Source organism: Tamandua tetradactyla, chromosome 5, assembly GCF_023851605.1.
Source record: "Tamandua tetradactyla isolate mTamTet1 chromosome 5, mTamTet1.pri, whole genome shotgun sequence".
NCBI lineage: Eukaryota > Metazoa > Chordata > Mammalia > Pilosa > Myrmecophagidae > Tamandua > Tamandua tetradactyla.
This window is the reverse complement of record NC_135331.1, coordinates 49,348,874-49,420,962: the sequence shown is the minus strand read 5'-3', so window position 1 is coordinate 49,420,962 and position 72,089 is coordinate 49,348,874. Positions and strand designations below refer to the sequence as shown.

The following is a 72,089-nucleotide window of genomic DNA, read 5'->3' as shown; positions in this document are numbered from 1 at the left end:
AATACGGCAGCTGAGAACTCTGCCATTGTGCTACCATCACCCGCCCTTCCCTCTTTCTCTTTTTATCCTTTAAGTTGTCCTTACTGGTACTCTTCAATTCTGTGCCCTCCTGCAGACCTCCCTCTCCTGTCTTTTTTTTTCAACTGACAGAACTCTCTTAACTATTTCTTGTAGGGCCAGTCTCTTATTGACAAATTCTTTCAGGACTTCTTTGTCTGTGAAAGTTTTAATCTCTTCCTCAATTTTAAAGAACACTTCGGCTGGGTACAGAATACTTGGCTGGAAGTCTTTCTCCTTCAGGACCTTAAATATATCATACCACCACCTTCTCACCTCCGTGTTGTGTAGTCTGAACTCGGTTTTATATGGTTTCCTTTGTGTGTAGTAGATTGTTTTTCTTTTTCCACTTTCAGAATTTTCTGCTTCTCTTCAACATTTGACAGACTGATTTGTATGTGCCCTGGGGAAGGCCTATTTGGATTTATTCTGTTTGGAGTTCATTGGGTTTCTTTTACTTATATATTTATGCTCTTTTTAAGGGTTGGGAAGTTTTCCCCCATTGTATCCTCCAGTGTCCTTCTAGGCTTTTACTCGTCTCTTCTCCTTCTGGGACACCAATGATTCTTATATTTGTGCACTTTGTTTTATCTATCATCTCCTTGAGATCCAATTCCAATTTTTCCATCTTTCTTGCCATTTGCTCTCTTGAGTATTCAAAATCGGTTATCCTGTCTTCTAATATGCTTATTCTTTCTTCTGTTTTTGATATATGCTGTTGTATGCCTCTAAAATGTTTTTTATTTCATCAACACAGTCTTTAATCTCTGTGGTAACTACAGTTTTGCTATTCTTTCAAATTCCTCTTTGTGCTCTTCTATAATGTTCTTGATCTCCTTTATGTCATTAGCCATACCACTTATTTTATTAAATAGAGTTATATGAACATCTTTGATTAGTTGTTCCAATGTCTGTGTCTCCCCTGGTGTTTTGATTTTGTCATTAGGCCGGGCTATATCTGTCTGCATTGTGATATGCTTAGTGATCTTCTGTTGTTTTTGTCACATGTAAATATTTTGATTGATTTTCTTTGGGAGTTGATTTCCTTCAGTAGTCTAAAGCCTTGTGTTTGTAGGGTGGATGTGTAGCAGGATGCAGGGTACGGGGTGGGGCACAACAGTGCAGTGATGCCTTGCAGTGCAGGTATAGGTAGTTGTGGGGTAAGAATTTTATGCTGGTGCTTGTGAACATGAGTGCCCAGCGATCAGGGAGGATGTAGCTGTGCAGGTGCATAGGTGTGAGGGGCTTAACTCTGTGTGTACTGGTCTAGGTTGTGGGGCCCTTTGCGCAGATGCACAGAGCTATGGCAGTGGATTGGCATTATGCCTGCATGGGCAGGGAGTGGATATGACCTGAGGTTTTCTCAGAATTGGGAAGTATGGCTGAGGGTTGTGCACATGCATGGGTCTAGGAGTGCTGTAAACTGATATTCCCAGAGCTGAGGGTTTTAACTGGGGGTCAAGTGATTGTGAGGGCCTAGGTGTGTCATAAACTGATGCACAGAGCTCAGGGGGGTGGGGTGAAGCTGTGGACACTAGAGGCAGGGGGTGGGAACTCTGCAGTTGTAGCTTGGGTATGGAGTAAGTGCCTGAAGCATTTATGCACTGGCGACAGCCTGCAAAGAGCAGGGAAGGGGAGGTGGTGCTTGTGAGGGGTACAGGAAAAGTGAGTTGGGCAGTACTTGGGGTGGAAGTGTGGGGCGCATATGCACACTGGTGGTTGGTGGAGCAGGGATGCTTGGAGCCCCGGGGGGGTGGGAGTGGGTGATGGGGTTCAGGTGCATGGAGTGTGGGGAGAGCTGCGAGTCCCGGGGCTGTGCTGGTGAGGGTAGCGCATTCAAGGAATGCAGTTTGGCTTACTTCCTGGTCCTCATCTCCCTATCTGTGTAGTCCTGTGGGCTCCAGGCTTCTGTGTTAGGCTCCAGTTTTCTGCTTCTCAGTTCCTCAGCTTTTGCAGCCAAGGCCATCCTATGTAGTGCAGAAGACTCTCCTAGGTCAGTTACCCTCTTGGCTCACCATCTCAGTCACCCTCCTGTCCCTTCTCTAACTTTTCCTTGGAACAGGGTTGAACTTAATCTACCTTATTCCACCATTTTCTCTGAACTCTCTCTGTGGCTGATTTTGATGAGATTTTGTACTAGTTTTGACTTTGTATTATATTTATATTGTTACTGAAATGATTTAAGGCTTTTGTGATATTGTGATGGGATGAATGTATTTTGCATTTGGAAATAATATGTCTGTTGGGGGTCAAGAGGGTGGAATGTGCTGGTTTGGAACTGTTATCTACCCCATAAAAGCAATGTTCTAATAATCCAATCTTGTAGGAGCAGATCTATTGTTGGGTGGGACCTTTTGAATAGATTGCTTCCATGGAGATGTGGTTTATCCATTCAAGGTGGGTCTTAATTAGCTAACTGGAGTCCTTTAAGAGAGGAAATTTTGGAGAAAGCTCAGACACAGACACTTGGAGATGCAGACAGAAACACCCTGTGAGATGCTAACCAAGGACCAGCTGTAACTGAAAGAGCAAGAACCTGGGAAGAAAAATGGAAATGAGAAGCCCAGAAGAGAAAGACAGCAGACATTACCATATACCATCCAATGTGACAGAGGAATCTGGTTGCCATGACTTATCCTCTGAGAAGGGATCCTCTTTTTGGTGCCTTAATTTGGACATTTACACAGCCTTAGAATTGTAACTTGTAACTTAATAAATCCCCTTTATAAAAGCAATCCAGGGGTGCAAGTGTAGTTCAGTAGCAGAATTCTCACCTGCCATTCAGGAGACCCAGGGTCGTTTCCTAATCCATGCACTTACTCAAAAACAAGTAAAACAAACAAAGGACGAACAAAAATTCAACAAATGAGGTTGGAATAATGGGATACTCACATGGAAAAATAATGAAATGTGACCCCCCCAAAACAATGTTAAAAAAAAGCCAATCATTTTTGGTATATTGCAGTCGAGAATTTTATCAATCTGAAACAGTATTCTTTAGGGTTTATTGGTTGGAGTTGGCATACTGTGGCAGTTTGCAATATCTGGCTGAAGCTTGCATAAGAGTAATTTTCAGAATGACCTCTCACCTCTATTTGAAATCTCTTAGCCACTGACACTTTATTTTGTTTCATTCCTCTTCCCATTTTGGTGAAGAAGGCATTCTCAATTGCACTATGCCAGGACCAGGCTCATCCCTGAGAGCCATGTCTCACATTGCTAAGGAAACTTATACTCCTGGGGATGATATTTCACATAACTGGTTGAGTAGTGAGTTTATTTACAGAGTTTGGTTTATAGAGAAATGTCACATCTGAGCAGCAAAAGAGGTTCTCTGGGGATGACTCTTAGGCATAATTATAAATAGGATTAGATTTGCTATTACAGAAATAAATTTCATAAGGGCAAGTCTCAAGATTAAAGGCTTATATTCTTTTAAGGCTTATCTTTTTAAATTTGGAGTTCCTAATCCTTGAGAGACTATCAGGAATTCCCCAGGTGAGGAAGTTGAATAGTTCCACATTTTTTTCTCCAGTTCCTCGGGGCACTCTGCAAATACTTTTTAGGTTCAATGCAATACCAATCAAAATCCAAACAACTTACATTGCAGAAATAGAAAAACCAATAATCAAATTTATTTGGAAGGGCAAGGTGCCCTGAATAGCTAAAAATATCTTGAGAAAGAAAAATGAGTGGAATATCTCACACTACCTGACTTTAAACCATATTACAAAGCTACAGTGGGCAAAACAGCATGGTACTGGCATAAAGATAGATATACTGACCAATAAAATCAAATCTAGGGTTCAGAAATAGACTCTCACATCTATAGAAAATGGTTGTTTTTTTTTTTGTAGTTTGCTAGCTGCTAGAATTATGCCTGCATGGGCAGGGAGCAGATATGACCTGAAGCTTTCTCAGAATTGGGAAGTATGGCTGAGGGTTGTGCACATGCATGGGTCTAGGAGTGCTGTAAACTGATTTTCCCAGAGCTGAGGGGTTTAACTGGGGGCCAAGTGATTGTGAGGGCCTAGGAGTGCCATAAACTGATGCACAGAGCTCAGGGGGACAAGCAGCCAAGTCCACTCAACTGGGACAGAACATTCTTTTCAACAAGTGATGCTTGCAGAACTGGATATCTAGATTCAAAAGAATGAGAGTAGACCCCTATCTCACACATTATACAAAACTTGGTTCAAAATGGACCAAAGACCTAGACATTAGAGCTAAGACTATAAAACTTTTAGAAGAAAATGTAGGGAAAGGTCTTGTGGTAGAAAATGGTTGCATTGACCTTACACCCAAAAAGCAAGCAGTGAAAAAATAGAAAAATGGATCTCCTCAAAATTGAATATCTTTATGCTTTAAATAACCTTGTCAGGAAAGTAAAAAGGTAACTTATTCAATGGAAGGCAATATTGGAAACCACATTCCAGATAAGGGTTTCATATCCAAAATATATAAAGAGATCCTACAACCCAAGAACAAAAAGACAAACAATTCAATTGAAAAATAGGCAAATGACATGAATAGACACTTTACCAAAGATGAAATACAAATGGCTCAAAAGAATATGAAAAATGTTCAACTTTACTAGAGATTAGTGAAAAGCAAATCAAAACCACAATGAGATATCATGTCATACCTACTAGAATGGGCATTATTAAGAAAAACATAAAATGGAAAGTGCTGGATAGGATTGGAGAAACAGGTACACTTATTCACCGTTGGTGGGAATCTAGAATGGTGCAGTCACTCTGGAATGCAGTTTGGCAGTTCCTCATGAAGCTAAGTATAGAATTGTCATATGTGCTGGTTTGAAAGGACTTATATACCCTAGAAAAGCCATATTTTAATTCTAATCAATCTTGTGGGAACAACAGTTTTGTAATCCCTATTCAATACTGTATGTTAGAAACTATCTCCATGGAGATGTGATTCAATCAAGTGTGTGTATTAAACTTGATTGGGTGTCTCCACCCATTCTACCTGGGACTTGACTAATTTAATGGAATCCTATAAAAGAGAATGAGGACAGAGCCACAGAACCATGACAGAATGATGAAAGAACCACAGAGCCCACCTGCCAGTGACTTTTGGAGATGAAAAAGAACACCACCAGGGAGTTTCATGAAACAAGAAGTTGGAAGAGAAAGCTAGCAGATTTTGCCATGTGCCCTTCCTGTCAAGAGAGAAACCCTGAATTTCACTGGCCTTCTTGAACCAAGGTATCTTTTTATGGATGCCTTAGATAGGACGTTTCTATAGACTTGCCTTAATTTGGACATTTCCATGGCCTAAAAACTATAAACTAGCAACTTATTAAATTCCCCTTCTTAAAAAGCCATTCCATTTCTGGTATATTGCATTCTAGCAGCTAGAAAACTGCAACACCATATGATCCAGCAATCTCATTACTAGGTATATATGTGGGAGAACTGAAACCAGGGACACAAACAGACATTTGCACATCAATGTTTATTGTGGTATTATTCACAATAGCCAATAGATTGAAATAGCCCAAATAACCGTCAACTGACAAATAGATATAAAAAAAATTGTGGTACATACAAATGATGGAATATTATGCAGCTGTAAGATAGAATATAGTCATGATACATACAACAACATGGATGAATCTTGAGAGTATAATTTTGCATGAAATAAGTAAAAAACAAAGGACAAATGCTGTGTGGTCTCACTAATATGAATTAACCATAATGAGCAAAATCTGAGAGCTAAATTTGAGAACGCAGGTTATCAGGAGATAGAAAGAGGGTAGAGATTGGGCATGTATTACTTAAGGAGTACAGAATGTTTAACAAGATTATAGAGATTCAGAAATGGATAGCCCAATCCTGTGTAATGGTAGCACAATATTGTAAGTATAATGAACAATGCTGAATGTGAGTATGGCTGAAAGAGGATGGATAGTGACATGTATGACACCAGAAAGAAAGGTAAAGAATAAAAATTGGGACTGTATAACTTAGCAGAACCTAGAGTGGACACTGATGGTGATTAAATATACAACTATAATAAATAAAATTTTTACATGAGTGAGAACAAATGTATGCCATTATTTCAAGGTATTAAATGGAAAAAATACGATTAATGCAAAGTAGTGTCTACAGTAACAATAACACTGTAATATTATTTCATTAATTGTAACAAATGCAATATATCAAAGCTAGATGTCAATGAGAAGGGGATATAAGGGAGGGAAATGGGATTTTTTTTCCTTTTTTCTTTTTTCCTTTCTTTGTAGAAGAAATGGACATGTTCTCATATAGATTATGGTGGTGAATGCATAACTATGTGATTATACCAGGAGCCATTGATTATATACTTTGGATGAATCATATGGTGTGTGAATAAAACTGTTTAAAAATAAACAGAGAGATACAAGTTTTGGAGAAGATGTGGTGAGAAATGCGTAACTATGCACTGTTGGTAGGGAATTAGAATGGTGAATGTGGAAGTTCCACAGGAGGTTTAGTATAGGGTTGCCAAATGATCCTGCAAAACAGTTCCTAGGTAGAACTGAAAGCAGGGACATGAATGGACTTTACACACTGGTGCTTATGGCAGCATTACTCACAACTTCCAATGGATGGAGGTGGTCCAAGTGTACATTGACTGACAAGCAGAAGGGCAAATTGTGGGGTATAAACATGAGGGAATATTGTGTGACTGCAGAAAGGAATGAAATCATGAAGCTTGTAATGAGGTAAGTGAACATTGAGGACATTATTATGAGCAAATACAAGCCAGAAACCAAAAGACAAATATTGTAGGTTCTCACTAATATAAGCTAACTATAATGAGCAAACTCTGAGAACTAAATTAGAGAGCATATAAGGAGATAGAACGTGGGCAGAGACTGAGCAATCAATGACTAAGGAGTACAGATTGTTCGATAAGGTTCTTTGTAAAGGTTCCTAGATTGCAAACTCTTACAGCAGTCACATTTACTCTTGAGTTTTAACTGTTATCTCTAAATTCTGAGATGCTGTGCTCTTTATGTATAACCTGGTAGTTCCCTGAAACTTTGGGTATCTATGTGACACTTGAGACTCAGAGTTACAGATCTGCAGCTCTGAAAGCCAGCATCACTCCATATAGCAACCACCCTTCATCACATTGAGGAGGTTTCCTTCTTTTCCTATCCTTTTAAGTGTTTTCCTCAAGAAAAGATGATGAATTTTGTCAAATGCATCAATCAACTTGGTCATATGGTTTTTCTCCCTTGATTTATTGATGTGGTGCATTACATAAATTGATTTTCTTGGGTTGAATCACCCCTGCATACCTGTAATAAAAGCCACTTGATCATGGTGTATAATTATTTTAATGTGCTGCTGGATTCGATTTGCAAGTATTTTGTTGAGGATTTTTGCATCTATATTCATTAAAGAAATTAGTCTGTAATTTTCTATCCTTTTAATAAATATATTAAAGATATCTGACTTTGGTAGTAGGGTGATGTTGGTGTCAAAGAATGAGTTAGGTAGCTTTCTCACCTCTTCAATTTTTTTGAAGAGGTTGAGCAGATTGGTACTAATTTTTCTTGAATGCTTGCTAGAATTCACAAGGAAAGTCATCTGGTCCTTGCTTTTCTTTCTTGGGAGGTTTTTAATAACTGGCTCAGTCTCTTTAATCATAATTAATTTTTTGAGGTCTTCTACTTCTTCTTAAGTCAATGTTGGTTGTTTATGTTTTTCTAGGAAGTTTTCCATTTCATCTAAGTTATTGAGTTTGTTAGCATTTAGCTGCCCATAGTATCCTCTCATTATCTCCCTCATTTCTGTGGGGTCAGTTGTTATGGGCCCCCTCCTATTTCTGATTTTTATTTGAATCCTTTCTCCTTTTTTCTTTGTCAGCCTAATTAAAGGTCCATTAGTTTTGCTGATTTTCTCAGAGAACCAACTGCTGGTTTTGTTGATTCTTTTTTTTTTTATTTATTAAAAAAAATGAACTAACACAACATTTAGAAATCATTCCATTCTACATTTGCAATCAGTGATTCTTAATATCGTCACATAGTGGTTTTGTTGATTCTTATTGTTTTCATGTTCTCAATTTCAGTTATGTCTGCTCTAATCTTCATTATTTCTTTCCTTCTCTTTTTTCTGGGGTTAGTTTGATGTTCTTTTTCTAGTTCCTCCAGGTGAGCCATTAATTTCTCAAGTTTTGTCCTTTCATCTTTTTTATTATAGGTGCTTAGAGCAATAAATTTCCCTGTCAACACTGCCTTCACTGTGTTCCATAAATTTTGATGTGCTTTTTTTCTTGTTTTCATTTGTCTTGAGGTATTTGCAGGTTTCTTTTGTAATATCTTCCCCTGACTCACTGGTTATTTAAGAGTATGCTTTTTATAAATTCACAAACTCATGTATTTGTGAATTTTCTAGCCCTCTGTTTGTTATTGATTTCCAACTTCATTCCATTATGATCCAAGAAAGTGTTTTATATTATTTCAATTTCTTTAAATTTATTGAGGCCTACTTTGTGACCCCAACACATAGATCATCTTGAAGAATGATTCATGATCACTTGAGAAAAATGTATCTCCTGCTGTTGTGGAGTGTAATGTTCTATAAATGTCTAAGTCTAATTCATTTATCATATTATTGAAGATCTCTATTTCCTTATTGATCCTCTCTCTAGAAATTCTATCCATTGATAAGAACAGTACTATTGTTGTAGAGGTGTCTACACTCCCTTCAGTGTTGTCAGTGTTTGCCTCATGTACTTTGGGGTACTCTGGCTCCATGCATAAATATTTATAATTCTTATGTCTTCTTGATAAATAATCCCTTCTTTGGACAGTGTCCTTCTTTGTCATTTTCAACTATTTTACATTTGCAGTCTAATTTGTCTGATATTAGTATAGCTGCCCCCACTCTTTTCTGGTTGTTGTTTGCATGAAATACCTTTTTACGTTTTTCACTTTCCACCCATTTTTGTCCTTTGGTCTAAAGTGAATGTCTTTTTTTTTTTTTTTTTTCACATGAGCAGGCACAGGGAATCAAACCTGGGTCCCCGGCATGGGAGGCAAGAACTCCTCTTGCTGCACCATTGTGGCCCACCCTAAAGTGAATGTCTTTTAGATAGCATGTAGATGGACCCTGCTTTTTATCCATTCTGTCACTTTATGTCTTTTTATTGGGGACTTTAAGCCATTAACATTTAACATTATTACTGTAAGGGCAGTACTTTCTTCAACCATTTTGTCCTTTGGATTTTATACGTCATTTCTTATTTTTTTCTCTTTTTTTTACCCTTTTAGTTACCCTTACTGATAATCTTCATTTCTACACTCTTCTTCAAAACTCTCTCTCCTGTTTTCTCCCATCTGCTTATAGCACTCTTTTTAGTATTTCTTGTAGAGCAGGTATTCTGAGTTCAGCCAACTCGAGTAGACTCTGATATTTTTAATTCATTTTTTCCTCAGCCCTTCCTCCTCCCTCCTGAAAGCAGGGCTTATACAGGCTTATTTCTTGCTTGCACTGTAGATTTATCTGTGCTCAGAAGTCAGCTGGTATTCAGCAGTCCCAATTAGTTAATCAAATCCACATCTGGAACTTGGTTAAGCTCTCCTTTCCTTGATCCTAGTTCTGTTTCCCACAGGAAGAGACTCTGAGTTAGCCTGATATGCCAGCGGGGGAGAAGCACCAGCCTCCAAAGTATGAAAGAATTACTTACAGTTCTGTGCTGTGATTTATCAGTTTTTGCCCTTCAAATCATTCCAGGCTGGTGTGTAATGTTCCTCTGGTCTCAGCAGTGCTCTACACAGTTGTTCTGGGTAGTTCCTGGCTATTTATTAGCTGCCCTAGAGGACAAACTAAATCCACACTTCCCCATGCCACCATCTTGAGCTGTCTCAGGGTCATTCTTTTCAACCCATTCTCCCAATCTCTGCCTTTTGACTGGAGTTGAATCCATTTACATTTAAAGTCACTACTGATAATGCAGTATTTATTTTGCTATGTAGCCTTTGTGTGTCTTATATGATTTTGTCCCTCAATTTGTCTGTTAATGCCTACTTTTATATTCATATATTTTTTGTGTTTTACCATACTGAGTGTCTTCTCTTTTGTATCTGGATATATTTCTCATGTGTTTTCCTTGTGCTTACCATGCTGTCAAAATTTTTTGTAATAAATATGTAACCACATATTTGGTTAAATAACAACTTAACTTCAATAGTGTACATATATACTCTATCTCCCCACCTTTTTTTTAATTATCACTTAAATCTCTGTACATTATATGTCCAAAATCATAGGTTTATCATTACTTTTCAAAAATTTTCATTTTAGCACCTGTATAAAGTAAGAGTGGAGTTATATACTAAACACACTGCAATAATACTGGCATTTATAATTACCCAAATGGCTACCTTTTTCCCAGGTCTTTATTTCTTTATGCTGCTTTGATCCACTTTTTAATGTCTTCCTTTCAGTCTGAAGAACTACCTTTAACATTGCTTATGGAGAAGGTCTAGTGATGATGGACTCTCTCAACTTTTGTGCATCTGGGAAAGTCTTAATCTCTCCCTCCTTTTTCAAAGAAAGTCTCACTGGCTGTAAAATTCTTGGTTAGTGGTTGTTTTATTTCAGCACTTTATGTATTTCAATCCACTGCTTTCTTGCCTCCATAGTTTCTGATGAAAAATCTGCACAGTCTAATTGAGACACCCTTGTATATAACACCTTGCTTTGCTCTTGCAGCTTCTCCCTTGCATTAGATAATATGATCAATGTATGACAGGGTGTATTTTTAATTCGTATTTATCCTGTTTGGTGGTCTCTGGACTTCTTGAATGTGTATATTCATGTCTTTTGCTAAGTTTGGGTATTTACTATCATTATTTTTTTTACTATTCCCTCTGCCCCCCTTTCTCCTTCTTTTCCTTCTGGGGCTCCCAAAACACATATATTGGTGTGTTTGATGGTTCCCAAGAGGTATCCTAGGCTATTTTCACTTTTTATAATTCTTTTTACTTTCTGTTCCTTAGTCTGATTCATTTCAAGCGTCCTGTCTTCAAGTTCAGTAATTCTTCCTTCTGCCAGCTCGAATCTGCTCTTGAAACCTTCCTAGGCACTTTTCACTCATATGTTGTGGCTCTCTACTCCATTACTTCTGTTTGGCTCCTTTTTGAAATTCCCATCTCTTTACTAAAATTCTCATATTTCTCATTCATTGTTTTCCTCATTTCCTTTACTTCTTTCTTGTATTTTCCTTCATCTCCTTGAGCATTTTAAACATCACTTTCTTAAAGGTTTTGCTCAGGATGGCCACATTCCAGTCTTCTTCGTTAGTGTATTCTGGATTTTTATCCTCTTCCTGTGAGTGGGCCATCACTTCCTGTTTCTTTGTCTTGCATCCTTTTTTGCATAGTGTACATTTTAATATTTTAAAATGTTAATTTGGGATTTATTCCCTGTAATGCCTATTTCTTGATTTTGTAACCAGCTGGTGATAAGAAAGAGAATTGCTTGAGCTTCAGCCCTCTTATCAGAAAAGTCTGTTCAAGATGAATGCAGTGTGCAAGGGTTTCCCTGTCTTTCTGAGCCTCTCTCATCCTGGACTTTTTGTTTGTTCATTGTTTTGGAATTCTTCTGAGTACAGGAGTTTGGGTGTCCCCTCTGTTTCCCAGGAGATAGCGCTCCCTCTCCTGGATGTTTGAAGTTGGATGTTTGCCCTAGACTTTCTGCCTGTATGGTTTCTTACACTCCTTTCATTGCCTCAAGCTACTTTTGCCCAGAGAGCAAATTTTGGGAGGAAGGGAATGCCAGGAAGGACTTTTCCCAACCAGTATTTCCCAACCAAGACAGGGTCAGGGACCCATAAAGGGGCACGAACTTGCTCCCCAGGGTCACAAAGAAGGAATCATAAAAGGCACCAAGAACTTCTTGCACGGGTCTCCAAAGCTGAGCTTTCTTGGTCTGACCAGCAAATGCAGCCCTTAAGTAACTGTCCCCCACAACCCTGAGGAAGTGCAACATCCTTAAATCTCTACCACTGCCACCCCAGTCCATAGTGGTTTGAAACATGATATCTGCCATCTTTGTCTGGGTGGGTTGAAACAATAACTGCCCAGAGCTGGGCACCTCACTTTTCAAAGTTGCTAATCAAAAGCTGTGACCAGTGATCAGCCATGCCAACCCCCCAGTCTTAAATAACAGGATTTTTATGTCCCTTTCTGTCATCAGTGAGCTAGTCAGGGACTGGACTCCATGGCAGCCTGTTGTGAGAGTGGGTGATGGGTGCCAATAGCCACCCCAAGAGGGCAATTTATTGGTCTTTACCATCATTTATCAGTGTCTTCTTCCTGTTCTTCTCTGGATGCTGTATTCTTGCCTCTGTAGTTACAAAATAGTTGCTTCAGACAGTTTCTGTTTGTTTGTCTTTTTTTTTTTTTTTGGTGTATATAAAATCCTTCCTGGGGGAAGGATTGAGTCTTGGAGCTCTCTACTCTGCCATCATCCCACAATCCTTTCCTCAGTGATATTTTGGAGAACAGAGAGGGAAAACACTCTCATTTATACCCCTCCACATTCATGTGTCTCCCAATTGGGTACTTCTAATAGATTTGTAAGATTCTTGTGAACAAGAAACAGAATTTTGATGTTAAAAGAGATGGCATTTAGTCTGTTTAGTCCATGCCATCACAACCAGAACCTTGGAAATAAAATAAGAACATTAAAGAATTTACTGCCAGTTGCAAATTCAGGAAAATCCTGTTTCCACAGAGAGATAGGAATAATTACATTGATTGTTCATCACCCCCCAGAAGATTCTAGGTAATTTCCAGTAACAGACTTAAAACCTATTTTCCCTTTAAATTCAAAGACTTTCAGAACAAGAACGTACAAGGAGCCCTAATTGCTAAAATTGGATTTTTAGCAATGCTTTTATGCTTTTTCCAAGTGCTCAATAGGATTAAACATTCATGAGTTGAAACCAAGAAATGCCTGCAAACCCAGTGCCCTGTGTACTTCCTACATGGCTCCCAGAACATTTGAATTGCTAACAAGCCACTTATTGTACAAACATTAATGGGATTTGAAGTGTCTGATATACAGAGCCATTAGCAATAGCTATAGCAGCACATACAAATGCTGGGCTCTCCATCTGCATTTTGGATTGTGGAAGAACACAAAAAGAAAGAGACTAGTTCCACTGATGACTTCTGCTTTCCTTGATCCAACTTTATGCCTACCTTTCATTTGCAACAGGATCAGAGAAAGCCACATTGATTAAAAAAATAATAATTTTTGCTGAAAATTATTCATGAATAAGTAGCTGCACCATGTGGCAGCATCCACGTGACTGGCTTTAACAATGAATTCAGCAAATAAACAACATGCATAAAATGTTATTAAATATATGACTGCTCCATGAGGTTTTATTGCTATTATCAATAAAACCTCACTATAAATGCCCATTGTTTATATTCACTTAATTTTAATTTTAAAATATGTGTGTGCAAACACAGAATAGTTCCATCTAATGAATGGCTCATATCTAAATATAATGTTTATGTAATAAACCATATTATAAATAAGGGCTGACACTCCAAGCTAGGTCACAAGTACAGTTAAACATGCTAAATATTTAATAGTAATTTTCCAAAATAATTGCCAAATTTCTCCTAAATCCTTCAATTAATGGTGGCACTTTATACTAGAAATCTTTGTTTTTTTAGTTTATTATCATTTTTTTAATAAGTCTTTTAGAAATAAAAAGTACTCTTAAAATATCAGCTATGATTTACTCTCTTTATGATGTTGACCTATTATAAGCACACTTTTTATTTGCTGGTTACTTTTCAGATTACGTAGGAGATGGGATTTTATGGGTACTGCCCATCTTTTGTTCATGTACCATTTCTCTTGAAGTTGACATAAAAGAAAGATAGCCATCTGACCTTCTCAGCAGAATCACGTGAACTTAATAATTTTTATAAGCAACATTATTTAGTAAATTAAAGTCTTAGCTCCTTTCCCAAGTGTTAGTTGTACCCTCTAATAACACATCTCTCTTCTCTCTTGTTCTCAGTGACCGTTGCTTCCACAAAGCTCCCTTAAAATATAGTGGGAATTCCCTCGGGTTAGAAAAACTATCTGAAATTATCTGAAACTCTGTTTCAGTGTAGTGCTGGGTTTGGGTTTCTATTCACTGGGCCATTTGCAGCTCTGTGGAGAGGAAGAGATTAATCTCCAGATTTTTGTTCAGTAGAGATGAGTGGGTGTTTGGATCAAAATCCCAGCCAAAATGACCGGATCCTAATACTCAGAACCTGTAAACATGCTACCTTACATGGTAGTGGGGATATGGAAAATGTGATTAGGTTACGCATCTTGAGGTGGGAAGATTATCCTGCATTATACAGCTGGGACCTGTGGTAGTACCCTGCTAAGTACCCTGGAAAAGGACACATCCATTAATCCATTTCCATATTATATATGGAACGTTTGGATTAGATTATTTCAATTAGGATGTGATCTACCTCACTCAAACTAGACTTTAATTCTCTTACTGGAGCCATTTATAAGAGGTTAAAACACATATAGAAGGAAAGAAATGAAATTCAGAAGAGCACCCAGAGAAGCTCAGATGGAACAGCCAGAAGCTGAAGCAACAAAACCCAGGACAGAAGAGCCAGCAGATATTGCCATGTGCCTTATGGTCTGACAGAGGAGCCCAAGCTAGCTGGTAACCAGTTAGCAGAGAAGGTATCATCCTCTTGATGCCTTAATTGGGACGTTTTCATGGCCTTAGAACTGTAAATTTGCAAGCCAGTGCATTTCCGGTACACTGCATTCCAGCAGCTTTAGCAAACCAAAACAAGACCTAAATCCACCCACAACTGTCTTTCTAAGAAAGAGGCACAGGGAGAGTTATACACACAGATAAAAAGGGGGCAATGTGACCACGGATGCTGAGAGTGGAATGATACGGCCACAAGACAAGAATGCTGGCAGCCTTCAGAAGATGGAGAAAGCAAGGAAGGGATTTTCTCCTAAAGTCTCCAGAACCACTTTAGTCTTGCCAACACTTTGATTTTGGCTCAGTGAAACTGGTTTCAGAATTCTGGTCTCCAGAACTGTAAGGGAATAAATATCTGTTGGTGTAAGGTATCAATATATGGTAATTTGGTACAAAAGCCACAGGAAATGTATAAAGTTCTTATGAGAGGTGGCAAAAGGGTCAGAATTAGGAGAAAGCTATGTTATGACAGAAGCAAAGATTGGAGTGATGTGGCACAAGCCAAGGAATATCAGCAACGTCTAGACTTTGGAAGAGGCAAGGATTGTATTCTTTCCTGGACCCAGCCCTGCTAACAAACTGACTTTAGCCCTGTAAGATACATTTGAGACTTCTGATTTCTAGAATTGTATGAGAATGCATTTTTATAATTTTATCATTATAAGCTGTTCTAGTTTGCTAGCTGCCGGAATGCAACACACCAGAGACGGACTGGCTTTCAATAAAAGGGGATTTATTTTGTTAGTTCTTCAGAGGAAAGGCAGCTAACTTTCCACTGAGGCTCTTTCTTACGTGGAAGGCACAGGATGGTCTCTGCTGGTCTGCTCTCCAGGCCCTTGGGTTCCAACAAATTTCCCCGGGGTGATTTCTTTCTCCATCTCCAAAGGCCTGGGTTGAGCTGCTTAGCAGTGCTACGTTGCAATCTCTCATTTAAGCACCAGCCAATTAAGTCAAACATCACTCATTGCAGCAGACACGCCTCCTAGCTGACTGCAGATGTAATTGGCAACAGATGAGGTTCACGTACCGCTGGCTTATGTCCGCAGCAACAAGACTAGGTATGCTCACCTGGCCAAGTTGACAACTGAATCTAACTAACACATAAGCCACTATGTTTATGTTAATTTGTTATAGATGTCATAGGAAACTAATTCAAGACACAGATCATTTATGTCTGGTGGAACAAATAACTCCAACGGTTTATTTCCCTGTAAGACATTAATTTGTTTTGTATCTAATCCAGGAATCTAACTCCCCTCATTAAATTTATATACTTCATTACATAATGATCCCTTCCTTAATTAACGAGTCAAAGTCTTTGGACTAGATACTGAAACCTAGAGGGCCCAGCCTCTCCAGAGCATCAGATAGTTCCATCTCCTTACTCTATATTATTGACAGCCCCTTCCAACATGAAAAAGCTGGAATGGCCATAGCCCAAATACCCCTAAAGAAAGGAAGAAAAATCAAAGGTGATGGTGGAGTTATACAGAGAAGGTAGAATTTAACAAATGAATGTGAATGCTGAATAATCAAATTGATATCTCTTTTAGTCTCCAGTATCTTAGAGCAGCTAGAAGTAAAAAGCTAAAATTGTGGAATTATAATCCATTTCAAAGTCTAAAATATATTCTACAACTAATTGTGGTGCTGTGCTTTGAAATTTACTGCCTTTTGTATATAAGTTATTGTTCACAAAAAAGTAAGAAAAATCAATTGTGATGATAAAAAAAATATTTGTGCCTTCTAGCCTCCTATATTCTGGAACAGTTAGAAGGAAAAGTCTGAGAGGATCGTATGGTAGCCCATGAAAAACTCCGAGATCTGTCCTGTAACTGCTTGTTTAGGAATGCTTTGAAAACTATGTTTTTTTATTTCTTTGCTTTGTATATATGTTATACTATACAATAAAATTAAAGGCTTTGTTTACAAAAAAAGACTTTGACATATGTTCATTTTATATTTTATGGGAGTCATAGTCTTGTTTTCAAAAATTATACATTAATATACATCATAATGGACTCTGGGCAGCCAATCTAACTCACTTGCATGATTATACCAAAAATGTACAATTTCTTCATTATCAAAATTAAACTTCTGTGGTCATGACATCATGTCTTCATTTTCTGGAAGCTTTGCATTTTGTTGAATTGAATAAAACCTGAGCCATGTAATATGCTTATGTGTAAATTTAATATTTTGATATTATATATTTGAAGACTCTGTAGAGTATTGATCCAAATTCTAACTTCTTAAGGTAAGTATTTTAAATCTATGTGGAAGCTACAGCTCAGTACTTAAGGGAGATAGAGAGTAAGATTGTACTTGGTGAGGCGTTGAAGGCAGAGTAGTAGTTCTATAATTTTCTTGCCAAGGAATTAGCGCTTTCTGATTCACTTGACATTAGCATAGCACATTTATATTCTTAAAGGATATACAACTGTATCTTTTCCTAGGTCATATGTACATTTACATGGGCTTCAATTTTTCATCTGCAGTGTCCTAAGTTCTTTTTCAGTTCTATGCCTCCACACATAATTTTTATTTGCTCCTTAGAACAAAATGGTAGAGAGTTAAATGTTTCATTCAACTGATAACTAATTTAACAAATGTTATTTAGGGCCCACTGTATGTCAGAGAACATGACAATATTTACAGAAGGCTCTACTGTCATAAAGTTTAAATGTTAGTGCAGTAAGATGACAATAAACAAATTCGCAAATTAATATAACTATAATGTGAAGTTGCATAGTTGCTACTAAACACATTTAGCATGATAAGAGGGAAGTAAGAGCCCACTCCAAAATGTCTCAAAAAGGTCTTTTTGGCATTAATCAATCATTCTTAATCTATGCTGTTTCTATAGCCTTTCAAAATTTTCATTTGATATATTCTGATATTTTTTATTCTTCTCAGTTATAACAGTTCTTAGGCTTCTCGAATCTCTTTTTAAATAGAGTTACCACTTGAATTATTCTGAAATGTAATGAGCTTACCACTCTCAGGGGAATGAAGTAGTAATAAAACAATGCAAACAGGCTACAGTACAAAAAATTCCACCATTGGCAATATTTGATGAAAAGGTAAATGCTAGCGGCATGGTAAATAAAGTTTGAGGCATGACTATAACAACCTAAATACTGTTTCTATTTTAGTTTCCTTGTTCTTGTGGCTCTTGTTCTTTGTGACAGGAGATTGTGAAAGGTGCCCTGTACACAGGGCTGGAAGTCCACATCTCTGCCTCTACTGCCTCACCCTGCACCCTTGTCTTAGCTGACTGGCCCAGAAATTGACACTTGACATAAGCTGGGCTAATCAGATTCTCTTTCCTCTCTCTGAGGATAATGATATTTGCAGTAAAGTGACCCAGAAGCAGGACATTATTAGAACTGCAGCCTTTTCTGATGGCAACTGTCCAGATAAAGCCTGTGTGCACCCAAATTGCGGTGTGTGGTAATTCAATCCCTGGCTTTTCATTGCACCCCTTATTATGATTCCAGGAGATAGCCTAATATTATTCAGAAATGCTTCGATTTGTAATTTAAGGTTGTGAGAATCTTATATGTGGCTTGTTTTTGCAGTGATTGTATCATATTAGCTTTTGTAACTAGAGTGCCATCGTAAATTTGGGTGCCATGTCTTTGAGGTCCTTCAGATATGCAAAGCAGATTTCATTGATCAATGGGATTGCGCTGGTTTGAAAGGGTGTGTGTCCCCTAGAAAAGCCATGTTTTAATCAGAATCCCATTTTCTAAAGGCAGAATAATCCGTATTCAATACTGTATGTTTGAAACTGTAATCAGATCATCTCCCTGGAGATGTGATGCAATCGAGAGTGGTTGTTGAACTGGATTAGGTGATGACATGTCTCTGCCCATTTGGGTGGGTGTTGATAAGTTTCTGGAGTCCTATAAAAGAGAAAACATTTTGGAGAATGAGAGATTTGGAGAGAGCAGAGCAGGACAACATAGCCACGAGAAGCAGAGTCCACAAGCTAGTGACCTTTGGAGATGAAGAAGGAAAATGCCTCCCGGGGAGCTTCATGAAACAAGAAGTCAGGAGAAGAAGCTAGCAGATGAAGCTGTACTCTCCATATGTCCTTCCAGACGAGAGAGGAACCCTGACCATGTTCACCATGTGCCTTTCCAGATCTGATAGAAACTATGACATTTCACCATGTGCCCTTTCACTTGAGAGAGAAACCCTGAACTTCTTCAGCCTTCTTGAACCAACGTATCTTTCCCTGGATGCCTTAGATTGGACATTTCTATAGACTTGTTTTAATTGGGACATTTTCTCGGCCTTAGAACTGTAAACTACCAACTTATTAAATTCCCCTTTTTAAAAGCCATTCTGTTTCTGGTATATTGCAATCTGGCAGCTAGCAAATTAGAATAGTGATTACTATTGTTCCATTATGACAAGGCTGATTTGCTTCTGTCAGACAAAAGCTAAAGGGGTGGGAAGAGAGTGACCAAGTTAGTGTCAGTCTCCATGTCCTCCACCACTATAATTTAGCTATTGGGAGGAAATGCATGGAAAAACTGAACAGGGTCTCTGAGCCCTAAAATATATCTCTTTGAAACATAGATTGAATAAAAAGTGGCCCTTTTTAAAGGTTGTGGTTGTTTTCTAAAGTTAAATGAACATTTAGGAAAGCAGAAGTGCCACTGGCTTTTTGGACTTGCACAGGGCACGTGGTCATCTATCTCTTTATTTGGGAACTAGTGAAAACAGCTGTTGGACTTTAGAAGCCTCCTACTTAAATGGACGATGATAGATGGCTAAGACCAAAATTAAACGTTGTGAATAAATGTCTGAAATAGCAGTAGGGTAGCAATTAATTACAGAGAGCCTTTAGCATTATCCCGAATTCTGCATTTATCATCACTGCATTCCTGAAATAGTGTCATGATGCTGACAAGTGAGCCTCATTAACCACAGGCGGAGCTACAAAACTCCCAGAAAGCTCTTAGAGAATCTCACATCAAGGAGGTTTGCTCCAATTCCCTTATTGACAACAACTACCAACCTGTTAATAATCAACAACATAATAACTATGACTTATTGGATACTATACATTTGCTTTGTTTTAAAAAGTGAACCGTCACTTTATTTTCACTTAATGCACACATCAAATCATTTTTCTTCCTGGAAACGTAAGTGATGCCACGTAACACTTAGTTTGGGCTTCTCCCATCTCTCTAACTACCCTTCCAGTCTCTTTTGTCAGTTCTCTTTCCTCAACCTTGTTTTTAAAAGTTATTTTCCTAGAACTTTCTGATGCTTTTCCTTCCTGACCCTACACATATTCTTTGGTGAGACCTGTGGATTTCATTATCATCTATGTTCTAGATTGCTAGCTGCCAGATTGCAATATACCAGAAATTGAATGGCTTTTAAAAGGGGGAATTTAATAAGTTGCTAGTTTACAGATCTAAGGCCGAGAAAATGTCCCAATTAAAACACGTCTGTAGAAATGTCCAATCAAAGGCATCCAGGGAAAGATACCCTGGTTCAAGAAGGCTGATGAAGTTCAGGGTTTCTCTCTCAAGTGGAAAGGCACATGGCGAACACCAAGATTCTCTCTTATCTGGAAAGGCACATGGTGAACATGGTCAGGGTTTCTCTCTCATCTGGAAGGGCACATGCAAACACAGCGTCATCTGCTCGCTCCTTCTCCTGGCTTCCTGTTTCATGAAACTCCCCAGGAGGCATTTTCTTTCATCTCCAAAGATCACTGGCTGGTGGACTCTGCTTCTCGTGGCTGCATCATTCTCTACTCTCCCAGAATCTCCTTCAATCTCCAAAATGTTTCCTCTTTTGTAGGACTTCAGAAATTAATCAATACCCACCCAAATGGGTGGAGACATGTCGTCACCTAATCCAGTTTAACAACCACTCTTGATTACATCACATCTCCAGGGAGATGATCTAATTGCAGTTTCAAACATACAGCATTGAATACAGATTAGAAGAAATGGTTGCCTTTACAAAATGGGGTTAAGATTAAAACATGGCTTTTCTACAGTACATACATCATTTTAAACCAGCATAATCTATAAACTGCCTCTTCCTTGTCTAGACACCACCATTTTTGCCTGAATTACTACAGCTCTAACTACTCACTGTACTTCAAGTTTCTTTTCAATGCATTCTCTGCATGGCAGCTAAAAGTGATCTTTCTAAAATACAGATCTAATCATGTTAATCCCCCACTTAAGCCTTTTAAGTGATCTAACATTTCCTTAGAGATGAATCACAAGCTTTTAATTTGCCACCTTCATCATCAGACCCCTGCTTAGCTCTCCAACCCCAGAACTAATCCACCTGCTACCTATGCCCTCAGGAAAGTAAAATATTTAAATCAGTGCCTGGTAAATACTAAGAGCCCAATTTATAATAGATGGAATACATTTATCGGTTTTGAGATAGAAATATGCAAAAAGAAATCACAGAACGTTAGAACAGAAAAGGAAGATAAAAATTGAATTTTCAAAGTCAATCTCAAACTCAAATCTATATTTATTTTTTATGTATTTTTTCAAATCTGTATTTAAACATTGGTTTGGAAGAGGTAAAATGAAGAGAATATTTGAAAAGCATCTGACAAGTTTTCAAAAAAAAGTGCTTCAGTCTTGCAGTAAGCATTATGGTTTTTAAAAACAGGATTATATGACTGATATGTAAACATACATTTCCTACTTCAGTCATCTCCATTTTTAACTGCCTTATCTTAGAAATGTTTGAAATATTTGGTCCACCCCTAAGGAAATAATCAAGCCCATCCTATGTACCCCTAATTGAAAGCTTGCATTCTATCCATGGTACCTAATACTGTTCTAGGCACATAGGTATTCAAATAAGTATATGTTAAATGAATGAATGAAAGAATGAATGAGTGAGCGAAAATGTTTATCTTTATAAGCAAAGCAAGCAATCATTAAAAATTATCGATTTAAATTCAAAGCATAAAAGATACTCGAAGTTGAACATTATAATTTGGCCACAATAATATAAAAAAAGGAAAACATATTAAAATGATCATCCTAATGTCATATTCTTAAATAGGTATACAAATCTAGATGGGTAGCAATATATTCTTACAACAAATCTATTAGTAAGAGAAAGTACAATTTTATTCCCTGAAAAACAAAGTTAAAGGTTTCAGGACATTTTAACCTATTTTGGAACCCAAAATCCAAAACGTGTGGCAAGGAAATTTATGTAACTGCATTTGTGGTGGTTTGATGTTGTATGTATCCCAGAAAAACATGTTCTTAAATTTAATCCATTCCTGTGGGTGTGAATTCATTGTAAGTGGGACTTTTTGATGAGGTTACCTCAGTTAAGGTGTGACCCACCTCAATCTGACTGGGTTTTAATCCTTTTACTGGAGTCCTTCATAAGAGAATGAAACTCAGACAAAGAGAGAGAAAGCTGTGGGAGGAAGAAGCTCAAATCAAGAAGGGATGGGCCAGTAGATGCCACCATGTACCTTACCACGTGGTAGAGGGTCAAGGATCTTCAGATCAGAAAGCATCGCCTTAATGATGCCTTGATCTGGACATTTTCACAGCCTCAAAACTCTGAGCAAATTAATTCCCATTGTTTCCCATTTCATGATATTTCCTTGGCGCAGCCTAGAAAAGTAAAACAGCATTGTTGAACACATTCATAGAAAGCCTGAGATGTCTTGCAGAAGAAAATCTTTTTGCTTGCTTGGTAAGAAATTACTTGCTCAAGGGATGGAAAACCCCTATTAGGGGCTGTCAGTTCTATTCCATAGCATTTCTAGAGGAATATGAACAGACCCCAACAGCATTTCATGAATCTGTATGAAAGTGTGAGAGCTTTCATTTGCTTTCAAGGGAAGTTTCTTATTACAAAGAAGGCTATTGCCTAAACCAAGGCTACTGCTCATCTTGGTTAACTGCTCTCTATTTTCCTCATCAAAGACAGGTAGTGAGCATCTGAATTCTTATCCAATGACCCTCTCATTCTAACACAGTACAAACTGCCAACATTCGATACCATAAGTGGAAAAAGAAAAGCTAAGAAAATGTGCAATGCAATATGCAATTGCAGCCCTCATGGGAATATGGAGTGGATTCTGCTAGAAAGCAGTTTGCTAAAATATAACCCACAAACTTCTGCAGTCCAGCCACCTCTGATGTTATGACTTTTGGTCCCATATTATTTTCCTAGGCAAACTCCTGCACAATATGAGGTATAATCAGACGACTCTTTTTTCCATGTTGCTGCTTAAAATTTAAGCCCATCTTGCTATTATATGTGAACTTAATTATCGGAATTAATTACTGTCATTGGAAAAATGTTTTGAGATGAACAAAGAACATATGGTTCATTAACATAGCTGTACTAGTTGGACTATATATCTATCTTTATAATTCAAAGCATTTAAAGAGGAAATTGATAAGTGTAAAAGTCTCAATGTGGTGATAAAGAGTATAAAACTTAGGTAATATAAGGAACTCTCAACTACTTGACTGAATTCCATGAAGTCTATATTTTTCATTAAAATATATTAATAATATTTTATTATATAATAATATACTAATAATAGTATAATAGGTGCTCACTAAAAGTATAATAGGTAATGGCGTATAATAGGTGCTCACTAAAAGTTGTTGAACAAATTAACAAAAAATATGAATGAAGACCTGGAAAAAATATAATCAACAAGGCCATTAAAGCTGTTTTCAAAGATTTTAAAACATTTTAAATGTGTGGAACAGGACAAATTTGAAATATTTTGCAGAGCTTCAGATAACAAAACTGTACCTAACAGATAGAACTTGCAGAAGAATTTCTAATAAAGTCAAAATGGGCTATCAAAAAAAAAAAAACAGAAAAGTTTCCTTCTTTCACTATAAAGTTAATTATATGACCTTTGAAATCCTTTTGAAACCTGACTCTATAAAGTACAAAGAATAAATTTTTTCAGGCATATTTTTAGCTGATGGCTATCCCTGCTATTCTAATTTTATTGTGTTCACAATACTTGTATAGTTTTCATATCATTTACAGAACCATATATATTCATTATGAGAGAAAGTCATCTGGTAATACATATAATAATAAAAATATTTTACTAATTTATCCAAATAGTAAGAGCTCATACTATAATATAAATCAGACATCATCAACTTAGTGATGAATTTGCTCCAAATTAAAATTTACATAAACATTTATTTATTCTTTCATTGAGGAAGACACAATATCGAGGTCAGAATTTTAAAAATAAAACAATTTGACAGATATAATCACAAAAAAAATCAACAAAGTTAAAGGAAAAACAGCACATTTACAGAGGAAATTTTAATATCCTTAATTTATAATGCCCTCCTACAAAGCAACATAACAGGAATAGTCCAATCGAAAATTGGGCAAAGAATAGAAACGGGCACAATATAGAGGCAGGTATGCAACCCAACAAATGAATACTCCAAAAGATGTTTGGAGCTTCTGATAATAGAGAACAAATTAAAGCAAAAACGAGTCCTGAGTTTGGTATATTTGTCCAGCATGATGGCAAAACTTTAAAGAATATAACAGTGTTTGTTCAGACAAGCAGAATGCCCATGAGTCTTATTAGGAATTCATTACATGGATTGGATCTTGTGCGATTATGCAAGCTGGTAAAGCAGAGTTAAGCCTGTTGTCCCTGAAAACGTCACTAGCTCCGAACTGGTTGCTGGCAGTTGGGCAAGGGATGGATGTTAAAAATTGGAAAACGTGAGGAGGAGCTTAAACTGCAGAACTCGCGTCAGTTTCTCACCGGTTCCAATCTCTCACTTCGATGATGGGGTGACCTGAAGAAGCATTAGCGTATGTCCTCGCGACCTTGGCACCCAGCCCAGAAACCAGTGCAGCATCTAACAATCTCCTACTTGTCACATGGAAGACAGTTTCGACTTCACATTTAAACTCAAAAAAAAAGCTTCAACGCTAAGTCCGTTGTAGCTTGCAATTTCATAACTAAGGTCAATCTGTGAAATCTCTTCTTCTTCCACAATATTCTGCCAAGCAAGCAAGATTTTATAAAATCTACTAGAGGAAAATTGCTCTGTATATTCCAAACATAAAATGTGAATACATACCTTTTTTCTGTCTTGTTTTGGGTTTTGTTTTGTTTTGTAATTTTTAAATTTTTTATTAGGGCAGTTGGAGGTCTACAGAAAAATCATGCACGAAGTACAGAGTTTCCATAAATTGCCTCCGCACACACACAGTTTTCCCTATTAATATAAATTTTGCATTGCATTTTGTATAACTTCTCTTACAGTTTATAAAATAATTTTAATATGATGATATTATTAACTATAGTCTATACTTTACATTAGAGTTTATCCTCTGTGTTGTACAGTTCTATACTGTAATCTATATGCAATCTAAATTTAATCATTTAGTTACTTTAAAGTATACAAGACAGTGATATTAATTTTATTCACAATGGTGTGCTACTATCGCCACCACCCATTACCAAAACTTTTCCATCACCCTACATAGAAATTCTTTACCAATTAAGCATTAATTCCCATTCCCTACCCTAACCCCAGCCTCCGGTAATCTATATTCTCACTCTCCGACTTTGCTCATCCTAATTATTTTATATCAGTGAAATCATAGAGTATTTGTCCTTTTATGTCTGATTTATTTCATTCAATGTGACGTCTTCAAGTTAATCCATGATGTAGCAGGTATCAGAACTCTATTCCTTTTTAGAGCAATAATATTCCAGTGAAGATACTACCACATTTTGCTTATCCATTCATCTGTTGTTGGACACTTGAGTTGCTTCCACCCTTTTGCAATTGTGAATAATGCTGCTATGAACATAAATGTGCAAATATCTGTTTGAATCACTGTTTCCAATTCTTTGGGGTTATAAACCTAGAAGTGGGATTGCCAGGTCATATGACAACTCTATGCTTAACTTTCTTAGGAAGCACAAAACTGTTCTTCACAGTGGCTGCATCATTTTACATTCCCACCAATAATCACTGAGTGTTCATATTTTCCCACTTCAGTACTTGTTATTTTTTGTCTTTTTTAATAGCGGTCATTCTAGTGGATGTGAAATGGATTCTCATAGTGGTTTTAGTAATGATAATGAACATCTTCTCATGTTCTTATTGGCCATTTGTATGTCTTCCTTGGAAAAATGTCTATTCAAGTCCTTTGCCCATTACAAAAATTTTTTTTTGTCTTTTTGTTGTTGAGTTGTAGGTGTTCTTTATTTATTTGGGATATTAAGCCCCTATCAGAAATATAGTTTCCAAATATTTTCTTCCATTCAGCATCCTGTCTTTTCACTTTCTTGATAATGTACAAAAGTTTTTAGTTTTGATGAAGACTTATTTTTCTATTTTTCCTTTTGTTATGCATACATACCTTTTTTAATGAAAATTTATTGAGATATAGTCACATACTATACAATCCATCCAAAGTATACAACCAATGGTTCACAATGTCATTACGTACTTGAACGTTTACCACCATGATCATTTTTAGAACATTTGCATTACATACATACCTTTTGATATAACAATTTCATATCTGTGAACTTATCGTAAGGAAAAACTAAACAACTGTATAAAAAAAGAAGCTATAAAATGTTGATTGTAATATTGTTTATGATTTCAAATAGTTGTAATAATCTTTTACTATAATAAAAGATTGCTTGGATAAGTTATGGCATATCCATGCCATGGAACATGAAGCAACTATTAAAGGGATAAGTAGTTCTACACATGCTGACAAGGTACAATACTCAAGACATATTATTATGTTATAAAGCAAATTGCAAAACAGCATATATTTATATAATGTGATAATTATAAATGCAACCTAGACTTTATCAAGAAAATTATACTTGGAATTGAAGGTCTTTATATATATTATTTACAAAATGTGAACACTACATATAATTTGTTAAATATCGTAGTTTGATATTTACTTTTAACAAAATTTAATTGATTTTTATATATTTAGATTTACTCCAACTGCATTTGTAAAGCAAGTAAATATTGTTCATAAAGTACATTTGAATACACTAAAAACTACTACTACTATTTCAGGACACTTATTTTTACCTGATTTTAACCAACAGGGATAAACAAATAAATTATCCAGAATTTGTAAATCTTAGCAAAATAGAATTATAAATATCAGATTGCTCCTACATAGTCCAAGTAATCAAAAGAGACAAATATAATTACAGTAATTTTTAATCATGTGGCTCTCAATTTACTGTGCATTTTGTCTCAGATTTGTGAGAAATTTTTATCTATCCATCTATCTTCTTAACCATAATGTATGTTCAGACTTTTTCCCTGTGCCCTTAAATTGCTTAACAAGCTATAATAAAGCATGCCACAAGTAAAATTTGGAGCAAAGGACACTATCACAAATTTTATTCATAAGATAGATTTGACCAAATCTATCCTATGTAGCAAGGAGATCTTTCTATCCTTTCAGTCTAGTCCTGCTGAAATAACCATTTCTACATTCGCTTGCCAGCTACCTTCGGTTATTTAGATACCTTACCATTCCTTAATTATTTATTGACTGCTAAATTATTTTCATCAGTCTGAATGCATCATTTGATTATCTGCGTGTCTCATGTGGGTTTTGTTCTTTCTCTCTAAAAAAAATAAATCCTAGCAGGTTGAAAGCGATGCCTGAGGCTAAATCTCAGAGCTTTATGTTTTGACAAAAACCACAGACCAGTATAATTTATGGATGCTGGCTCCTCTTTATACACACCTCACATATTTGACATGCTTGCACTGACATTTATGTTTTACCAGATGGGGTTTCCTGTTTAATGATAAGGCAGAAAACTCCCAAGTCACATTGAATGGGCTTCTCTGAAAACACAAAGTGGAGTAATGAGAAAAATATGCTTTAATCATTTAGCAGGCACACCATGACTTTTTTTTATCTTGTCAGCTCTGCTGGTTTCCTTGACACACTAAGAACTCCCCTTATTTTCTGGGAATTTGTGCATTTACTGATGGCTGGAGACAGAATTAAAGAACAGCTTTCCTGACTAAGGCAGAGGACTGGCATTGAAATAACGTAATTTCATCCTTCCCTGGTCTAACATCGGGTGGGGGGTCATTTATTCCAATATTAAACTACTATTTTCTGTTTTATTTCATTTCATATCTAAAATGTCAATGTCCTAACTTCCTGTCAGTCATCTTTTTGCCAGAATATGTCACAAAACTCGTACCCTGGATTAACTCAGCCAACCACATTTCTCTGTACCTGATCTGGGATAATCAGGATAACCTAAAAAAAAAAATCGTTTACACAACATGCAGGTGGTAACATTACACACTCGTTACGTCCAACTTCTATGAAACTTTAAATATTGTGCACACATCTTGAAAAATTAGTTCATTACCTGTGGTTTCCTCTGCATCTGTTTTTGTTTCGTTTTCTTTTGTTTATTATTTTTTCAAATGGGCAGGCACTGGGAACTTAACCTGGGTCTCCAGCATGGCAGGCGAGTACTCTGCCACTGAGCCACCGTAGCCCACCCTCTGCATCTCTTTTGAAGACCACTCCATCCAGTGACCTCCCCCAGTATTCTACTAAAATTGCTCTCACCGACCTGGCCATTACATCCAATGGATAATCTTCAGTTCTCAGCTTTCAATTCTGAACCTGCTTTCTCATAATATTTCTCCTACCTTTTCAGCCTACTTTGCAGACATCTTTTCAGTTGCCCAGTTCGTAATATTGGCATCTTCCAGGATTCCTTCTCAGTACTCTCCTCTTCTTACTCTTCCCTCTCTTCTTGGTCATTTTATTCCTACTTATGGTTCCCACCAACATCATCAATATCTCCAGAATCTGTTCTTCTACCCCTAATTTTCTTTTGGCTATGAAACCCATATTCCTAACTTTTTCCAAGACACCTCTGTCAAATGTATCAAACTGCATTTTCAAAACTGAACTGTTACCATCACCATTAATCTGCTCTATTTCTATATTTCTCTATTTCAGTATATAGTGCATCATTTATCCACTGCCCAAGTGAGAGATCTGTGTGTCTCTTTTCTTGCCCTGACCCTCTATAACCACTAAATCACTAAATCCTAATTTTATTATTTCCTTAAAATCACTCAATCCTACTCTTTTAGATTTATTCTTATTGGAGTGTATGAGTTCAACTTTATCACTTCTGAACTGAATTGCAATGCAGTATCCATTTGCCTTTTCAATGACTCTTTTTTTTAATTTTTTTAATTTTTAATTTTTATTAATAAAACCAATCAACGTACAATATGAACATTCTTTTTATCACATAGTTGTATATTCATCATCATCATGATCATTTCTTAGAACATTTGCATCAATTCAGAAAAAGAAATAAAAAGAAAACAGAAAAAAAATTCATACATACCATACCCTTTATCCCTCCCTTTCATTGATCACTAGCAGTTCAATCTACCAAGTTTAGTTTAACATTTGTTCCCCCTATTATTTATTTATTTTTAACCCATATGTTTTACTCATCTGTCCATAAGGTAGATTAGAAGCATCAGACACAAGGTTTTCACAATCACACAGTCACATTACAAAAGCTATATAATTATACAATCATCTTCAAACAACCTGGGTACCGGAACACAGCTCTATATTTTCAGGCAGTTCCCTCCAGCCTCTCTGTTAAGGCTTAACTAAAAAGGTGATATCTATTTAATACGCAAGAATAACCTCCAGGATAATCTTTCGACTCTGTTTGGAATCTCTCAGCCACTGACACTTTATTTTGTCTCACTTCTCTCTTCTCCCTTTCGTTCAGAAGGTTTTCTCAATCCCTAGGTGCCAAGTCCCAGCTCATTCTAGGATTTCTGTTCCACGTTGCCAGGAAGGTCCACACCCCTGGGAGTCATGCCCCACATCGAGAGGGGGAGGGCAATGAGTTTGCTGGTTGCGTTGGCTGAGAGAGAGGCCACATCTAAGCAACAAAAGAGATTCTTTTGGGGGTGATTGTTAGGCCTAATTTTAAGTAGGCTTGACCTATCCTTTGTGGGGTTAACTTTCATATGAACAAACTCCAAGATTGGGGGCTCAGCCTATTGCTTTGGTTGTCGCCATTGCTTGTGAGAATATCAAGAATTCTCTGCTTGGGGAAGTTGAATTTTCCTCCTTTCTCACCATTCCCCCAAGGGGAATTTTTTCAATGATTCTTAACACTTCTGCCATAGTGACATCCTAGTGCACAGACTGCCTAATATTTTACATGGCTGTCCTTTAACTTCAGATGGAACATGATCTTTCAGGAATGGAACCTTATTTATTTGCAAAGCTTTATCTCTCTACATATCTCCAGTACCACATGTGTTGGCATCTAGTAGAGTCATAACCATACCTTATAATAACTATATTTCTCCCTTCACTCTAGGCTCTTTAAGAGGAAGATATTTATTTCATTTTCTGGACCCCTTACACCTAGCATATAATAAGAAATCAATAAATCTTTGTTGAGTGCATATCTGATTATAATTGTTTGTGAAATTATAAAAATTTAGTCTCTTTCTAGCATACTCAAGGCCAATTCTTTACTGAAAATATGGCTTTAGGAAACTTGACTTTTGTTGCCAATAAAATGAATTCAGAATTTGAACAATAACAACAGAAAAATTGAAAGGGCAAAATAAAAAGAAAATAAAGAGAATAAACAATAAACCAAAATTATGAATTGCACAAAGCCTTGAGAATAATTTTATTCTATTCGAAGATGTTTTTAAGCAGGTTTTATTGGTCTATGACTAAAGTGATATTTGATTTTATATTTGAATTTAAAATGTTAAGAACATGAGATTTGGAATATTGGAGTAAGAGTAGAGACACCTGCAATCTATTCCATCCAGCAATCATCCTACAACCTTCTTGATTTGCAAAGATCGCTGTGGATTTTAAAGATTTATATATACTGAAGTTTGCTTCTAGTAGCTTCATGATCCATATAGACAAAAAAACAAAGTGGGTAATGCAATGTATTTGAATTTCCATATGTGATTTATATTTCACCTTCTGAAAGCACCAACAAATAAAATCCAAAATTGCGACTTCTAGCTATGGCCCTATATCATTTCAGTTTACTTTAAATAAGAGATGCTATGAAATTAAAATAGAAAATCTAAACTAGAATTTGACTTTCATGTTAAAAATAGACATACCTTTTTAGATTTTGTTTTGAAGGCTACAAAATCTATTAGTAATTTATCAGGTAGAAAACTTAGAAACTCAAATTGAAAATGCTATACGAAATAATAAGATCTCTCAGGAAATAAGAGGTATTTCATTTGTTCATTTTCTTATAAAACACATTGTATTCTGAATTTAAAGTTTCAGGTGAGGTTTTAATAGCTGTAAAATATGTAAAACTAATATTATGAATATATATTTAATAATTAGTTATTTATATAAATGCTTTGACATAGAGAATAGCTCCAAGCTATTTCCTTAGAGAAAGAGATCAGAAGAACACCAAAGGCTAAATTATGTATTTCTTCCCTATTATATGTTGTGAATAAATAATAGATTGTTAATTAAATAATTCCTTGTAGATTAGGGAATAAAAAATAATTTTAATGTGTTGGAGGAAATTACAGATGCACTAAGTAATTATCAAGGAGAAATCATGCTCCTAAAAATATAATGGGAAGTTAGAGAAATGTTGAAGTCTCTTGAAGCAGGCCAATATTTCTGGAATTGTCATCAAAGATTGAATATTAATCCAATATATAAATATAATAAAAAATAAATAGAAAAATAAAATTTCTTCTAGTTACCAAGAAATAAGGGTTAGAAAACGATAAAACTGTTAATTGAAAGTCATAAAATTTTTTCCAGAGAGCAACCAAAATATATGTTTCCTTAAAAAGTACATGCCTTTGAACATAGAAGTTCACATCCAGGAGTTAGTCTTAACTGGGCTTTTGGAAAAATATGCAAATGTGTTTGAAAAACATTATTTGTAATTCTGAAAACTGAAAGCAGCCTAAATTCTGAAAATAGGAAATTTATGCAAAAAATGACAGTGTATGCATACAGTGGAACGTTATTCTATTGTTAAAAGTTACTCCGAAATATTTTTATTCATTCAAAATGCATTTACTGAACATTTGCTAAGTGTAACTTACTTTGGTATAGCTCTTGGGTTAAGGCAAATAAGGGAGGCATTGTCAGTTTACAAGGAAACATCATGGGTCAACAATGGGGGCAATAAGGGATATGGAAGGATTTGGGTTTTATTTATTTTTAAAATTCTTATTTCTGTTCTGGAGTAATGAGAATGTTCTAAAATCAGTGATGGGGATGTATGCACATCTATAGGATGGCACTGTGAGCCGGTGATTGGATACTTTGTATAGTTTGTGTGGTGTGTGAATATACCTCAATAAAATTGAAAAAAAAAGAAGCAGGATAAAAGACATATATAATCTGACAATTTCATCCTCTGTATCTAGATTTGATAACAAATAGGCCAGGGTTAAACTGGATTAACTAAGTGGCAGGCACATATGAAATAAAAGTGAATAATAGGGTGGGTAACAGCGGCTCAGTGGCAGAGTTCTCACCTGCCATGCCCCAGTGCCTGCTCATGTAAAAAGAAAAAAAAGTGAATAATAGATTGTGTTCAGAAACATTGTAAATGTAATTGACGAACCTGCCCAAACAACATAAGCTCTGCTATAGTAGCACTAATAGTAAACACCTACTCAGTATTTGCTCAGAGTCTGCCACTATTCTAATGTTTTACACATATTAAATTCTTTATTCCTCACAACAGCTTCCTCTATGGGTACTATTGCTGGCCCCATTTTACAAATGAAAGCATCTTAACAGAAAGATGTTAAATAATTTGCCCATGCTTACAAAGCTGGTAAGAGTTAGAGGCAGGATTTGAACTCAAGCGGTCTGGTTCTGGAGACTGTGCTGAACCTCTATGCATACTACTCTCTAGAATCAAATATTCAATCGGTCACTAGTGAAAAATAGAACAAAGCACCTAGAAGTCATACAACTACTCAAGAATGGAGAGTAGAAAATTACTGAGAGAAAGAGGGAAAAAAAAGCAGGCTAACTGAGTAAATATAGAATAGGTAACCAACCTCCAGATGGGCCCCTGGTCCAGATAAGTCCTGAAACCTAACCCAGCCTCTCCAGAACATCAGATAGTTCCATCTCCCTACCCCATATTAGTGACAGAGCCTTCCAATGGCAAAAATTTAGAATTGCCATAGCCCAAACAACCCCAAAGAGAGGTATGGAAAGATCAAAGGTGAGGGTGGAATTATACATAGAAGATAGGACTTAACAAATGAATATGAATGCTGAATCATTAACTGATCATCTCTTTTAGTTTCCAATATTTTAGAGCAGCTAGAAGCAAAAACCTAAAATTGTGAAATTGTAACCCATGTCAAAGTCTGAAATATGTTCTACAACTAATTGCGGTGCTGTGTTTTGAAATTTATAGCTTTTATATATATATATATGTCATTGTTCACAAAAAAAAAAGAAGGAAGAAAAGAGTCAATTGTGAGGATGAAAAATATTTAAGCCCTCTAGCATCCTATATTTTGGAGTAGCTAGTAGGAAAAATGTGAGACTGTATGGTAGCCCAAGACAAACTCTGAGATCTATCCTGTAACCACTCTTTGAAGAGTGCTTTGAAAACTACTGCTTTTTTTTTTATTTCTTTGCTTTGTATATATGTTATACTGTGCAGTAAAAAAGAAAGAAAGAAAGAAAGAATAGGTAATCAGCTTGGACATTTAAACAACAACAAAAAATAGGCAAGAAGTTAGAAGTCACCTTTGGTATTTAAGAAAGCATAGAATCTTAGTTTGCCATGAAGCTCTAGCAAATGCTGCACAATGGGCTGGCTTAAGCAACAGAAATTTATTTGCTCATGGTTTGGAAGCTAGAAGAAACCCCAAATCAAGGTGTCAGCAAGGCAATGCTTTCTCCCCAAAGTGGTAACATTCTGGTGCTGGCTGCTGGGATTCTTCGGGTTCCTTGGCTTGTATTCCTGCCTTGTGTCACATGGCGATGTCCTCTGCTTTCTCTTCTAGTTCCATTGACTTACAGTTTTTGACTTCTTACTGTGGCTTTCTCTTTTTTGTGTGAATTTCTTCTGCTAATGAAGGACTCCAGTAATGCCAATTAAGTACCACCCTCATTCAGGTGGGCCACACCTTACCTAAAATAACATCTGGAGATCTTATTTACAATGGGTTCACAGGCACACAGGAATGCAGAGCATGACTGAGAGCCTAACTAGATTTGGGTACATAACCAATCCACCATAGAATCTAAGGGTGATACAGGTGATAAAAAGACTCAGACCCAATGCAAGGATTTCTTCCCTAGGAATATTTTCATACAGTTAGCCTGCTTTCTCAAGTATTTCCAGTGACAGAATTAGTCCTATTTCAAATACTCTCCCACTCCAATGGGAAAGTTCTAATTTTTAGAAGCTTCTTTTTTTTTTTTTTTTTTTTTTGGTGCATGGTCTAGGAATCGAACTCAGGTCTCCTGCATGGAAGGCAGGCATTCTAACCACTTGAACTACTGGTGCACCCTTAGAAGCTTCTTAGATGGAGCAAAACCTCTCTTCCATGTAACTTGTATGTAACAATAAATCCAGATGTGTCTCAAAAGAAGACAAATGTACTATCTCCTCTGCATAATTGCACATCAATACTTGAAGGTAACTATCTTGGGTATCTCCTTTTAGCTTTTCCTTCAAATTAAGTACATTTAAATCTCTTTCATAAATACAGCATGTGCTTATTGAGTCTATTTTGTGCTCCAGGCTCGAAAGAAAGAAAGACGAACAAGGAAGTCACTGTTCCTCTATGACCTGCATTCTAGAGTAAGAAAACATCATGTAAGGGTCACTAAAGAAGCTCTTCAATGCTAAATCTAAAGAGGGAGCAGTGGGAGTACAAAGAATAGAGTAACGGACCCTGACTGAGAGGGGATCAAAGAGATTTCACAACGAAGGTGACATTTTAGCTAACACTTGATTAAAGAGTTTTTCTAGCAGATATAATGCTAAGTAGAAGAAACCTATTCTGAGAAAGAGTTTTATATGTTCCTAGAGCAGAAAGAAAACCATTGTGTTGGGATAGTCATCAGCAAGGAAAGTAGTTAGGAATAAGATTGAGATGATAGAAAGAAGTCAGATTATTGGATCTTCTAGGCTGGGCTAAAGACTTTGGATCTTATTCTGTGAGGGATGTGAACAGGACAAGGCTGCTATTTGATTAACATTTTAAATTGACCATTCTGGCATCAACTGCAAGGAAATGAATCTAGCAGGGAGACCTATTAAAAGATAATACAGTCATCCAGACGAGAAATGATGGCAGCTTGGATTAGGGTGGTGGCAAGTGGACATGGAGCAAAATAGCTAATGTAGAAATGATAGAACTTGCCAATTGGTGAGGAAAGGAAAATGAAAAATCAACAAGATTCCTAAAATTTGGGGCTTGAGTAATGGTGGTACCATTTACAGAAATGAAGAAATTGAGGAGGGTATAACTTTAAAGAGAAGAATCAAGAGTCTGGCATTGAGTATGTCTTTTCAGAGATGCATATAATGTACAAGGTATCAGTCAGGTAGTGGAGCTCAGAGAAAAGGTTTGGAGTAGAGATATGAATTAGGATATTTAAAGCTCCACACTAGAAAATATCACCTAGAAAAGGGAAGAAGGCTAAAGATTGAACTGGGTTCCCTTTTAGTTTTCAGAAATCAGTTGGAGGAGGAAGCATTAGCCAAAGAGTAAGCGAAATGATAGCTAAATGTGAAGAGAAAAGGAAGCATGAAATGTCACAAAAGATTAGAGAGGAGAGTGTTTCAAGAAAGTGGAAATCTCAAAAAGTTAAATATAAAATTTCCATTTGACCCAGCAATCACCTTGGTATATACTAAAAGAGACCAAAACCAAAGGTCACAAATAGCTTTTAAATGCTGTTTAAAGCAGAATTATTCACCATAGCCAAAAGTGGGAGACAGCACAAGCACCCATAAACAAATGAATGGATCAACAAAATGTGGTACAAACACACAATGGAATACTAGTCGGCCATAAGAATTTGAGACCTGCCACAATGTTGAAAGAACCTTGAAAACATTATGCTCAGTGAAGTAAGCAAGACACGTAAGAACAAAAATTATGTATTACTTTTAAGAGATAACTAGAAATAGCAAATTTACAGAGACTGAAAGCAGATTAGAGATGATGGGGGAGGAGTGGAGAGAAGAGTTTATAAAAATAAAAAGAAATAATTACAGAAAAAAGAAGGGGGAGATGGTCAGTTGTGTTCAGTACCACTAAGGAATGGGAAAATGGCTCCTGGGTTGGGTGAATTGGAAGTAATGGTAGTCTTGATAAGGGCGGATTCAGGGAGTGAGGCAGACTGAAAACCACTCAAAATAGGTGAAGAAGATGAAGATGAGGAAGTGGAGCTGTGATGTAAGCGACTTTATCATGGGGAAATTTGTAAATTCAATCCTGGAATCAGAATCTATTCTCTCGATGGCATCCTCCTAATCTGCAGTCCTAATTTGTTATACTATCAAGAAAAAAAAATGATGCTAAATTTCATTTATTACACCACACATGTAGATACTTGTGTTGGGTAGTCATTGCCCTTTTAGATCAACTCTGCAGTCTTCTCTATCTTAATTTGTACCCTGGTGGGAAGTGCTAAGGTTTGTTTCAGCCAGACCCCACTACATTTTTTTTTTCTAATTTGTTTCAGTGAACAGGAGGTGCCAGGAATGGACGAGAGGAGATAAGAGGTCAGTGTATCTATTCTCTATAATCTGCCTACTGGCCCAAAGTTTGGCAGTAGTTTTGTCCCTTACCTAAGTTCAGCTCCTGCTGGGACCGTCTTCCACGGCTCCAGCTCTCATGGGAGTACAGTAATTGTTACCTTTCCTTGTCCTTTTAGGCCCAAGAATAATAATGGCTTCCGACTGTTGTTAGCTAGTCCTTGGGTGTTTCACCATTCCTGATTGGTTCCTTCAGCCCTTCCCATAACTTTGTAAGCAGTCATTCATTTAGAGACTTTTCAGTTGCTCTTAGAAGTGTGCCATTTGCTTCCTGCTGGGAATTTAAATTAGAATCCTCAAAAAAAGTGATTGTTGTAGAACATGCACTATATTTTTCTTAGTGAGCTCATGCTTTATGATCTTTCTCAAACATTTTAATTCTTTCTGGAATAAAGCTCAGCTGTCAGGAATGGTAGGGAAAGCAGGAAAGAAAGAAAGGGGAGAGAGAGAGAGAGAAAGAAGGAATAGAGGAAGGAAAGGAGGGATGAAGGGACGAAGGAAGAAAGGGAGAGAGAGAGGGAAATAGAGAGAAGGAGAGGGAGGCCAGGTTATCTTCCTACCCATTAGAATTGTGTTATTCTGTTTTCAACTGAGTGAGCTGTCTCAATCTCTCCCAATCAATCCTCTTTTGGTACAAAATCCAGCCTTTCATGAAGCAACCTCTAACATGTTAAACATGTTGTCTTTTTTCTGGAATTCTAGACCCCTTAACATTAGAAAGCCCCAGAGAAATTATAGTTTATTACATTTAGATACCACATTAAATAGGATAAAACTTCCTCAAGACTCTAAGTTGACAAGAAAATATCTCAACCTTCTATGCCAGACATACAACGTCAGGCACTGACATCCTGGCATGTAGACTTTACAAGAGACCTTCTAAGAAAGTTCCCCTAATTTAAGTTCTTTTGCCAAAGCCAATGATCTCAGCCTCAAAGGTTTTTGAGGTAAGATTTTTTTCCCTTCAAGTTGGTAAATTAATGAAAAGGAAACATGATCCCCTTTAGCTATTCCCCTACAGGAAATTAAAAGTGAAGCACTCTTCCAATGGGAAAGCATGAGTTTGTTTATTATTATTTTTTTCTTTTTGCCAAGGAAATAAAGAGAGGGCATCTTTTCTTTTGCATTTCATTTATCTTTTGCATTGACCTATAAAATTTAGTCTTAATTTCTAGGGGAAAAAAATGTATAGTAAAAAAGCCTACAAGATACTTTAAGTCATTCTACAGCAGATATGTCACTTTGGCAGCCACATCCAGGTCCCCCTTTAACTCTTTCCTTTTCCAACTTCAATGTAAAAGAAATTGTGGTGCTTTTTTCTTTTTTCTTTTTTTTTGCCAAAAATATCCTTACATGATGAAATGACCTCTTAAAACCTGTGTCTTAATTGTCATCAAGCATCACAAATTTTGTGACCACAATCTAAGCCACCTAATTTTTCAAAGAAACTTTGGATACATGGATTGGGGAAATAGTTTTATCTGATTAAAAAAAAAAAAAAACAAGCATGTTATCGCACTGTATATAATGTCCCTGTGGTGTAAGCTTTCATCAGAGATGTTCTCGGCTGCTACCAGAAATAGAGCATTTTTATTTGGCGGCCCCAAAATTGGACTTAATGCTTCATAAATAGAGATAGATCTATTCGCTGGCACAATAGCTTTCCTAATAATTTCCAAGGTAACTTTCAGGCCTAGTACTCCATTATCCAAGTTTTATTTAGACCTTGGGAGATATTCAGTAGAGCAGCAGTAACGTCAGGGCTGGATACATGAGAGATAAAGGGATGATACTTTGGTTGTGGTTGACTGCTGTATCTGGGCTGTGGGCTGCATGAATGGCCAAAGAGACTTATCAGGAATAAAACAAAAAGATAAGTTGGTTTAACCAACAAGAGTTTTTCTTCTGGAACTCCAGAAATAAATGACTAGATAGATACATTTAATTTGCCTATAAAATAGTTTCAGAAATTCCTTAAATTTATGTTTATAATGAAAACTAGAAATGAATGACATTTTCTATCATCTCCCCACTCCCAATTGCTCCCAGAATGAATGATTATAATTTATTTCAGTAGATTGGAAAGGGTAAGGTAGGCACACAGGAGAAGGGATGAGAGACTAAAAAGAAAATTCATTAGCAATCAGTTTATAATCAAAATTGCTTACATTACAATACAAACATATATATTTATTTTTTCTCTTCCACAGTTTCTCCTTCAAATGGTTGTCATGAAAACTGTGAGATTTAGGAAACTGAAGCCCTTGAGAGTCTCATTGTTTCCTGGGTTAAGACTGTACATTTTAGTCATTCAGTTTAAGATAGTGCTAAGCCCACTCAAACAGCAGCTGGTAACTGTCCTTGGAGTCATCGTCCTTGAAATCACTGGTAAGAGAAGCACGTGAAGGCAAGGCCTGAAAAAATGAATAGCTGAAGACAACTTCTTCGCGATTATGGTACAATAATTACAAGACTTTTTCTACGCTTGAATGACAGAATCACAATAATTCAAGGTTAGAATATATCTTGCACAGAGTTAGCAAAAACATACATAAGAAAACTTAGCTTTTACAATGTGGCTGTGTGATCATGAAAACCTTGTGTCTGATACTCCTTTTATCCAGGGTATAGACAGATGAGTAAAAAAATAAATAAAAAATGAGGGGGAGATAAAAGGTGAAAAATGGGTAGATTGAAATACTGTTGGTCAATGAGAGGGGGGCAAAGGGGTATGGGATGTATGAATTCTTTTTTTTTCCTGGAGTGATGCAAATGTTCTAAAAGAGATCACAGTGAAGAATACACAACTTCTTGATGATATTGTAAGCCACTGATTGTATAATATGGTTGAACTGTATGTATGTGGAGATTTCTCAATAAAAATATTATATATATATATCCTTTATGGAACTCTAGAAGTTTGGAATGAAGCAAAAATTGTAATATGACATCTCAGAGAGATCAAGATAAATTCTATGTTTTTGGTCTCATCAAATGAGAATTTGTACTCTGCTTAATTCATTAAGATTTAAAATGGGAATTATATTTAATCCACTACTATACTAACTTGCCAAGGGAGAAATTTCTGAACTACGCTTTACCTCTTCTTTACTTTGTAGAGACAGCCTCTGTCCAGTTCTCCTGTTTCTGTAAACAGAGTATTTTTTCCAAATCCACCAACCTTCTCTGCCCAACTCACAGACCTCTGCCTGGGTTGAAATTTTTATCACAGAATCAAGGCTTTTTAGAATTTAAAGGACATGACATGACATCTAAATCAACCCAGCAGAGAAATTCCCTCTGGACTAAAACATCCATGACTGACAACCACCCCATCTTAGCAGAAATAGTTCCAATGCAAGGAACAGAGAAGCAAGATCAATTCACCCTAAGTCACCTACTAACTTGATGGCTATGAAATAATCACTTGGTTATTTATTTCTCAAGTGGAAATAAAAGTATTGCCCATTTCCCCAGACCCTTATGTGAAAACTCTTTGTAACCTCTAATAGATTCTGCAAAATGTGCCATTGTGATTGAAATCATTATTGTTTCCCCAGGCAACCTACTTTTCTTCTAGATATCTCTGATTACCATGACAGTCCTTTTCCCCCTTAGAAAGGGCCAAAGATAGCTCCTTACAGCTTCACCTTGAATAACACAGAATGTTCTGCAGATGTTACCACTGGCTACTAGGAAGAAGAGATGGATGGCCGTGCCTGTGAAGGCAGCAACAATGGCTGTTAACTTACTTCCAAAACTTTGATGAAATATAGACTTTACCAATAAATAGGTATGTCTTAGTTCCTACTTTCTTCCAGCTGAGACTTAGAACTTCTAAGATTAATAGCAGAAAGTTGTGATGGTATAATGTAACTACTGCTTTAAAAGGGGTCATGGCCGTCATATCTTTGACTGCCCCATAGAGGGCTGCATGAGCTCCATGGTACCCCATTACCCATAGCATTGGGCCCCACACACAGTAAAGACTTCTTTCTAATCTCATATCCTTTGGTAGACCTCTACTAGCAGGTTTGTGACAATTTTCTTCCCCCAAACCTCAAATTCTTAGCATACCAATTAGCTGGGTATGAATACTCCCTCCTCCATAAGGCTTTCTCTATTCTCCACCACTATAACCAGTCAGCTCTTTCTGCGCTCCCATAGCATGGTTTTTGTCCCTTGCTTTCTGTTTTACACCATGATAAGCTATTTTCATGTCTGTTTCCTTAATGAGTTATAAGCTCCTTGGAAGCTTAATATTGTGATGAATGAATGATATGAAGAACAAATGAATCATTTGATAAATGGCAAGAGAAAGCCTCTTCTGTTTTCTATGTTATATTTTTGATACTTCCTTATTCTTCGAATAGAATAATATACTTCCTGATCCTGATTACTCTATCAAGAAATCTAAATTTATTTCTTTGCTGTGATTTTAATTTCATTTAATATAATATTTCAGAGCAAATTCAAGCTAAAAATCAGAGGGTTTAGACATGCCATATAGAGAGGTATTTGAGACACATATTTAGAAAGTGGCCTCTTATCCTGGAAATGGCCTGTTGTTAAAGAGATATATCTTAGTGCCATGTTGATCAAACTGAATCAGAGGGTACAAGAATCCACAGGATAAACATAATGATTATGCCCAGATTACCTAGTTTAAGGAAAGATTTAGAGAAAAAAATTGTTTGTAGTCACATAAACATGGATAGATTGCATGTTTGCATATATGTTATATATACAATGCTTATAATAAGCATGGATATAGAAGGGAAATTACACATTGTTTGTGAAATACAAAACACAAGAATCTTGAAATTATGACAATCCTTTTACATTAAGCTTCCAGCCCCAGTGACCTTCATTCATTCTTCTCTGTCTTTAGGAGAACTTTGGTAGAAGATGGAGTCTATAAAGGAAAATGAAAATAGTTGTAAGAACAAATGGATTACAAGTAACTGACACATCTAAGAAAGCTGATGTAGGATTACAGAAAAGATTATTTTACTCCTCTTGCTGTCCTTCCTGAATTTCATCTTGATATTGATTTATTCCACAGACATCTTTTCCTTCGCTGTGATGCAGAAACTGGCCAGCCTATGAGGCTACACAGACAAATATGACATGGCTGCTTGCCTTAAGGAGTTTCCTGATAAATCAGTGATGATGGTCATGCATCAAAGTGGCACTGGTGTTATGAAATGTTATGAAAGAGTGAGGTCAAGAACGATCGTAGTCAGAACATTCTTCCTGAAGTAAATGTTTATGCATTATACTTTGGGATTTTAACATTGAGCCAATTGGAGAAAGCATGAATTCTAAAGTTTGCCCCAGAGAAATATTTTTCAAGTTTCCTATACTTTTTGTGTATGAATATTCAATAGTGGATCTGTTGTAGGTAGGATTCTGCAAATAAATTCAGACATGACTTTCATTTGATTTATGCTCTTCAGGAGTAATGAAGCTCCTAATCCCATGGAGAGCCACCAGTTGAGAGAAGGGATTTTGAATATTTTAATATCTTTTTTAAGGCCACGACAAAGATAAAATATTGGAGAAATAGTGTTTTGAATTCTTGAGGATTTTTTTTTTATTTCTAGTGTTATAGAATTGTTCATGAAGAATCTCTATAGTGTTCATTATGTTGAAAGTGAAATATAGCATTGCATTTAAATTTATACTTACACTATTATGAATCTGAAGTGACCAAAGGCCCCTTTGTCAAGTATTTACCAGATCATTACAGGCTCCATATAATTTTTGCATGCTTAGTAATTTTGAAAGTAATATTTTGAAAAAAAAAGGCTAATTAATTGCGAAAGTGGTATGGGTTCTGTAGATTTTGCTTCATACTTTAATAAGTCATGACTAAGAGAAGTCATCATATTAATGAATAAATTTTTACTTCAATTGAAATGCTACCTAGATTCTTCCAGCCCTGGAATTTTACAGATCATGGTCAAAAACCTCAAAATAACTCCATGGGTTGCTGAGAACATTTTCAAGGATTCACTAATCTATTTAGAAGCATCTGTATTATGATTTCATGGTTGAAGCTAAAAAATGAAATTAATTTCCTTCTGTACAATTTTTCTCTAAGATTTAATGCTATACTGCTTAACATTACTTCAGTGACCTTTCTTGTCATTTTCATTCACATCTAAAGGAGAATAAAAGTGAATACTTAAATAGAATAAATAGACAGGGAAAATTCATTTATATTTTAAAACAAAGAAAATAAAAACACATTTGTCTTCATTAGTTTTCTTATCATTAACAACCAAAATGTGTGCATGTCATTTAGCTCCATAATGGAATTATATATTACTCAGAGCTGTGTGTATAAAGATGCTATTATTAATGATTTTGACATCACAAAGATTAATGTATTACTGGAAAATCAATTGCTTAAAATAAGTTTAGAAAATGATTCAGTTGAAAGATGATTGAAGCTGCATCTAAACAAAACCTCTAAGTGCCATTGAATCATAACGTTTAAGTAAAGATTTTTGCATTCCCCACATACTCTCTAACAATGCGATCAGCTCTAGAAATGAATGGTAAAATAGAATGGTGCATCTCTACACTGAGTACTGTTGGTCCCTGAGAAATTTAGGTTTCAACATTATCATGTGCACATGAACTTTCTAAATCTAAGTTGGAAGAATCACTACCAAATATGTGTGCCGGCATTTTCTGATTTCCTTAGAAGGTCCTTGATGCCATGGCCACTGAGTTTTTGTTTGATAGATTGGTCAAAATTGTTTTGTATCCCTTTCATTATTATTCCACAGTGATCAGTTTGTTTGCTTTCTGCCATCATTATAACTGTCACCTTTAAACATGACCACTGATACCCAATATGTATGCTATCGGTCATGAACTACATGGATGACAAAGCCTGAAAAAAAATTAACTCAAGATGGATGCACTACTGACTAGAGTCTCCTATATTATCAGTCCTGGAATAAGGACCAATTTTGCATTTATTGTTGAATTCCCAGTGCCCAGCACATAGTCTTGATAAATAAATGTTTATAGAACAAAACATAATGATTGATTAGCTATATCAACATGAAATATTAAAAATATCCCAAGTACTGATATTAGTGCAATTACTGCCTGCCTTTCTGAATTGCTGTAGCACTTGTTTAGCAAGGATATTTGAAACTCTGTGCTGCCTTATGTCAAATATTGCTTCTCTTCCTTTTATTATCTTTCTTTTTTAAATAGCATATACTCTGTCTCTTTAACTGGGCTGTGAAAACTTGGAGCACAACACCCTGACATATGTTTCTTTCTATATCCAAACAATCTAATAAAACACAAAGTTTAATAAATAAATCCAAATTGAGTCATTGCATGCCACATGCTTTCCTAATGTACATTATTCTTTTGTGATCTTTAAAGTTTTATCAATGAGGTTGAAGACATAATTATGGCAACTTATTAACATCCACTGAAGCCATATGTCTATTAAGTTAAAGTTGATCATTAATCCTGATGATTTTAAAGTTACTTAGAATTAAAAGAAGATTTCAGGAATGATAGTAACCTAAATATACTTCCTACCCATCCCACTCTCAATTCTAAACCATTTGTCTTTCTCCGGTCAAATGTCTCCTGGGAGCTACAGGTTTAGGGAGACTTCAGGTTCACTCTGGCATAAAGAACTACTTTGAGGCTTTATCTATTGTCAGGGCAGGGACAAGGAATGGAAAACAGTTGGCACTGGGAAGAGCTTGCATCTCATCATTCCCAAAGTAAAGTTGTCATCAGCCTCTCATGAATGTGGTTGATCTTCTTGACCCCAAAATGGTCAAAGAATAGTGAGTGAGAGAAATGAAATTTTCTTGCTACTGCAATCTGGAGGGCACGGAAACACAAGCAGCCAAGGAGGCTTTACCTGTTGCTTCAGCAGTCAACTGACAGCCTACTTATGTGTCCATAAATGAGGGCTACAAGGATAGATGCCCCCTCACTCCCCACTGCCTCTACAACTCCCAGAGTTCAAAATACCTCCACAGTCAGACCGAAGCTGTTAAGAACCAACAAAGAAATATCACAACCTATCATCAGCCATGAGAATGACAGAACAGATCAGTGAAACTGAATGGCTGGAGGAGGAATGGGACCCTGCATAAAAAATATTGAGATCACTGGAAGAGATTTCAAAATCTGATCATTTCTCACTACCTCCACAACAACTACCATACTCCAAGTCTCCACCCACTCTTGTCAGTATTATTGAATAGTCTCTTACTGATCTCCCTGTGGTCTCCTCTCCACACAGAAGCTAGGTTTTTCTTTTGAAAAAGGAAAGTCATCAAGGAAGATTTGTGGAAGATTTGGGAAGCAGAGGTTTGTTTTTTGAATCTCCTAATCTCCTCAAAAACCAGACAGGACAATTAGGAGAACAAAAACTCAGACACCTGGATAACATCTGTGTTCATCTGCAGGCTGTCAGAAAGCAATATACCAGAACTAGAACAGCTTTTATAAAGGTAGTTTAATAAGTTACAAGTTTACAGTTCTAAGGCAATGAAAATATCCAAATTGAGGCACCAACAAGAGGTTACCTTCACTCAAGAAAGGCCAATGGGTCAGGAACCCCTCTGTCAGCTGGGTAGTCACCTGGCTGGCATCTGCTGGTCCCTTGCTCCTGGGCTCTGTTGCTTTCCACCTCTGTTCCTGTGGAGGCTCCTCACTTTACTTCCCCAGGGCTGGTTTTCATCTCTTGGCTTTCCTTGGCTTTCTCCAGTTTCTGGCTTGCTTAACATCAAATGGAAACATCTGCTGGGCTTCAAGACTCTCCAAACATCCGTGGCCCTGTTCTCTATGTGTCCACATCTATGTCAGCTCTGCTATGAAGTTTTTGTCAGCTCTGAGGCTTCTGTCATCACTGGCTCTCTCCAAAATGTTTTCTTTTTTAAAGGATTCTAGTAATCCAACCAAGCCCCACCTTGAATGGGTGGAGTCACATCTCCATCTAATCAAAGGTCACACCCACAACTGGGTGTGCTACATCTCATGGAGGCAATTTTATCAAAAGTCTCCAATTTACAGTATTGAAAATTACTGAAGATTAAAAGAAGCAGCTGCCTCCACAAGATTGGATCAGGATTAAAACATGGCTTTTCTGGGGTATATAATACTTTCAAACTGGTACGACATCTATAACAAAAGTAAGTGAAATGTTATCCCCACAAATCTCAAAATAAAGCAGGTGGTAAAAACAACTGAAATTCAAATGATTCGTACGGTATCAGCATTTGTGTGGGAAGATGTAGAGGGAAGGCACCCAGACTTCTGTTAGACCTGAGATGGAGAAAACCTTAAAATCATGAACAGCTTCCCTCTGAACCAATCTGAGAACAATAAGTGGACATTATTATTATTAAGAAGCCCACAATGAATTCTACTCTAATGGTGCTGGAGCAGTTTGGGCCTTATAAACTCTTGATACTCATGAACTGAAACTTCCTTTCAAGAAAAGCTCTTAAGAAAAATTGCTCATAATATGGAATAAATTGAACAAGACAAGGAAATAGGAAAAAATAAAGAGGCAATCCATGTAACGGTGGAGAAAAGAAACAGAGAAGGCAGATTTCTGAATATTTGGGACCATATTTTAATCACTTTGCAAAAATGAAGGAAGGGGTCTTTAACACAAAGATCACAAAACTACAGTCCACTGGCTGAATCTGGCTTCTAGTATGTTTTTCTGTTCCACATGCTAAGAATTGTTATAAGAAAAATAAAAAGTAGAAGCAGGATCAGGAGGAAGTCAAGAAAAAATAGGAGGTGGGGGGGCAAAGAAGGAGAGGAAAGAAGTGAAGGAAGAGGGGGGAGAAGAGGAAGAGCAGACAGAGACGGCATGCGATCAACAAAGCACAAGGTGTTTACTGTCTGGCCCTGTAGATAAAAAGATTGCCAACCCCTACTCTAGCAGAATGGAGCTAGAAATGCTATGTTGGATATCTCTCCTTCCTAAAATTAGGGAAACTCATTTCACTTTAAAATTAGACAACAGAAAGGAATTAAAGTAAAAACTTTAATTATAAGAAAAAGAGGCTAAGGAACAGGTTAATTTTCCTGCATACATACCCACAAAATAGTGAAAATTATAAATAAATGTATAGACAATGTTTCAAAATGAAAATAAAGATAAAAAACGCTCAAAGTTATGAGATAAATTGGAGATTTGAAAAATGCAGAAATGAAGTGATAAGAGAAGGGGAAGATTTGAAAAGAGAGGCAACAGACTCTGGGAATAAGTAAACATTAAACAAAAATTATTTCAGAAAGTAAGAGTAAATTAGAATGAACAAAGGGAATAAATACAATAAATAAAAGCATCAGAGGTTACTTAGAAAGATGGAAAGGATAAAACAGAGAAAAAAAGGTTCTAGAACAACATTGGAGGCAATGAAAATTCTAGCAGAAGTGTCATTGAAATCCAAGGACGAGACACTCTTGAGAAAATAAGGCAGAATAGGCGATTAAACAAGAGAAACACCAAGAAAACTACTTCTAGGCATATCATAGTAAAGGTGGTGAAAAACATCTAAATAATTAGGCAAAAACCATAGAAGTCTCCAGAGGAAGAAAAAAAATGCCCATAACCTTCAAAGATGCATTAGCAAGATTGGCAGTTGAATTTTCTAAGAAAACTATTGTTCTAGTTTGCTAGTTGCCAGAATACAACATAGCAGAAATGGAATGGGTTTTTAAAAAGAGGTTTTTAACAAGTTGCTGGTTTACAATTCTAAGGCCGAAAAAAATATCCTAATTAAAGTAAGTGTATAAAAATGTCCAAATTAAGGTGCCAACCAGAGGTTACCTTCATTAAGAAAGGCCTTGGTGAAGTTCAAGGTTTCTCTCTCAACTGAAAAGGCACATGGCAAACATGGCAGGGTCTGCCTGTTTCCTCTCCAAGCAGGCCTCTTGCTTCATGAAGCTCTCCGCCTTCATCTTCAAAGTTCTCTTGTTGCATGGGCTCTGGCTTTCAAAATTCTGAGGTTGTCTCCAGAATTCTTCCTCTTTTACAGTAAACTAATCAATACCCACCCGAATGGGTGGAGCCACATCTCCATGAAGATAATCTAATCAATTTTCCGATATGCAGTGCTAGACAGGGTTTAAAAGAAATGATGTTTAGTGTTTGCGAACCACAATAGCACCCAATTCTCTGGCACCAAAATCTATTCTAGTTTGCTAGCTGCCAGAATGAAATATACCAGAAATGGCATGGCTTTTAAAAAGAGGAAGTTAATAAGTTGCTAGTTTATAGTTCTAAGCTGAGAAAAGGTCCCAATTAAAGCAAATCTATAAAAATGTCCAGATTAAGGCACCAGCAAGAGGTTACCTTCACTCAAGAAAGGCCAATGAAGTTCAGGGTTTCTCTCTCAACTGAAAAGGCACATGGCAAACATGGTGACATCTGCCAGCTTCCTCTCCAGGCAGAGGAAAAAGCAAGAGCTTCTTGTTTCATGAAGCTCTCCTGGGAGCGCATTCCTTCTTCATCTCCAAAGGTCTCTGGTTGCATGGGCTCTGGCTCACTCTTATCATTCTGAAGCTTTCTCCAAAATGCTTCCTCTTTTAAAGGATTTCAGTAAACTAATCAAGATCCATCTGGAATGGGTGGATCCACATCTCCATGGAGATAATCTACTCCTTTTTCTAATATACAGTGCTGAATCTGATTTAAAAGAAATGGCTGCCTCTACATGATGTGATCGGGAACAAAACATGGCTTTTCTAGGGTGCATAATTCTTTCAAACCAGCACAAATGTAGAAGTCAGAACACACTGGAATGACTTTGCATTGCTGAAAGAAAAATCACTGCAACCTAGGATTCTGTGCACAGTAAAAATATTCTCCAAAAATGAAGGTGAAGTAAATATTGTGCTGGTTTGAAAGGATATGTGTCCCCTAAAAAAGCCATGTTTTAATCTAAATCCCATTTCATAAAGGCAGAATAATCCTTATTCAATACTGTGTGTTTGAAACTGTAATCAGATCATCTCCCCGGAGATGTGATTTAATCAAGAGTGGCTGTTAAGCTGTATTAGGTGATGACATGTCTCCACCCATCCAGGTGGGTCTTGATACGCTTCTGGAGTCCTATAAAAGAGGAAACATTTTGGAGAATGAAGGAGATTCAGAGAGAGCAGAGCAGAATGATATAGCCATGAGAAGCAGAGTCCACCAGCCAGCGATCTTTGGAGATGGAGAAGGAAAACACCTCCCAGGGAGCTTTGTGAAACCAGAAGCCAGGGGAGAAGAAGCTAGCAGACGACACCTGTGTTCACTATGTGTCCTTCCAGATGAGAGAGAAACCCTGACCGTGTTCATCATGTGCCTCTCCAGATGAGAGAGAAACTCTGACTGTGCTCACCACGTGGCCTTCTCACTTAAGAGAGAAACCCTGAACTTCATTGGCCTTCTTGAACCAAGATATCTTTCCCTGGATGCCTTTGATTGGACATTTCTATAGACTTGTTTTAATTGGGACATTTTCTCAGCCTTAGAACTGTAAACTACCAACTTATTAAATTCTCCTTTTTAAAACCCATTCCATCTCTTGTATATTGTATTCTGGCAGCTAGCAAATTTAAACAAATATATTTTCAGATCATCAAATCTCTGAGAATCAGTCAATAGCAGACCTACACTGAAAGAAATTATAACGCAAATTCTTTGTTCAGAAAGAAAATGGTCCCAGTGGAAGCAAAGCAAAGCAGGAGGGAATAAAATAACAGCACAAAGGGTAAAAAGATGGTAAACTGAATCAATAATAATAAATTTGTGTGAAGTATAAAATATATGTACAATTAAAATGGTTGAAATTATAACATCAAATGAGGCAGGAGGATAAATGAATTTAAAGAGCTCTAAGTTCCTAATATTGTCAGGGAAGTGGTAGAAATAATAAATTATACCTGAAATAAGTCAAGGATGCATAGTGAAAGTTTTAGATTAGCCACTAAAGGATAAGGAAAAGAATCTACATTTGACATGTTAATAGAGAAGAAAATAGAATAGTAAAACATATTTGACTAACCAAAAATTCTAAAAAGGAGTGATAATAGAACATAAAATAAGTGAGTCAGGAAGGAAACAAATAATTAATGGATATAAATATGAATGGATCAATAATCACAAGAGATGTAAATTATATGCCTCCTTGCCTTACTAAATTCTAATAAAAGTTAGTACTATTTTTACTTCCTGGGCACTGAAAAGACCACAGAACATTTCATCCCCATTTGCACCCACCTGCCTTTTATATGATTATTGTATATTTCAATTTGTGAATGCATGTATGTGTGTGTACATTAATGTTTTAAACAGCTAATATTCAGTTTTTAATGTTTTAAATGTTAATAACCATTTAGATTTAGCTTCATCCATTTTTGCATCTCCTGGAATTATTTTATTTCCATCTGAAGAGCATACTTAGATGTGTTGTTTAATGCATATCGGCTGATAAGTTGTCTAAGATTTTGTTTGCTCATAGATGTTTTACATTGCCTTTATTTGGGGAGGAAATTTTCACTAGTTAGAGAATTCCAGGTTGGTAGTTATTTGCACTTCTCAGCACTTGAAAGATATCAATACTTTTTGGTCTTTGAGTTTTCACTTTTTCTATTGAGAAATTGACCCTCAGTCTCATTGCTACTCCTTTGAAGGCAACAGAGTCATTTTCTTCAGAGACTTTTAAGATTTATTCATTATTTGGGGTTTTGAACAATTAGATTCTGATGGTGTAATCTTCTCTGCATTTATTATGCTTGAAATTCACAAGTATTGTTGAATTTGTGACTTAATGGCTTTAGTCAGTTTTGGAAAACTCTTGGATGTTAACTCTTCAAATGTTGCTTTTGTCACATTCTCTCTCCATGCTCCTTCTGGGACTCCTAATTTACATTTGTTAGATCATTTTACCATATTTCTAACTGTACTTTCTATTTATTTTGTTTTTTATCTCTCTGTGATTCAATCTAGATCTTTTATTCTGACTCATCTTCTAGATGAGTCAAATTCTCTGTTCGGATGTACTTAATCTTCTCTTAAACCCAGCCGCTGCATTCTCAATTTCCATTATTGTATTTTCATTTTAGATTTTTTCATGTAACCTATTATACTTCAAAGTTTTCTCTTGAATTTTTTGATCTTGTTGTTATTTTCCTGAATACATTAACAACAGTTATTTTGAATTCAGTGTCTACTAATGTCAGTATCTGCAACTTCTTTGAATTTATTTCTGCATTTTTGTTTTGAGAGCTATGTCCATTCTTACTTTTGTGAATATCTGATTATTTATTTATTGTATTTATTTATTTATGTCTGCTTGACAATATCAATAATGTAATGGAGATACTTGAAGTTCTAGGTGATGTCATCTCCTAACAGGGAGAATTACTTTTACTTTTGATTATAAGTTGGGCTAAGGGCCGATCACTTTAATTTGAGGTATTGAGCTGTTTAAAAGCTGGGCTTCAGTCATTATCAGAGTTGTTCTTCTTTTCTCACCCTTGTCCCGTTAAGGTCACAACTGAAAGCCTTGGATGTTATTAGGATCTGTCTTCTTTGGGTATCCTAAACTCTGGTTTGGTTTGGTTTTGCTTACTTTGTTTTACCCAGCCTTTTGGGATGCCCAAGAAACTCTAGCTATTCAATCTTGACCATTGATTTTTTATCAACCCAACCTCTCAGCTGCCACTTTTGAGTTGAAAATGCTTGGGAGAAAAGGCAGCATTTAATATTGTGCTCACATCTCTGTGTTTTTGTTCCCTGTAGAACCTTGACCTTTAAATCCTAACTCCCTTGGTAGCCCTCTGATGCTTTCAAACGCATGGATTTGTATACAAGTCCATCTTTTCCAGTTAGCTTTGGTGAAAGATTTGGTCTGCAACAAGCTAGGCTACTGTTGCTGAAAGAATAAACTCACCATAAATATATATCAACTGTAAAGTGAGAGAGAAAAAGAACAATATTTTGTCTTACAATGAGAACAACTTACACTTTTGACCAACAGTACCAGAGCTAGAAGAATGTTTGGTGAGAATTTTCCATGTGCAGCTAAAATTTCTCCTTTTGTTTAGAGAAATATAAAAACAGTGTGTTGTTTAGACTTTCTATACAAGGAAAAATTGCCAATCTAATAAAAGACAAAAAGGAGAAAAGTGAAGCCAGGAGAAATCAGGTAAAACCAAAAGAAATAGCAAAATAGGAGGTTAAAAGTAATACCAAGTATATTACTGATCATAAGGTAAAGAGACTAAAGTACTACTTAAAAATCAGAAACAATTAAGTTGACTTAAAAAATGGCTTTGATTCTAACAGTATAACAAACTAAGATGAATGGGAGAGTATTCTCCTAAAAACATCCAGAATCAGTCAAAATTTTTAAAACTTTAAGAGATATTTAATGCAAAACTAAATTTACAATCAAGAAATTAAAATCCACAGATGACAGAAATGAAGCTGAGATGGAGAAGCAAAAGTGTAAGAAAGGAGCTGTCATGGCAGCTCCCTCATGATTGCAGCCCTTCATCAATCCAATAAACTCAAGACTGTTTTTTCTGTTCACCTGGAGCAAGCAACAAGGACTATGACCTTAGAAAACCATGAAATTGAGACCTCCCCTTAGAGCCTGGGCTTCTGACTAAAAGAACGGATGGCAACAAAGCTTATCTTTGATGAAGTTGTGAATAGAAAAAAAAGTTTCCTCTAAAAATCAAACTCTTGGTCTTGCATTTTGTATAAATGGGTTTGGAGAATGATTTTCTTTACCCTAATGTTTTAGGGAGCAATAAGTGAAAAGATAAACATAAAAATTGTCCCATGGCAATACTATCCCCTAACAGAAAAAAAAGTGGAAAACCAATCATGGAGAATATTTCCACAAACCAAGCTACCAAGGATTCCACAGATAATATAATACAGCCCTAGTAAAAGTGAGTTCACAGGACAGAGGAGTGAGACACTCAGGGTTCCATTCCCTACCAGAAGTTTAGAACCTCCAGCAAGAACAGGCAGAAGCATCTTCCGTAAAGCTCCAGAAAAGAGTTGAAAGACTGCAGTAACAGAGCAAGTGCAGAACCAGGAAAAAGACTACTTGCAAGCAGTAGGATCTTGTGGGACTTCTCACCAGCACAGCATGAAGCTGGTCCATGCTCCAGTATAGATTCCAGGACCCAGTCCCAGAGGAAGCAGAATAGCATTTGTGCACATTCTGGGAGAGTGTATGTCCCGCCCAATCTGGCTGGTGGTGACCTGAGGGACGTGTGGCTTGAGATACTGCCCTATATGTTGAAGAAGGCTGTGAGAGAGCAGTCACATCATGCTGCCTGGGGCAAGGGGTTGCTGGCTGTGGGATATAGAGAGCAGTGTCCAGGTACAACGGCATAAAGAAATTATATTTGGTGCCTCATCATCCTACCTATCCTAATCATAAGTTTCTTTTCTAAATAGCTACCTCACTTAGCCCTGCCCTGGGCTTAACTGCAATTACCAGGGCCTATACCTCCATATGGTTGGGAGAATAAAGGCCCTACTACTTCTCTGGGAAAGTCCTACCATTTCTACCCTTTCATGCCACATAATTTACTAGCAGGGCAGATGCTCCCATATGGTTTGAATGATACGAAGCTGCCCTCAGCTTCTCCAAACAGCCCTGGCCACTTCTGCCTTTTGCACCATTCAGTTTGAAACCTCAAATCCCAAGCATCACCAGGAAAATCCTACCCCTATCCTCTAAATTATAATAAAGCCCAGGACGCACACGTTCTGTCTGCACCGAAGGACACTCACAAGTACCCTCTGCTGTTCTCATTCTCCCCTCTCCAACTCCTGGCTCTTTGGTCTAATAAGGCTCCCTTTCACGTATTCTCCACTGACTGGCTATTTCTGCTTGTGCCCCATTACCCAAAGAATCTTCACATAGCATCTGAAACACCAGGACCATGAGGAAACTGTTTCCCAGGGAAGAGGGGACATTTGTATCCGTGTAAACAGAGGGATTCCATAAGTGAATATCCTTGTTGGTAGGAAATGTACATGTTCATGGAAATATTAGGTATTCAAGGAGTATGATGTGGGCAACCTGCTTTCAAATGTTCAGAAAGTATAGGTAGATGATAGATATATAGATATATAGATAGATAGATAGATAGATAGATAGATAGATAGATAGATAGATAAATAGATAGATGATAGGTAGGTAGACAGATAGATGATTAGATAGAATGATAAGGCAAATGTATTAAAATCTTAAATCTGGTTATCTAAGGACATAGGGGGAATGTTGGAGTTTTCTGTATGGGATTTGTATTAATTTTGTAACTCTCCTATAAGTTTGAAAGTATTTCAAAATAAAAAGCTTAATTTTTTAAAAAAATAGCATGATTCTGGAGCAGACATACAGACCAACAGAGCTGAATTGACAGTTCAGAAGTCGACCCTCACATGTAGGGCCAATTGAGTCACATGTATATCAAATCCACTTCACTGGGAAAGAATAGGATCTTCAACAGATGATCCTGGGAAAACTGCACATCCATATCCAAAAGATTGAAGATGGATCCCCACCTCACTCCATATTCAAAAATTAGCTCAAAATGGATCAAAGACTTAAATAGAAGAACCAAAACTAAAAACCTCTTGGAAGAAAACATAGAGAAGCATCTTCAGACCTAATGTTGGGCAATGATTTCTTAGACTTGGCACCAAAAACATGAGCAACAACAACAAAATACAGGGAGCATCATCAAAATTAAAAATATTCATGTCCATTGCAAAAGACAATCTACTGAATGGGAGAAAATACTTGGAAACCACATATCTATCCCAAAATGGTTTAATGTCTAGCATACATAACAAAACCCTTCAACTCAACAACAACACAAATAACATATTTTTAAAATGGGCAAAAGGCTTGACTAGACATTTCTCCAAAGAAGATATACAAATAGCCACTGAATACATGAAGAGATGCCGAAACATCATTAGCCATTAGGGAAATGTGAATTAAAAACATAATAAAATATCATTTCATACTCACCATTTTGAAAATGGAAAATTACAAGTGTTGGAGAGGATGTGGAGACATGGGAACACTTGTTGAGTGTTGGTGGTTATGTAAAATGATGCAGCCATGGTGGAAAACAATCTAGTAGCTCCTCAGAAAGTTAAGTGTAGAATTACCATACGACCTGGCAATCCCACTTCTAAGTGTATACAAAAAGAATTTAAAGCAGTGACTTGAACAAATTTGCACACCATTGTTCATAGTAGCATTACCTGCAATTACCAAAAGATGGAAGTAACCAAGAGCCCATCAGCAGACAAATGGATAAACAAAATGTGGTATACATGCAATACAATATTATTCAACTGTAAAAAGGAATGAGGCAGTGCAGTGGTAGCTCAGTGGCAGAATTCTCACCTGCCATGCCGGAGACCTGGGTTCAATTCCTGGAGCCTGCCCATGCCAAAAAAAAAAGGAATAATTCTGATAAATGCCACAACACGGATGAACCTTGAAGATATCAAGTTGAATGAAATAAACCAGATAGAAAAGGACAACTACTGTATGATCTCACTGATATGAAATTGTTAGAAAAAGCAAATTCATAGGGTCAAAAAACAAAATACAGATTACCAGGGGATGGGGTGGGGGTGCGGAATGGGGAGTTAATGCTTAATTAGCACAGAGTGCTAATTCTGTTTGGAGTGATGGAAAAGATTTCATAACGGATAGTGATGATAGTAGCACATTTTGAATGTAATCAACACCACGGAATTATATATTTGAATGAGGTTAAAGGCGCAATTTTAGGGAGTATATATGCTACTAGAACACATTTTTTAAAAAACCATAGGACTGTACAACAAAAACAGTGAATTCTGTGTAACTATAGTCTATAATTAAGAGCATAGTAATAATAATAACAATATTTCATCAATTGCAATAACGCAAATTGTCAATAATAGGGAAAACTGTGGGGAGGGGCTATATGGGAACCCTGCAGTTTTGTATGATTTTTCTATAAACCTACAACTTCTCTAATAAAAGAAAGTTTTTTTTTTTAAAGCATGCTGTTATGGATTGTATTGTGCCCCCACACACACATCAAAAAAAAAAAGTTCAAGTCCTAATTCCTTGTCTTGTGAATATGAACTTACCTATAAATAGGATCTTTGAAGATGTTATTAGTTAGAATGAGGCCTAACTGGGGTATGATGGGCCCTAATCCAATATGACTGATGTTCTTATAAGGAGAGGTATTTGGACACACAGAGAGAGATAGAGACAGAGACATACAGAGATAGCCAAGTGATGGAGGCAGAGCTTGAGTCATGATGCCACAAGCGAAAGGACACCAGGTATTGCCAGCCACCCACCAGAATCTAGTGGAAAAGCAAGACATGGATTCTCCCCTTTAAACAAAAGCATTCGCCCTGACACCTTAATTTTGAACTTCTAGTCTCCAGATCTGCGAGCCAATAAATTTCTATGGTTTAAACCAACCAGTCTGTGGTACCTTGTTACAGCAGCCTTGACAAACTAAGACACATGCCTTAACACTAGGAGTGTGGGTCTGAAATGCAAATCAGTCACCAAACGGAACTAGAGCTCCTTAGAGAATGGCTGGTGCCAACTGAGCATCAGGAAATATTCAAAAGGAGCCTGGCCAGGAACCTATAAACACACCAGATAACCAAGACTGTGAATGTCATGACAGAAGGACTCAAGAACCCACTTGAAGAGGCCTTTTTTTTTTCTTCTGGCCACACCATCAAAATATATTAAAACTTTTGGGAAAATAATTACAAAACTTTACTAATAGACACAAAAGAATATATAAATATAAATAAATGAATATATACATAAAATTTAGTAAGAGAGAAACACTGTTCTTTGAGAAATAAAACTAATATTGTACAGAATATCAATCCTCTCCAAACTAATCCATACATTCAAGGCACTTTCAATCAAAATTCGTATGAGGTTTCATTTCTTGTATTTGTTTTGAAACTTTGTTCCCATTAAATCAAGAACCAGACAGGAATGACCAGTACTATTCAATTTTGTACTGGAGGTTATATCTAATGAAAAAATATGAGAAGCCAAACAACAAAAAAAAATATGAGAAAATGTCATTAACTGAAAACAAACTAAGTATCTACATACATAATTCAAGAAAATTTATTGACTACAATTAGAACTAATGAGGGATCTCAGCACAGTTGTTGAATATGAGCTCAAGATACAAAACTGCTGGCATTCCACACTATCAGGTCAATTAAAAAATGTAATGCAATGAAATAAATATTTTAAAACTATGAGGTATCTAGGGATAGACCATAAAAAATATATGCTAGAATTTTTATTACAAAATTGAAAAACATTATTGAAAGTCAACTAAATGACATAAAACATGATGATAAATGCACATGGATGGCAAAGCTTAGGGAATGAAAATTTTCTGGAAATTAAAAATTAAATATAATTTAAATAGAAAATTCAGTGTTATTTATTGTGGACCTTAACAATATTTGATTCTAAAAACTCATATTTCTGATTAAAGGGTCTGTTCTAGTTTGCTAGCTGCTGGAATGCAATATACCAGTAATGGGATGGCTATTAAAAAGGGGAATTTAATAAGTTGCTAGTTTACAGTTCCAAGGCCGAGAAAATGTCCCAGTTAAAACAAGTCTATAGAAATGTCCAATTTAAGGCATCCGGGGACAGATACCTTGATTCAAGAAGGCCGACAATGTTCAACTTTTCTCTCTCAGCTGGAAGGGCACGTGGCGGCGTCTGCTGGCTTTCTCGTGGCTCTACCAAAAAGGGACTCTCTCCAAAATGTTTCCTCTTTTAAAGGATTCCAGCAAGCAACTCCACCTTCAGTGGGTGGAGACACACCTCTATGGAAATTATCTAATCAAAAGTTACCACCCACAATTGGGTGGGTAACATCTTCATAGAAATAATCAAAATACTGCCACCCAGTCATATTGAATGAGGATTAAAGGGCATGGCTTTTCTGGGGTCCACCACAGATTCAGACTGGCACAGGGTCAAAACAGCTAACATATTTGAGAAAAAAGAAGACTATGGATTTTCCTTACTATATATCAAGATTAATTTAGCTATTAAAAAGAAAAGAGCATGGAAAGACACAAGGATAGGCAAATTGATGAAGAAAATTGAATAAAGGGCCTAGAACAGATCCAGATGTATATAGACTGTGAAATATCAGAGAGGAGATACTCATAGGCTAGGAAACAAATAATTTGCAACATATAAAAGATTGATTTCCATTGAAAAGTTCCCATACATCAATACAGTAATAGCAATTAACTAATAGAAAAGTTGGTAAATGATATGAACAATTTATTCACAAAAAAGAAACTGAATGGCTGATAAGAATTAAAAAGTGTCTGAACTCAAAAATAGGCAACAAAACAAAAATAAAACACCTATCAAACTGACAAAAATTTCATCTGATAATCAAATATTGATGTAGATGTAGGGAAAAAGAAAAACTTTCATTAATAGTAGGCAAATAAATGAGAACGTTTATTGAACATAATACTGAGAGGAATTTCCTTTCTCCCATTCTAAAGACGATTACCAATGTTGAGACTGGAATCCCTTTACGATAATACTAATAAATAAGGTGCTACCACAAGAGTTATCCAAACCCCTCTTTCATGTAAAAGAGGACTAGAGAGGGGAAAGAAGGGAAAGTCATCATGCATCTTGTTTTTTTAGGGAGTGTAATCCTCCCCACACACACACACTTCTTATTGCTTCTCTGCCCCAAAGCAAAGTAAAGAGAGCAAGCTCCAAGAGAATCTAATGATAATGGAGAAGAATAGCATCTCAACCTCAGTTCAGTGGGAAGTCTACTGCAGAATTCCCCTTCGGTCTTAGTATTGTCGTAGGAGTAGAGGGGTGCAGAACACGATGAAGGAGTTCTTGGGAGAGATAGATAGATGAAGTCGAGACAAAGTTAGATGCTGATTCTCCCCCCGGAGTGTGAGGACATACATGACCAATAAGATGGTTCCCTGCTTCTCACCTGAGGTTTTCTGAAGGTGGCAGCCTTGAACAGTTACAATAGAGCAGCGACAACAGCAGGACAGGTAAGAACCACGGTGCAGTGTACTTGGAAAGAAAGCAATCAAGAGGGTCTTACACCTTAAGTTCTCATAGCCCTTCAAGGATGCAAACCAGAAATGCAGTGGTTCCCATGGCAACATGTGATGGAGAACAGAGCTTAGAGAAAAGAGGCAGGGCGAACTAAACGAGATGGTGTTCTCTCTGAAAAGGATTTGTGAATACGGACCATTGGGAAGGTTGAAGGATATCATGGCTGCCTCCCTAAAATGGTCCTTGATGACAGTGGGGATGGTGGTAAGATAAGGATAAATTCTTCCCCCATCAAAAAAAATACGCACTTTTCGTGTGCATAATGCCACCTTAGCAAAGTCGGCCAGCAGTAGGCAGACCAACAGTGACCTAGTGAAATCAAGGATTCTTTGGCCACCTATAGGAGACCAGTTATGGAAGATGATCTCTGTTTCCACACCTCCTATCCTTTCTCTCCTCTAATATGGAGGTACTACATCCAGAGGAAGAGATGGGGAGCAAATTTTATAGAAGCAGAACATACCCTGATGGCCCCCTACCTTTCCTCCAACATGGTAGTACTGAGATGGCAGATCATGTTTCCCTCTTCCTTACAGATCCCTAGAGTCACTACACTGCAGTGAGGGAGGGGGATAGTTTTGAATATGGTGTGAAATGGAGGTTTTAACTAGACTGAACTAAGTTTTAACAATGGAAAATGACCATAAAGTCATGGGATCTTTCAAAGATGCCACTAAGAAATATACCACTCAGCAGAGATGGGGATCCCAAGAACATAGTTTCAAGCATTGATTTGGGGGAAAAAATAGCTTTATGTTTCTATTGATTCAAATTGGCACCCCTCAATAAAATTTACAATTACCATTAAGAGTAATTTGCTGGTATTGAGCAGGATGGTCAGTAGGCATGCACTATCCCCTAGCAATTCCCAGGAAAGGCTCTCTCACCAAAAGCAAAGACTTGTACAGGAATATTCATTGCAGCATATTTGTAATAAAGAAAATTTAAAAATAATCTAAATGCCTTCAGAAGGGGATAGATAAATATGTTGTAATAAACTTAAAAAAAAACGAATACAATGCAGCAGTTAAAATGGCTACATCTCAACAAATATGCTGAACAAAAAAACACAAATTGTAGAGAAATTCATCTGCATATGACACCACTTTTTAAAGTAAATAAGACAACAAACTCCTCATTTGTTTTGGACACAAATGTATCAAATGAAAGCATAAAAATATGAACTGGATAAAAAGCAAAAGCATGACAATTGTCTCCAGGAGGGAAAGAGACATACACTGGAAAAGGAAAGGAATGAACTTCAAGTTTATCTTCAATGTCCATCACCAAAAAGAAGATCTGAAGCAAATATAAAATATTCAAAACTTTGTATGATTCTTATACAAATTTTGTGATTTATATTACCTCCCAAAATTCTTATCTTCAGCCCTTTCATCCCATGTGGTTCCACTTTCCTAAGAGATGCTCAGAGTTGTCTCCCCATACTAACTCTCCCAAATGCAATCTTATATCTGGTATTGGTATTTAATGTAAATTAAAGAAGTTTATTTCTCATGAATATCTTAGTCTCTAATTGTTGAATTTATTTTTGTATATGCTTTCAAAACAGTCCAAATATCAGGGAACAAGTGGTTGGGTCTTTACAATTGTTATCTTGTTTTTCTGGGAATTTGCTTTTCTCCGGGCTTCTGAAATTACTTCTTGTTATTTCTTTTATATGCCTGAGTGCAATTCAAGGCCAGCTCAGTAAAAAGCAATTAATATGAATGCTGTTTTATTATCATATTAATGCAAAAGACTTTACATAGGGAAATTCTAGTATATACAGTTCTGCCTGTAATTGCATGAACTCATCCCCCTTCCCTAGAAGGAGAGCATGACCCAACAAAGGAAAAATGTGTTTTACTTATGAACATAATAATTTACTGAATGATGTGTGTTTAGAGAAGTGTAGTTAGAGAGATGGTTGGGTTTGGAATTAGGCACTTCTTGTTCTCTAAGGCCATGTCTCTGTCAGAGTGGTCCACCCGGACCACAGTCTCTTTTGTAGTGAGTAAGCTGCAAATCAGGATCTTAGTTTTCATCTATGCATACACAGGCAAGCATGTGCATAGACAACTCAGTAATTTCCCTCTTTGCATGAGATTTAGATTATTTTATCCTGATTTGTATTAAATATTTAAAATAATTCAAGATTATTTTAACAAAGACATACAACATTTTAAAAAATATGACAGGCAATTTTTCCATTGGCAAGTTAACTGGAAATCTCCCGGTATGCAATTTATTTTGGAAATTGCTTCATGAGTCTTTCCACTGCCAAAATGGACTATACGAAAAAAGTTGATGTTCAAGCAATAGAATAGTGTATGCAATGCCTGTAATTGTAAAAATGTAGTAAAATACATTTGACTGAAGCTCACCATTTGGCATTCACAACACAGTTCAGGATTTACAATGAATTTTAAATTAAAGAAACTATTCTAAGTTAATAGAATATTAATGTTCTAGTTTGCTAGCTGCCAGAATGCAATATACCAGAAATGGAATGGCTTTTAAAAAGGGGAATTTAATAGGTTGCTGGTTTATAGCTCTAAGGCCAAGAAAATGTCCCAGTTAAAACAAGTCTATAGAAATGTCCAATCTAAGGCATCCAGGAAAAGATACCTTGGTTCAAGAAGGCCGATGAAGTTCAGGGTTTCTCTCTCAAGTGAAAAGACACATGGCGAACACAGTCAGAGCTTCTCTGTCAGCTAGAAGGGCACATGGTGAACACGGCGTCATCTGCTAGCTTTGTCTCCTGGCTTCTGGTTTCATGAAGCTCCCCGGGAGGCATTTTCCTTCTTCATCTCCAAAGTTTGCTGGCTGGTGGACTCTGCTTCTCGTGGTTATGTCGCTGTGCTCTGCTCTCTCTGAATCTCTCATTCTCCTGAATGTTTCCTCTTTCATAGGACTCCAATAAACCAATCAAGACCCACCCAAATGGGTGGAGACATGTTGTCACCTAATCCAGTTTAACAACCATTGTTGACTAAATCACATCATCCAGGGAGATGATCTGATTACAGTTTCAAACATACAGTATTGAATAAGGATTATTCTAACTTTATGAAATGGGATTTTGATTAAAACATGGCTCTTCTAGGGGGCATACATCCTTTTAAACCAGCACAATTAAAGACTGAAAAATTCCAATTTATGTTGATTTTAAAATGCAACTTATGTATAGATTATTTAATTGGTCAATTACAAAAGATAGATTAAGATTCAACTTCTTTAAATGTTCAGAGAAAATAATTATAAAAAGGAAAATTTAGCATAACCTTGATTCAAAAATTTTTATAAGTGCTAGAGGAAATTAGTAAATTAGGCCTTATCCAAGTATGATGAAAAAATTTGATATAAAATTACAATTTAGCATTGTAATTTATGATATAGCTAGAATAACAAAAATAAAACAATATTCTAAACACACTTGTGCTTAGTTAATCAAATGTTGAGGCAAAATTTGGTGGAGAATAGTACTTTTCTGACTTTTTGGATTATTTATATGTCTAAAATTTAAAATTAAAAATTACCTGGGGCATAAATGTTAATATTTCCCCACACATAAGCACACCTCCTCACCTTGGGAAGATTGATTCAGGAAGATCAGAAGTGGAAGAGGAATCAAGAGAAATAAAACTTCTAACAATATCAGCTAAAATAGTAAACAAAATATTGTTTACTGTACTAATGTTTCTCTTAGGAAATAGAAAACGGTTCTATTTAAATAAGACCAGACTTATTTCCTGATTGCAAAGAAGTTTCATTCAATGATTTTTTTTGCATTTAGTTCAAGAACTCAACTGCAAAACAACCTGGTACATTTAGGATGAAGAAAACATTATTTTAAAATGTATACTTTTATTCAGTTAACTAGTACTTATTGAGGGTAGGCACTCAATTAAGTGTACTAGGTTTGTAGGATGCAACATGATCTTTACCCTGAAAGAGAATTTGGTATACATAAGGATCAATAACTCAAAAGGTAGAAATGCCATATGATATTATTCCTGGAATCTGATTTATTTTGATGTACAGCTTCATCTAGCTTGAAAGAGGGTTTTATAAAAATGCCTTTAAATATCCTAATCTAACAATATCATCATGCTATGGTTTTATCTATTACTTCCTCTGTGGAGATTACCTGTGTAATTCACTGCAAAAAAGCATTTATGGAGTAGTACGATAAACTTCTTGAGCCACAATTTCCATGGCTATAAAAGGAGCTGTGCGAGTTTGAAGCTGTCCTGTGCCACAGAAAAGCCATGTTCTCTTAATCCTAATCCAATCTTGTGGGGCAGATCTAATATCCAATCAAAATCGAAACTTTTGATTAGATTATTTCCTTGAAAATGTGGCCCTGCCCTTTCAAGGTGGGTCTTAATTAGTTTACTGGAGTAATTTAAAAGGGAAGCATTTTGGAGAAAGCACAGGTGCTCAGAGAGCTGACGCAGAATACTGAGAGCAGAAACAGAGAGCAGATGCCTAGACACAGGTATTGGAGATGTTTGGAGAACTGACATAAAAAAACCACTGGAATCCAAAGCTGACAGCTATGCAACCCTGGAGCAAAGAACCAGGATATACTAACCACTTGCCTTCGCAGCTGACCGAGAAACCCTGAATGTGATCAGCCTTTTTTGAGTGAAGGTATCCTCTTGTTGATGCCTTAATTTGGACATTTTTATGGCCTTAGAACTGTAAACTTGTAACTTAATAAGAACCTTTTGTAAAAGCCACTCCATTTCTAGTATATTGCATTCCAGGAGCATTAGAAAATCAAAACAGAGGCTAATAACGGTATCTGACTGATGATTTTGTTACAGTTAAATGACATAATACATATTGGCTTATCCTTAGTTTAGCCCACAATAGAAAAACATTACCCAGGCTCATAGTTATGCATTTACCACCACAATCTATATGAGTGCTTTCCCATTTCTTCTGCAAAGAAAGAAGAGGAAAAAAAAAAAAAGAATAAAAAAATAATGAATAAGTAAAAAGGAGAAACAACAACACCAAAAATCCCATACCCATCTCTTATAGCCCCTCCTTGTTGAATTTTAGCCTTGGTATGTTGCCTTTGTTACATTTAATTGAAGCGTATTACAATGTTATTGTTAACTATAGACCCTAGTTTGCATTGATCAGATCTATCCCGTTTTGAACACTTTGCAAGGTTGACTTTCATTTGTTCTCCCTCATGTAAAAATATTCTTATATTTGTACATTTAATCACCATCATTGTCCACTCTAGGTTTCACTAAGTTGTGCAGTCTGTCTTTATGGGATTATACCAGGAACCATTGATGGTTTACTTCGGATCAATTGTATGGTTTGTGAATAAACTGTTTAAACAGAAAGATGCAAGTGCTGGAGAAAATGTGAAGAGAAGGAGATACCTATTCACTGCTGGTAGGGAAGTAGAAAGGTGCAGCCTCTCAGGAGGGCGGTGTGGTGGTTCCACAGGAGGCTAATGTAAGGTTGCCATATGATCCTGCAACCCCATTATTAGGTATATACTTGGGAGAACTGAAAGCAGGGACGCAAATGGACATGTGCACACTGGTGATTTTGGTGACAATATTTATGATTTGCAATGGATAGAGGTGGCCTAAAGACACCTTAACTGATGAATAGAAGGGCAAACTACTTGGTATACATACAATGGAATACTGGGTGCTGCAAGAAAGAATGAAATTGTGGGGCATGCAAATAGGTGAGTGAAACTTGAGGACAGTAGGTTGAGTGAAATAAGACAGAAATGAAAAGACAAATATTATGGTGCCTCACTAAAATGGAGTAACTATAATGTTCAAAACTCTGAGAATGGAATTTGAGAACATAGGTTATCAGGTGAAGGCTTATTGTAAAGTTTCCTACATTGCAAGCTTTTATAGCAGTCACATCTATTCCTGTGCTGTCACACTTATTTCTAAATTCTGAGATGCTGAGCTCTTTGTGTATAACCTGGCCACCCCCTGGAACTTCAGGTATCTGTGTGACTCTTGAGGCTCAGAGCTAGAGTTTTGCAGAGATGAAAGTCAGTAGTACCCTATACAGCCACTATTTAAAAAGCTAAAAAACAGATCAGATTTTGATTAGAGATAGGAATGAAGCTGATCTAGTTAGGACTAAAGCAAATAAGACTAAAGGGTAAAGGATGATACTGACTGCGTTTTAAAACTTCAACTTCTGTATGAGACCAAAGGAAGAGATGTTTATTTGGTGCGAAATTTATATTTTCTGTAGCACACTTTCTCACACAGGTTAGTGTGATCCCACGATACATCCCAGAGTAATCTAGGCAGAAAATTTTAAAAATTGGCAAAATCCCATTAGGGACTGGGGAAAAATGTGGAAATTTAAAAATTCCCCACCTAGAGAATTCCTGATGGTCTTGCGAGCACTGGAGACTACCAATTCAATAGGCCAAGCCTTCACTTTTGCAGCTTGCCCTTATAAAATTATTCCTGTACAGGAGAAGCTAAACCTACTGATAATTATGCTTAAGAGTCACCCCAAAGAATCTCTTTTGTTTCTCAGATCTGGCTTCTCTCTAAACCAATTTTGTAGATAGACTCACTGTCCACTCCCTACATGGGACATGAGCACAGAGGTATAAATCTCCCTAGCAACATAAGACATGACTCTTACAAATGAACCTGGACCTGGAATCATGAGATTGAGAAAGAGAAATGAAACAAAATAAAGTTTCAGTGGTTTAGAGATTTTAAATAGAGTCAGTAAGTCAATCTGAAGGATATTCTTATGCATTATATACATATCCCTTGTTAGTTGTTAATTTATTCACATAACTAGAAGGAAATACCTGAAACTGTTGAACTCTAAGCAAGTAGCCTTGATTCGTGAAAATAAGTATATAGTCATACAGCTTGCACAGGTGACCATGTGATTGTGAAAACCTTGTGACAGACACACCCTTTATCCAGTATATGGACATATGAGTAAGAAAATAAAGAAAAATAAATAAATAAATATTAGGGAGAATAAGGCATATGGGATGTTTTGGGTGTTCTTTTTTATTTTTATTTTTATTCTTATTTTTATTGTTTTTGGAATAATGGAAATGTTTAAAAGTTGATTGTGGTAATGAATGCACAACTATATGATAATACTGTGAACCACTGATTGTATACTTTGGATGATTATATGCAAATGTATCTCAATAAAATTGCAAAAAAAATGTTTTTTGATTGTAAGCTCAAGAAACATGAAGCCTCAAATGCAAATCTGAAGTTTGGTAACTAGAATACAAGTCTTAGGAATACTGGTGAAAACAAATACAGATCCAGTCTTCTAGGAATTGTGATGCCTTTTAGGTTGAAATTGCATGAGCACCAGTTAAAGTATGTTGACTAAAACTATGGTATATGGGAAATAAATAATGTTCTAGAGAAAAAGGTCCAGCTCCTTGGGATTATACCTTAAAAGGAATGGATTAACCATTGGCTATAATTCTTCTCGTCCAGCCACAGGGACACTTGAGTCGATCTTCTTAATCAACCTTTTTACAACAGAAGGAATGTATTGGAAATAAACAGCCCTAAGTTTGCTGTATCTGTTTGTCAGGATGGTTTATTATATACTGTATCAGGATTCTCCAAAGGAAAAGATTTGTGTGGAAATTGGCTCACACGACTGTGGAGATGGTCAAGTCCTAATCCCATAGGCAGGATGCGAGATAGAAACTTCAATGAAGGTGACAATAAGCTTCCCAGGAGGAGTAGGTTAGCTGAAGTAGATGGAAAATCTTCCTTCTCACTACTGAAATCCTCAGTTATCTTTCTAAGGCCTTCAATTGGCTCAGCAAGACAGCTCTCATTGTTGAAGGCAGTCTCCTTAGTTGATTGGAGATGTAATAAGCTCTAGATGCAATCAAATTACCGCTGATTTAAGTCCACAAAGTAGGGCGGTGCAATGGTGGCTCAGTGACAGAATTCTCGCCTGCCATGCCAGAGACCCGGGTTCAATTCCTGGAGCCTGCCCATGCCAGAAAAAAAAGTGTTTAAATCCACAAAGTATTCTCACAGTAAAAATTAGGCCAGAGTTTACTTGACCAGACAACTGGATATCATAATATAGCCAAGTTGACACGTGAACTTAACCATCAGAGTCCATCCCTTGCCAACTTGGCACCCATATACATCCCCTTAAATGTAAGTAAAACAATAACAGTCATATTTTCACCTGACAATATTCAGCTGTCCTGTGTGCAATTAGAAACATGCTGACACTTTCCCACAGAAGAGGGTGCAAGTCCTTGAATTACATTTATTCAAATTTGATATCATAGAACTTACATATTATGACATAAAGTTAATATAACTTATGTTATTTGATAAAGGGATAAGAGAGGGAAGAAAGCAAATATATTTGCTTTATGCATACATACCAGCATATTCATAACAAAGAAGAAATACTCATAACTGTTATAGTCCTCATTTCTATAACTACTTTCTTCCATTATCCATTCCATATTCCCTTTACCCTCAGCAAGCACCTCAGCAAGCCAAAGTTATTTGACCTTCATTTCTGAAGTTTCTTGTCCATTAGTAGTCCTGCCTGGATTGGATTATTGAAGTTTTCCGGTGACTTTAATCACAGGGCATGGTAGTACAAAGACACACCCTAAGGGATCGCCTGTATTTCAGGAAAAATCTTTTTTACTTCCATCATATAGTTACACTCCGATTCTTCCATGATAATTAGGATCAGTCACCTAGCTAATACAGCAATTCCCTTCTTTGCTTGTTGGGTCCCCAGCATATTTAGGAACAACCAGTCAACATCATTATACTTTTTTAACTCCACCAAACTCTATTAAGATATCAAATACACTGTCATCCAGAGCCTTGTCACTTATTAGCATTTCAGTAGCAGTATCTAACGTGATATTTTGTGTATCTCTATTGCTAATTCACACCATGGGCTATCAGTGGCAGCTTGATCTTGGAAAATACAGTCATTAGTGCTTTTCACTCTAATCAAATTAGAGAACTAATTCCTCAAACCCCAGAACCAATTCAGAATTCTCATCCTTAAGATTTCATTTCTCAAGAACCACAACTAGAACCAAATCTGTATTAGTCAGGGTTCTCCAGGGAAACGGAACCAACAGTTTCATCCAAACTGTTGTAGGCCTTACTTGGAGAACTGATGATTTCAGCAGTCAGAAGGATTTCCAGCTCTCCTTTAGCCAGCAGCTTCTCCTGGGAAATTCACCAAAAACCTTCATCATAGTTCCCAGCTTGCAGTCTGCCCCCGGGAATTTGGACTTGTCCATCCTGACAAAATGTGTGAGATAATTCCTTTATTAAATCTCATAATATTTAGTATTATTATTAGTATTGTTTAGTACTAATATATCCTGTCAGTTCTGTTTCCCTGAAGAGCCCTGACTAATAGAATAGTGAAATGATAGATGCTCAAGCAGTCATTTGTGTTTACGTTTATAATTTCTTGATTTGGGAATAGAATTATATGCAATTATAACTCTATAAATCTTATATTCTGTGTTTAATATCAAGAAGTTCTAATTGCATAGTGTCAATACAAAACATTTGAGGTTTCTGTGAAAAACTGTTATAATGTAGAGAAATGATGCGAGCCACTAGCATTAGAACAGGAAAAATCAAATATAAACGTTTATTACTATAATCAGCTATTACAAAATCATTATGAGTTGATATATAGAGGAAATAAAATGTGAAATATTGCCTTGGAGGCAAAAATAAACAATCTCATTTCTATAAGAATGAAACAAAATAAAAGACACATTTATACCTCTAAACTTTTTCCATATATGTCCATAGAATTTGAAAGACTCTTTATGAATAAGTCCCTAAAATGGAATCTTTAACAAAATAAATTGATCTTAGTAGCAACTATACCTCCAAAAAGTACCTCTTTCTCATCCTTGGTCTAATACTCTCATGACATCAAATAAGATATTATTGTATTTATTCAGAAAGATCAGTGATTATTAAGAAATGAATGATAATGAGGCTAGGTATTCTGACTACTAAAAAGTTTTAATAATCTTTTTTCCCTTAAAAAAGAAAAAGAAAACATTAGCAATTTTTAAGATCACAGTGCATCATCAAGATTGAGATCGCTATAAATGGAAAATTTCCTTGTTCCCTAAAAGGTTTTGAAGTCAATAGTTCAAAAATGCTCTAGTATAAATGTTTTCATTAAATCACTTTTCGTTAAAATGTTCACATTTTATTTGAGGCAATACTGTAATAATTACAACCAAAAAAATGTCTAATGACTCAAATATGATATAAACATAATTTTTACTATTATCAATCTAGACCCAATCAGGAGAGAAAAACCACACAGCAATTTGAACAGGGAACTTTTGATGAAAAGAATTATGAATTATAACAGGGATTGGCTAGTAGGAAGTAAAAAAAAAAAACAAAACTCTGAAGGAATAGCAGATAGCAGGCACAGCTACCATCCCTAGAACTGGAGAGAACCCAAGGAAGGGGACCCGACTGCCAGGGCTGAAATCCTGACCTTGCTGGAAAGGGCACTGCCATGGCTCACCGGATGGGTGAGGAGTCACTGTGGTGCCACGTCTACGTAACTTGTCAGAAATCTTCCCTCTAAAGTGTGAGAGAAAATTGTTCACGGAGAAGTGTCTCACTGGAGGCATTCTGCTACAAAACCACCAGAGGAGGCGTTTGGTTGCTGAGTGCTGCTGGCCACCTCACACTGGAGCTGCTGGAAGCTGGAGGAGCTGGAAGCACTGGGAAAGCCTGCAGAGTACACACCGAAACCGTAACACAAAACCTTCCCCTTCTTCAGTATCTCTCTACCATCCTCTACTGAACCAAGCTTCAGTGCGTGGTGGTCATAAGACGACATTTAAAGGGCCCAAATCCATTTTCACAGAGCATTATAAAAAGTAAATTTGGAGCCGAGAGGCAATAAATGAACAACTAATACACCTTCTCAGATCAAGTCCACAAGGACTGTTTCTGCTTCTTGGGCAGGGTTCCTCTAACTACTGATCCGGAGATTCTTGCTTTCTCTTGGTGGTTTTTCCATCTTCTGTGTGCAGTGTTCAATGTCACAATGCTTGACTTTATCAACCCAGTCAAAGGAGAAAGAGCCTGGAGAATTGTACGAGGAAGGTTTCTATGCACTAGGCCTGGAAGTGACACACTCACTTCCACTAACATTCCAGTTGCTAGAACTCAGTCATATGACCACATCCCACTGCAACACAAGCTCAAAAATGCCATCTAGCTGGTGCCAGGAGGAAGGAGAAACAGTTCGGAAACCATCTCTACCACACTTTATTTCTCTCAATTTATTGTTTCATTAATCCTTGCAGGAAAACTTCTCGTGCCTGGCCTGGTGATGTTAAAGTGTGTGTGTGCAATATCCCCAGATGCCAGCTGGGCCCCTCTTGCCCACGGAGGTTACTAGTGATGGCAATGTGTGTGTATATATTCACATGTTAGCTAAGGACCTCTGCCTACGGAGTTCCAGGTAAGACTTTCCCAAACTCCTTATTCCATGCCCTTGCAGGGTCCTGTAAATTCCCAGGGTTCTTATGTTCTCACGGTTTCCTCCATGTCCAACTCTACTTTCAAGCACATTGTTCACAATTCTCAGCACTTCGATCCAGATATGAAATTTGAATCTTTCTTTGATTTCACCACATATAATCCTTTAAATACTGCACTGTGAGTATAGAAGATTTTCCTGAAATTTTAAAGATAACAGAGAAGGTTTAAATTACAGCAACAGGAACAGTTTCAAAGTACATACTAGATAGCCTCTTGTCCCTCAGAAACCTACTTCTAGGATATTTCCGAGGTCCTTCCACCTTGCCTGGTTTCCTTCCTTGAATTTTCTCGCTCTTCCCTTTCTCTCCAGTCTTTCCTTACTTCTCAAGAGTAAAACAAATTTCCTTTTTTTTTGTCATGCAGAACAACAAAACCAGTTTTACTTAGTTGTTTCTTAGATTTCTGCTGAAATCAGTGTTCTTACAGTCTTACCTTCTACCCCCAAGAGGTTTGTATGCATCCTCAAAGAAATTGACGTGTTGACTGTTAAGCTATAATTTTTCCATTATTTTGTACATGTAATCAAAACTACTTGAATGCTAACTACAGAGTACATTGAGTTCTGTTGGTTTTGTAGTCCCAAAATATGTTCTATGGCACACCAGTCCTATGAAAGAATGTGAGGACAACAACAAAAAAGATAGCATCATGGTGGCATAAACAGCTATTGAAAACCTCTCCCCAGAGATTCAGTGAGAAAAAAAAAAGTTCTCACTTGTTCAGCACTCTGGAGGAAGGAATAGACTGGAGAGGGCTCACACAAACACCGAATTAAAGAAAGAGAAAAATGTCAGGTAGGAAATTTCTATGCTCCTCTCCCACTCACTTGGTCTTACACACCTCAGGAAGTGCACAGAAGCAGCAGCCAGGACCCCTCCCACCTCCTACCTGGGACACAGACTATAAAATCTCTCACAGCTGTGAGGCAGATGCCAACTATATCCAGACACAGAGACCCAAGCCTACAGGGACCCACAGCAGGACGTAAGCCACAGAGGAGGGCAGAATACAAAAGGGTAGCCAGGAGAAATTTCCAAAATGGAGGATGAGGAAGGGAACCACAACGTCTTCCCTAAAAGCAGCAAGTTGCCAGGCAGAAATTACCAAATCAACTGTTTGAGGGCCTGGGGTCCAGGGGAGGACATTTCAAGACCCAGGTCAGTGAGGGATGAAGAGTTTGAGAAAATGTGGACAGAGACTGTGTTTCCAGCCCTGGGTCCTGGTGCCCATCCACCACCCTTGATGGAAATAGCAGCTGGAGACCTGATCCTTGCCAGGGGGCAGCGGGGGGCAGGAGGGAGCAGCTGCAGACTGAACCGGAAGAATCCTCTGCCACAGGTAAAGTGGGGGGCACAGTCCTACACTGAGCCAGATTTTGGCCAGCAAAGTGAACCCCACAGTTTCAGCCCCACCCAGTCAGAGGCTGCCTGGGCTCCAGCTAGCAAACTTGTGAAGATGATTAAATCGATGAACAGTGCCATCTGCTGGGCAGGCTGG

The 72,089-nt window shown here is 36.8% G+C and overlaps 1 long non-coding RNA gene across 1 annotated transcript; it reads right to left on the bottom strand.

The window, feature by feature from the left end:
* Window positions 1-41,470: 41,470 nt before the first annotated feature.
* LOC143682415 (uncharacterized) lies at window positions 41,471-70,027 on the bottom strand. Its single transcript, XR_013175123.1, has 4 exons — window positions 69,562-70,027; window positions 68,153-68,291; window positions 66,892-66,987; window positions 41,471-41,654 (listed from the first exon to the last, which is right to left on the bottom strand). It is a non-coding gene; the product is annotated as an uncharacterized LOC143682415 (long non-coding RNA).
* Window positions 70,028-72,089: the final 2,062 nt, after the last annotated feature.